This window comes from Lycium barbarum, chromosome 11, assembly GCF_019175385.1.
Source record: "Lycium barbarum isolate Lr01 chromosome 11, ASM1917538v2, whole genome shotgun sequence".
Lineage (NCBI taxonomy): Eukaryota > Viridiplantae > Streptophyta > Magnoliopsida > Solanales > Solanaceae > Lycium > Lycium barbarum.
In genome coordinates, this window is record NC_083347.1 from 12,715,194 (window position 1) to 12,773,734 (window position 58,541).

At 36.8% G+C, this 58,541-nt stretch overlaps 3 protein-coding genes and 1 long non-coding RNA gene across 4 annotated transcripts in view; 2 read left to right on the forward strand and 2 right to left on the reverse strand.

Moving 5' to 3' along the window:
- LOC132616480 (protein trichome birefringence-like 42) overlaps positions 1-1,551 on the reverse strand; it is a 3,152-nt gene extending 1,601 nt beyond the window's left edge. Inside the window, exons 1-2 of the mRNA XM_060330894.1 lie at positions 1,029-1,551; positions 748-922 (exon numbers count right to left, since the gene is read on the reverse strand). Coding sequence (XP_060186877.1) covers positions 748-922; positions 1,029-1,447 — 594 coding nt within the window. The 5' untranslated portion in view covers positions 1,448-1,551. The remainder of the gene's footprint in view (positions 1-747; positions 923-1,028) is intronic.
- Positions 1,552-19,649: 18,098 nt separating this feature from the next.
- LOC132619443 (putative F-box protein At4g38870) lies at positions 19,650-20,768 on the forward strand. Its single transcript, XM_060334349.1, has one exon. The coding sequence runs from the start codon at positions 19,650-19,652 to the stop codon at positions 20,766-20,768; it is 1,119 nt and encodes a 372-aa protein (XP_060190332.1).
- Positions 20,769-25,948: 5,180 nt separating this feature from the next.
- Positions 25,949-27,559, reverse strand: LOC132617319 (uncharacterized). The gene is made up of 2 exons (XR_009573712.1): positions 26,921-27,559; positions 25,949-26,208 (listed from the first exon to the last, which is right to left on the reverse strand). It is a non-coding gene; the product is annotated as an uncharacterized LOC132617319 (long non-coding RNA).
- A 7,383-nt stretch (positions 27,560-34,942) lies between these two features.
- Positions 34,943-36,072, forward strand: LOC132619444 (uncharacterized). Its single transcript, XM_060334350.1, has 2 exons — positions 34,943-35,155; positions 35,248-36,072. Exons 1-2 carry the CDS (start codon positions 34,943-34,945, stop codon positions 36,070-36,072), a joined length of 1,038 nt encoding a protein of 345 aa, XP_060190333.1.
- The last annotated feature ends 22,469 nt before the right edge of the window (positions 36,073-58,541 follow it).

Below are 58,541 nucleotides of genomic sequence, written 5' to 3' on the forward strand. Positions count from 1 at the left end.
TTGTTATCATTAGCTTTAAGTTTATTTTTTAGGGTTTAGATTTAAGCGTGTTATTTTTTAGTTAATGCGTAACTTTATTTTGAATATTTTGCGATTTTTCTATAATTAATTTAGGATGTCACACGGGTTAGTTATAAACGATAACAAAGAGTAAAATAAATTTTATCATTAAGATATATGCGCAAAAAATATACTTAAGAAATATATATGCTTAAAAAAATCGCAACATATTCAAAATAAAGTTACACATTAACTAAAAAATAATACGCTTAAATCTAAACCCTAAAAAATAAATAAAAACTTAAAGCTAATGATAACAAGTTTTCAAACAAAAACTTACTTCGAGCACTTTTCAACCACTAAAACGATGACCCGAAGTTTTGCGTATCCTTGATGTATTGAGCCTACATTATTAATCGCACAAAAAAAAAATCGGGTTCTATATAAAATATTGAAGTTCCGGAGTTTCGAAGCATGATTATTCTACGGCCAAAGTACGCAAAAAATGTGAAAATTTAAAGAAAGAGTAATTAACCAAAAAAATAAAATAAAAAATAGAATAACGCAATAATTTACTGGTTAAGGGTACTTTGGTATCACCTTTTTTTCTAGGGGTATTTTGGTCCATTTTCACTTTTTTTTGGGTCATTTAGGTTCCGGACTCCATGTGACTGCACCATTGCACCAGGGCGCCGGTGCCTGTGAGGGTACTTGCATTGGAAAAAATAAGTGCCTAAGTTGATTTACCTTAGCTTTGAAGACTTTATAGGAGCCACTGCTATAATCAAGATGGGCTCTTGAAGGAGGAATTGTAGAATAAAGAAGACACACGAGAGATTCCCATTGGTTCCTGTTTAGGGAATCTCCAACTACGATGATCCTCTTGCCTCTAAGCCTCTTCAACATATCTCTGCCATTGAAGCTGCATTTGCTCATGAAAAAAAGAAAAAAAGAGTTTAACTTTCTATATACTGATCCAAAATAAAGAAAAGGGTTGAAACAAGAAAATGAGTGAACAGTTTTCCTACCTTGGGATCACACAATCATGACCTTCCCATGACCAATTTTCATAATCAAAATCAGGCCTTCCGTTCTTCTGGCAGCTCACTTGTTCACTAAGGAATGGACATTGTGGTGCTTCATAATATCGGCTCTCCATTGGATTGTAAACCCATCTTCCCTCAAATATGTTGCACTTGTTCTTGCTGTTTTTCTGTATTATATCTCCGTCATCTTCTCTGCTTCTAGCTGGTTTCGAGATTTCTAAATTTTCAGAAGGGGAAAAGCTATCATCTAAAGACGATGCCATGTTGAACATGGCATTTTGTATAGCCCTGAAATGCCCCGCCTCATTGTCGTGCTGGCATAGCAAGAAAATGAAGCAGCTAATGAAGCTAACAAATGTGCATAGCATCCATTTCTGAGTGACTTTTGGTTTGGTTTCCATGTTGATTATTGGTTTCTTGTGTGAGTAGTAATTAATATTGATGAGAAAACATAGAACAAGTGGTTTGCAGGTAAATTGAAGTTGTTCAAGGTGATAATTTGTGAAGTTACTTATAACGTAACTGCACTTTGTGAAGCTAGTCAACTAACCTTCTGCTTTCTTCTACAACTACTTGTCCTGAAAATGACCTTAAAAATGTTATGGACCATTTTTTCCTCTTTGCTAGTAGAATTCAAGTGCACTTACTATAATGTTATGGTACAGGCTATCACTGCAACTTTTATTTATGTACGAAAAGGAAATTAAAATACCAAATTATTTGTCACATCAAACATTTCTCATTTCCCTATGTAATTATGTGAGCTGATTTTTTTTTTTTGGTACTATGGATTCAATCCCATGAAAAAGATCAGTGACTATAAATAGATTAAAACCAAAGATGGATAGTGGAACTTGCAGGTGCAGGGGAAAATTAAGAAACAATGAAATTTACCAACAGAGACCACAATATTTCAAGAAAACATTGCCAATTATATGTTGGATTTATTGTGAAAGGGTGTCATTTCCTTCGTGATTTGTGTTGTCAATATCCACTTTCCTTATTAGTTGAGCAGACAGTGGACTAATTCTTCTTTATCCTTTTCCTTCATCATCCTTTTCATCTTTCAAAATAATTCAATGTGACTGAAAAATAGTTTTATAACTTTACGGTGCGATAATTTAGTTATGTTTCTATTAAGGTGGATAAAGTTTATTTACTTTAATGTGATAAAAAATAGTTTTGTAACTTTACTGTTTTAGTGGATCAAAGTTAAAAAATAGTTTTGTGACTTTCCATTGTGTCAGATGCGTTCCAAAATCTATTTTACTTGAATTTCAATTGCAAATCGAGAGCTTCGTATCTTTTGAATATTAGTATAGTGGTAAGATTTACAGGAAGCCTCTACTAACCACAAGGCATTCAGATCATATAAATATGTGGATATCGTACCTTAGTTTTTGTAGACTTTATGTCGTTTAGCGTACAAAATAGTTACGTGTCCTATAAACCTAGTTAACTTGTTACGTGATAATTCCAGTTATACGGTAGATAGTATAAGTAGTACTTTGAGTCGCAATGAATAGAGTTTAGGTATGCTGCCATTTTTCAAATATGGACCAAACTTTTGAAATGAAAGGAGTGAATTGCCATTTAATATTATTATCAAATTTTAAATGGACAAGTATGTTCTTCTTGGAAGCAAATTAAACTTTTACCAAGCAAACAAATACATGTAAGTCTATAACTAAATTAACATATAAAAGGCCAAAGTTTTCAAAGTTCCATCAGCAATGCCGTGTTAAACATCCACTTTAATGATTCTTCTATTATATAAGTCAACCATCTGATGCAAGTCACTTGCTGACTTTTCTGCCACTCAGTTGGCTAGCTGTCACATTCCCAATTAAGTCAACTTCACAAATTGATCATTTGTGAGAAAATTTTCTCAGATTTTTCCATATTGACAAGCAAAAAGACATTTATAGTTCGTGGATACTAACTTAGTTTTCTAGTGAATCGGATTTTACTTGAGCTATTTTCTTGCCGTGTTGATCGCTCTACAAACTTCCGTTGTTATTAACATGTACACAATTATTGTTCCTATTACTGATTTAATCTTACAATTCTGCTACAAAAAAAGAAAGTTGATTAGGGAGGTGAAAGGATTCCATTTAATTGAATAAAGCCATAGGTGATCATATTTCACGAGATGTCTTGATCAACATATTCTCAAGACTTGGTGTCAAACAACTTTGTCAGCTCAAATGCCTCTCAAAAGAATGGCTTCATACAATTTCCACTCCCCATTTCAAGGAAAAACATCGCTATCAATCGAAGAAAAGGTCAACTCTGTCTCTTATCAGCTCTTCATTTAGTGATCGTTCGTTCAGGTTTCAGCTCATTCATCTTTCTTCAATAAACTCTAATTATGAGCTGCTTCATGAATATCATGAAAGTGTTGCAGAAATTGGACAGGGCTCTTTTTTGTGCGCTTCTGGGCTAGACTTGTTATGTTTTTACCAAAATGGCTATGAAGGAAAAGTTTGGATTTGCAATCCTATTACCAAAAAGATTTGCTTTGCCCGTTCTTTCTGATTTTGCTGGTCAAGCTTGTTTAGGCTATGTCTCCTCAACAAATGAGTACAAAATTTAGTATCATTTGAGGGGACAGTGGAAAATTCTGATGATTGGGAATTTTATGACGGTTTTGAAGAATTTTTGGATTTCAATATCCTAACCCTTAAGCTAGAGGAGGAAACAAGTGTAGTTGGATCATGGAGAGACTTGTTGTTGAGTTGCACTTGCACACAATATATAGGAACACGCCGTATACCGATTCACATCAATGGTTTCATTTATTGTAGCAATTGCAAGAGATAATATCTATAGCAGTGATCATATTCTTGAAATGAACTTGGAAAATGAGGAAGTAAAGACCCTCTGTGTACCAAATGGCATTAGTAGCTTTGGGTTTACACATTTGGCTGAGATAAAGGGACATCTCTGTTACGTTCAGAATAAAACAGATGGTTTAAATATTTAGATGTTGAAGGACCATGAGAGTGAAGCATGGTGTTTTGAGTATAGTCTTGACATTCATCATGAGAGTGCTTATAACTTCATTGTTATTGGCTATTTACCAAGAAATAATGAAAGTACTGAAGATATCTTGATTTGGTCCTTCACGCGTGATCTCTTTTGTTATGAAACTGATACTAAAAAGTTAAAAGAATTGAAGAGTTTAAACACGATAGAGTATAAGTGGTGTGCTCTTTTTTATGACAGCTTCTTCTATGTAGGGCTGCCTGGAAATTAGAATCTGAAATGTGACTTATGCAAGAGCGATTTTTACAGATATTTACTTTAGGACTGTTGTTTAGAATATAATTGGTGTTTGTAATGTGATTAAAAATAATCACAACTTGAAAAAGCGCTCCTCCTCCTCCAGGCAATTTTCCTAAAGTTTGGACTTCAGGCAATCATACAGGGTCTGAAGTTCAACAATAATAGTTCAAACATCTGTTTTATTTTTTTGTTCAAAGTTCTCAGTTGTACTTTTCAGGACACAATAACACCCTGTTAACCATGTTAGAATGCATTTTTTGAGCTGGTTTCCATGTTGATTATTGGTTTCTTGTGTAAGGAGTAGTAATTAATATTAATGAGAAAACATAGAACAAGTGGTTTGCAGGTGAATTGAAGTTGTTCAAGGTGATAATTTGTGAAGTTTCTTATATTGTAACTGCACTTTGTGAATAGGAAAATGGATGAGAAGCTAGCTAACTAACTCTCTGCTTTCTTCTACAACTACTTGTCCTGAAAATGACCTGAAAATTTTGGACCATTTTTCCCTCTTTGCTAGTAGAATTCAAGTGCACTTACTATAATGTTATGGTACAGGCTAGCGGTGTCAAATGGGCGGGTTGGGCTGAGGAAATAAATGGTTGGGCTAACATTGGCCCAAAAGTTACTTGGGTTGAAATGAGCTAAAAATGGGCTGGATCATGACCCGCCCAACTTGACCTAGTTCTTTGAAGGGTCTATTTTCTAGGTTCATGGAAAACATTTTCGTGGAATATTTTCGGAAAAAATATTTTTCACAAATATCAACACACCCCAAACTTATGAGATACATAATATAAGAAAAGTGAATACATAGGAAAAAATAAAATAAATCTCAAGTAATAAACTCAAATTAAAGTAAATCTTAAAAATGGGCTAGTATTGGGCCAAGTTGAAGATTACTTTAAAATGAGTTATGTGGGTGGACTAAAATTAGCTCAATATAAATTTATCTTGAGCCCAACTCATAAAATTTTGAACGGGTTAGGCGGGCCATCAACTTTTGGGCCATCTTTGACACCCCTAGTGCAGACTATCTCTCCAACTTTTATTTATGTAGGAAAAGGAAATCAAAATACCAAATCACTGTTATATCAAACATTTCTCATTTCCCTATGGCATTATGTGAGGTGATGTTTTTGTATTCTTGGTACTATGGTGTGATTCCCATAAAAAATCTCAGTGACTATAAATGGATAAAGACCTATAGATGGATAGTAGAACATGCAGTGGCAGATGGAAAATTTAAGAAACTGGGAAATTGACTGGTTGAGACCTCAACATTTTACGAAAGCATTGCCAATTATATGTTGAATTTACTCGAAAGGGATTCATTTTCTTTTGTGATTTGTGTTATGTTGTCAATTTCCACTTTCCCTCCCCTAACAAGTTGAACAAACAGTGGACTAGTTCTTCTTTCTCTTTTTTTCTTCATCATCCTCTTCATCTTTCAAAACAATTTAATGTGATGGAAAATAGTTTTATGACTTTACAGTGCGGGAATTTAGAGACTTTTCTATTACAGTGGATAGAGTTTAGTTACTTTAATGTGATAAAAAATACTTTTGTGACTTACTGTTTTAGTGGATAAAGTTCAATTCTCTATTTTACATTGTGTGAAACGTTTCAAAGTATATTTTATTTGAATTTCAATCACGAAACGAGGGATTAGCATCGTTTGAATATTAGTATGGACTGTATGGTGGTAAGATTCACAGCAAAACTCTGGTAACCGCAAGGCGATTTTGAATCTGTAAAAAATGGGGTATCGTATCTTTAGGCTTTTTATCCTTTTATGTTATTACGCATTGTAAATTAGTGGTAATACATGTATCTTAACAAACCTAGTTAACCAGTGGCGGACTGGGTGCTCTCCTTAAAATTAATAAAAAAATATATTGCTTTGAGTAGGATTCGAAAGTGGCTACTCGATGACTTAACCTAAAGTCTACAACCTTTTAACCGGAGCACCAAGATCTTTTATTGCCTCATGGGTGCTATTTATTATTTTATACCAAAACTTCAATATTTTCTATATGTCTACGTAGAGTACCCGTCACGGTTAATGGGTGCTCGAGCACCAAAACTTAGCACATGCGTCCGCCCTTGTAGTTAACTTATCAGGTGGCGATACTCTAGTTTTACCCCTGATAGTATAAGTTGTACTTTAATTCAGTGGCGGAGCTAGGAATTTGACTAAGGGTTTTCAAATTTGTAAACTAATTTTTTTTTTCACTGAGTGGGTGCACCAAATTTTTTAAATCAAAATAAATAATATGTAGTTTTTCTATTTGTTGCATAATTTGTCTTAGAGTAATATCCAAGCACTAAAATTTTAAATGTATTTTTGAATTTTGACCGAAAAGTTTTAGTCGAGCAAAACAATCACTCAAGCAAGTCCAGCAAAAACAAAAGTTTGAAAGGTAAAAAAGAATCAGGAAAGAGCAAAACATACAACCATCTTTGGGGGCGCCCAACGAGATTTTAAACAAACTTCTTCAGTAATTAAAAATCAAGTCAAACATACTTTATTTTTAAATAACAAGTAAACTTATTTGGCTTCACGCGAGGTGAAAAACATCAATAAAATTAAAAATAATATATTTGTAAATTTAATCAAGGATTTCAAGTATCACAAATAAAAATGCTTTTATTAGATTTAAAGTTTATATTCAACTGCAATTTTCATTATCAAATTCTCGCATAAGAAAAAAATATTAAACAAGTATGAGGGAAATCTTTCTAATTTAATATTTTAATTAAGGCAAACTTTTAGGAGGAATACTTAAAACAATAGAAAGCAAGAGTGGCATTGGGCCTATTGGCAATTAGGGCTGCTTATCGGGCGGATTGGACGGATAATTACGCTTAACGGTTCAGCTTAGCGGTTATCGGCTTTTAAAAGTGTTAATCCGCTAGCCAACCTATAAGATATCGGTTGGTTCGGTATCGGATTAGCAATTATCAAACGGTTATCGGGCGGTGTATCGGTTAAATCTAAGAGAAAAATGAATGATAAAATCACATGTAGTCAAGGAAATTACCCGCCTTTAAAGTGACTCAAAATGTAATATTTTTACCTTATAGGTTATAAAGAAGATATTGATATCCTCCAAAAAAAAAAAAAAGGGATAGGAATATAACCAAAAAGATTGAAATGTTGGATTCAATATTAGTAAAAATACCGTAGCAAGTAGCAACAGTTTTCCAAGAAAATTAGCAACCTACAATATCGGCAAACAAGAAACAGGGAATGAACTATTTGATAGAAAACAACCAGGTTTCACAATTAACAGAAATAGAGATACATATTTTAGGTTGAGGCTTTAGCTTTAGGTTTACAAATTACAATCACAATACATATTTTATTTGTTAGGGATAAGAATATAAATATGACAAATTCTTAACGGATTAACGGTTTACCGGATAAGAAAATTGAATAATCCGCCCATGCACCGATAAGCCGATAACTGTAAAATTTTAATCCATTCCCCAACCGCTGATCTGATAACGCAATACCGTTAAGCCAATATGCCAATTTTGTGGTTGGGTTATCGGTAGCGGTTCGGTTTTGAACAGCCCTATTGGCAATACATGCCTTTCAGTTGACATACGGCTCTATCTATTCCAAGGAAATGCAGTGCTTGTCAAAGCAAGCTTTGTTTTCAATTTAAAAACTCAACAATTGCGTAAGTGTGGAATCGAAGTCGGGGCGCGTGACTCATCGTGAACCCCCTTAAACCGACTGAGCTACGGCAGTCAGTTGTTCTAAGTGTGTTCATTGTATAATATATTATCAAATGTACAAAATTTCACCTATCTACCCGCTATGAATTTCCGGCGAAGGGTAGCTCCGCCCCTTCTTTGATTCCCAATGAACAGAGATGGAAAAGTTTGTGTTATCATTGTGTAAACCTTAAAATTAAAGAGGAAAATGCATACGAAACCAACTGGAAATCAAAAGAATGCTTGTTGCCACATGTTATATCAGAAGGGACCAAAGAAATAAATGTACGCCATTTGTCTTCTATATAAGGCTTAATACGTAGACAACTCTTTAAACTTGCCAGCAAATTTCATTTAGACACTCGAATTAAGGTTTGTTCCTATTGAACGCATAATAAAGTGTTTCTATTAAACGCTTACGGTTCAAATTTGAAAAAAAATTAATTGTGAGTGTTTTCTAGCGTCAATTAGGTAGTTAAGTTAACTACATAAAATATGTCATCTCCCTTAGGTATACACATTAACCTCAACTGGAATAAGCATGAGGCTTTACGACTTATTGAGGCAAATGCACATTAATTAAAGGTGACATATATTAATTGTTTAATTTATTTACGTAACGAACGCTTGAGAACACGACAATTTTTTTTAAAAAATTTGAACCGAAAGTGTCTAATAAGAATACTTTATTACGTGTTCAGGTGCTTAATTAGAATAAGTCTTAGTTCAAGTGTTTAAATGAAATTTACTGGCAAATTTAAGAAATTGTCTATGTCTTAAGCCTTTATACAAATTTATCACCTAAATCATAATATGTATTATTAATGATCTTGTCACACCCCAACCTTGGGGGGTGTGGCCGGCACCCGGCACCCGAAGGGCCGAGCGAACCAACTGTGATATCTGAACTCTGTAACGTGAATCATAGACCGACAAGGCCGCTGAATAACAATTGTAAGAAGTATATCATAACAACCTGCAAACAGAAAAGGCCAAACAACACATATATGCATAACTAGGGCCGACAAGGCCACAACCAAGAAAGACAACTAGTCAGAAGGCCGGCAAGGCCAAACACAATACCTGTACACTGATTGATAGTCTGTAAGCCTCTAAGAGCACTAATATGCATCAACTGGTCGGGACAGTGGCCCCGACGTACCTATAGCCATATTCTGTATAGATATATATATATATATATGCATGCATCCTATTTAATGACTCTGACCAGCAACTCTAGAGAATGGAGTGCAAACATCCCTGCTGAACTTTGGTATCCTACTGAGAAAGGTACACCAATCCGTCTATCGAATCTGTGGGCATGATCACAGCGCATAAAATGCGTCAGTACGAAATATGTACCGAGTATGTAAGGCAGTAAGCATAAACGTAACATAAGCATAAGAGATACAGATAACTTAGGGAAAGATGCAAAGACAACTTGAAACTCTGAACGAGGCCACTGAGGGCGACCATAATCATGACATAAATGTAAATGCATGCCCGTAAAATCATTCCTCACTGTGGAGGCATATATCATATCATATAACAATAATAAATCCCTCTGTGGGGTGAGCTCATCATCATAACATCATCTCTGCCCAACTTATCAGTGGCAATGCACAGCTACGTGCCTACCCGGCCGCCTACAACACGGCTCGGTAAAGAAAGAAATACATCTAGGTGTGTTGACACCCAATTTTGTCCCTCCTTTATTTTAATTTACTCGGGCTTCTAAATTTACTGACGAGCTAAATACTTTATTTTCACTATTTTTTTTTTCTCTTTTATTATTATTGCTACTACTATTAATATCGCTACTGTTATTTTCAACACTACGAGCATTACTTTACCACAAATTTTAAATGATTCGTCATCATTTCATTTTTTTCAGGTTTGGACTCGTTAAATTAATTATAGAACAACACTTTGTTAAATCCTTACTTTTTTACATATTAGTCTTCATATAGTATATATTGTGCTAGTTGTTAAATTAGAAGCCCAAAATTAATTACATAGAGGAGGAAGGACCAACAATTTTCGGCCAAATTAATGACCCGAAATATAAATACAATATTATTTCCCTACCCAAATAAACAACCCACGTTTTTTTCAGCCCACTATTCATTAAACATCACCAGACCATTAACTATTCCTACCCGGTCCAGCCCAAAATCACCCGACCCGGCCCAATTTTTTCGGTCCAAAACGAGGGAACCCTAGGTTCCCTTCCCATTTTCTCCCCTTCTTTTCCGCCTCCCTCATCTCTCTCTCTTTTTTCTTTCTTCACCTTTTCCGTCTCCTCCATCATCTCCTCGTCCCCACCTCGCCGACGACCCCACTCCCGCTCCTCCTTGCCCCACACCATGCTCCTCCCCACTCAACACCGACGACCCCACTCTCCACTAACCGCCGCTCCAAACCGCTCCTCTTTCTCTTCCCTAAAACCCTAGTCACAATCCTATAAATAATCTGAATTAGGAGGAGAAAAGGGAGACAAAAATCAACGGGAGAAGGGATCGAAAAAAAAAAAAAAAGGGATTTTAGGAAGGGAAACAAATCAACAAGAAAACAGATAAAAAAAAAAGGGGTATTTTTGGGGGAAATCGTTTTAAGAGGGATTGAATTTTTGGGAGTGAAAGATCCGAAAAATCCTATGGTTTCTTGACATCGATTAGAAATCCTAAACATTTCATTTTGTTTGCTCTGTTATTATTTCGAAGTAGAGTGTATAAAACTCAAGAATTGAACATTGATCGGACACAGATTGGTGATACATGAGTATTTTCTAAAAATCTTGAGTTTTCTTTCATTTTCAAAAATCGGGTCTTGAACTTTTGTTTCAAATCAGAGAATACTCTCTGTTATGGAATTTGTGTTGAAAAATTAAGTTTCCACAATTCGACCAACTTTCGTCGCTGTTCGGCCAAAGGACTTTAATTACGACAAAGGTACTTTAGTTTTGACTCGAGTTTCGAATCTGTCGATACAAGAGTAGATTCGAAGACCTCGACGCCCCATTTCATTGCACCACCAACAGGTAAAATTTGATACCATTTCGACTCATCGTTCTGTTAAATTGTGTTAGTATAAAAGAAATCATGCTTAATATCTTGTTGTTGCCATTTATGATTCGAAACTCGTTTGCATTTCTTTTCGCGTAGTAGCTGTAGTTGACGAATGATAAATGGACATTAAGGTTCGCGTTTTTAGTTTTTTTTTTTACCATTTGTTAATATTTAGTTATATTTTATGAAGGCTTTATAAACCAGATTATGTCTAGCTCTGTTTTGTGGAGTTTCTGAATGGAAATTCTCCCCCAGTTTTCATTCCAAGTTGTATGAGTCTAGTCTGGTTAACCTTATTTTGAAATGATAATTAATTCTGTCTTCCGTTTGAGCTGTGGCAAAAAACTGCAATAAATAATAGTTGAAACATGATTACTATTTTGTTTTAGTTTGGTTAATTTAGAATCTGGTTTCTTATTAAGTTTGAACCATGTTGTCGGAGTATTACGAGGAAATTCTGTTTACGGGATTTGTATTATCGAATGCTGTAGAATCATATTTATTCGTTTAAATTTGAGGCCATCTTTTCATGTTGTATATCGTCTAAAGTATGAGTGTCTGACAAGTATTTGTGAGTGTTCATATGCTTCGTGTTGTCTAATACTCTATTCCCTCTATATCTTCTGCATTTCGACTCTTACTTTCCTCTGTGTGCTTTTGTGCCCTGTTCTGTCTTCATCTCCATGTTTGTTAAATGTGCCGATGTACAAATATGAATATCTTTGTTGAGTGTTGTTGTTTGTGTGTATCTTGGTATGTTCTCCTGATTGCGGTAGTCTGGTACGTTAGTGTAATCAAAGACTTAGCTGGTAATAGTAATGTTTAAGCATGTCAGTTTTAATTGGATTTGTTCAGGTCCGTAGTTGTGTGATATGCTATCTTGGGAAATTTGTGTCTATAGCAGTAAAGTCAGCTTGTCTAGCATGCTCGTGTTAGTTTTAATGTACATCGTTAAGTAGTCGATTAGGCCTGCTTCAAACTGAACATGTATTTGCCTGACTCCTACTATTTCCAGCTTTAAAACTTATGCGAGCAATGGCCTGCCCTCTTCACTTGAAAATTAATTCGAAACATAGGTGAGGATGTTTTATTAATTACATGTTGGCTTAATGATTTGAGGAATTACTATTCTGACCAAGGCTTATTAAAACACAGCTCAAGAAAAAAATAATAAGGATTTCCGGTTCACTCATCTTTCATTGTTTACAGAGAATGGTTATTGTCCTTGGTCTACATGAATAACTGGTCGTTTTTGAAGTGTACTCTCAAATGATCCCACTTATAGTTTATTTTAGTTGTCTTATCAATGTGTTTAACTTACCAAAAGGATTAGCAATTGCCATCTCTTGCAATCTGTTTTATCTAGAAACAATAATATGGTCAAGCTTCACTCTGAAACGATTGCAGTTTGGCTCAATTAATCATCGTGTCTTGTTGACTGCTGATCCTTTACAACGTTGTTTCAAATCCATTTTAAGCTCAGATCTCTCTGTTAACTGAGAAAATGCTTGACGTTTCCTTTTTTTTTTTCCCTCTCTGAGAACTGGATGAAATTTTAAAACATCAAATGTTACCTATTTTCCTTTCTCTGCGATTGTAAATTCACTGGACATTTGTTTGAATTTCAAAATCCTTAAGGATACCAACTCCTATATTAAAACATGAATTTCTTATTAGGGTATTCCATTTCTATTTTAAGTTGGAAACAGATAGTTGAAGTACCAAGTGTCTTCTTTCTTGTTTAGGAGAGTTCTTCAGACTCGTTATAGTGTAGGCTGATTCTGCTTGGCTTTGTACGCAACTGCATATATGATTTCTGGACTTTAAATACATTAACATGATTTTTCCTTTGTTTGTTTCTGTTTGATATGGCCTGCTGTTTGTTTACAGGAATTGAATGCATTCTTTGGAAAACATTAGTTATTAACCTCTCACATTTTTCCAGTATCGTAAAAGTAGTCATATCTATGCTTTCCCCGTTGATCTTTAGGGATGTGTAAAGGAAATTCGTGAATACGCATCACCAAGTTTTAACAGAAAATGTTGTTTTAAAATTCGTTATTATACAGTGTAAAACATACACATAATCTACTGATTTTTTTTTTCCTGAATTTATATCTTACATGCTTAATCTTATCCATTGATTAGATACTAATTTCTTTTCTTTTGTTCTTATGCATGAACATCGCATACGAGTCCGAGGGGACTCATCTCCTTCTGCATTTGGCGTTGGGCTCAAAAGCCCAACGTAACTCCTCCTGTGTCAGCCCAATCCGCAGCCAAACAAGAAAATAAAATCTGGGTTGAAGCCCAACAGTAGCGGACAACAGCCTTCCCAAAATGGGCTGGGCCCATTTATATTATATCTACTCCTCCATTTTTTATTGGTGTGTGCATTTAATGTGTATTGTATGACTGGCATTTGTGCTTGTTAATTAAGATAAACCTTAGTGGCATTAAGGGTTTTAGTTTAGTAACGGGTAGTTAATTCCGCAAATTACATTCACTTCTATTTTTAAAACTATTTATAGTATCTATAACATTTATTCGAGTAATTGATTTTCAAATAGCATGCCTACATATCTTTGGGTTAAAGGAATCATTTTACATTCTCACTAGCTTAGGAATTTCAAAACGTCACTAACACACCATATGAATTCGATTATATTTTATAAACATTTTTCAAGATTTACCCAATTATACATACTTTTAGCCGAAATTGGTTAAATAAAGAGTGATGGAAATAGAAAGAAATTCATGGCCCTTTTCATCATATTTAAGAACATAAGTCCAGGCATTTCCTTACCATCATATTCATATAATATCATTTTTACTTAAAGATCACATTCGTCGCATTATCTTTTAAAAGACTTATTCATAGGCAAATCATCCTATTTTCTACAAATCTTATTTTTGAATAACATTACTATATTTTTCATTTAAGGCCTTAGCAATATCTTTAAGTCTCATTTAACATTTAGAATTTTCTTTTAGCAAATTATTATGTTTTCTACAAGTATTATTTTAAACAACACTATTATCCTTTCGTTTAAAACATTAACAACATTTATAAGTCGTATTTCAAAATAGCATTAAAAGTACTCTTTTATACAAATTATTATTTTCTACAAGTTTCTATTTTAAATAGCATTTTTTACATGTCTATCTATAACTTTAGCCGTACTTACAAAGCTACTTTATTTTCTAAAATACTATATTTACACTTAGCCTAATTAATTATAAGTCCGGTCGGTTAACCATTGTTAATGGGTCTTAAAGGGTGCCTAATACCTTCCCTTTAGACTAATTGAACCCTTACCTAGAATCTTAAGTTTCGCATACCTTAAACAAAGTTAACTTTAATAAACTTTAGGTGTCCTAATTCACCATAAATAATTAGGTGGCGACTCCTTAACAACAAACAAAAAATAGGAATCACCAATATGTCGTACTTCTAATTTAACCCGGTTAAAAAGGGGTATGACAAGGTGCACAACTACGTGCCTACCCGGCCGCCTACAACACAGCTTGGTAAAGAAATAAACATGTCTAGGTGCACATATAAGTGCCTACCCGGCCGACTATAGCGCGACTCGGTAATGAAAATAAATACATATATATTAGTGCAATGAAAGACTGACCTTAGAAGAAATATCATGGAAAGAGTCGGAGTGACCTATTGTCGTTATCCTCCGACTATCATTATTGTCGCTATGTTTATCATTATTTGATCATTAGGCCAAAGAAGTAAAAGTACAAGGAAACATCTTGTTATGAATTATTCATGAAGCCAAAGTTAGCCAAACTCTTATGAAATATGATCGACACAACTTTTATCGGAAAGAGTGTGCCAACGAGAGGTTCGTCACCTTGGAGCAATAGACAAGAAGATAAGGATTAACTCAATTAAAGGAAGTACAATAACTCAACTTTGATGTGAAGAGTACCATAACTAATATCATTCTTCATTCGATAAACAAGAGGGATACGAAATGTGAAAGGTACTTCAATACAAGCTATCCATGAGAAAAGGGTAAGCTTAACCATTTTGGGAAATAATCGACACAAGTTGAACGGAAAGTCTTTTAATTGATAGCCAAAAGGAGATGTGGACCATAATTTGGTACAAGTCATAGATGAGTATGTGTCAGCTCAATTATCATGGAACGCGATCGATCCAAGTTAGCGGAACAACTTTTCAATGAAAGGTCATTTGAAATCTAGTCATGCCACAAAGAGAATAGAAGGCCCTACATACCTCGTCGATGGAGTTATATACATTTCCCCGAGTCCTCGAACGTCTTACGAATGATTTCCTACATAATACAGACTATTCAAGATCAAAACCAAGGTAATAACTTATAGAAATCTTCATTTAGACATTTAATCGAGCAACTCATAGGCGTGAATTTATAGGTCTTTTTGTAGCGTAATTTCCTCGTAAAACGCTACCAAATTCTAATTTTCTACTCCTCCTCGTCAATACGATCCAATCCATATCAACACATCTCCAAACAACACGTTATAACCACACAAAACAGCCCAACTATCAAGCCAAGTCCATAAGAGTTCACAAGAATTGTCAAAGCTTATTCTATGGGGTTTTCACCAAATTTCTAGGTTTAATTACTTGTAGAAGTTCAAAGAGATCAAAAGAAATTTAAAATATACCTTAGATGATCAAAATCACTCCAAACTTCCAAGTTACTTCAAGGTGAAGTTCTTATCCGAGAAGCAATTTAGCGAAGAAATCACAATTCCGTAATTTCCATGTTGTTCTCCATGTTGAAGTTGTTTGATTTACTTTTAGGAGTGTTTGTGATTGATGGGAGAAGGTTTGAGAATATTACTTAGGGTTTGCTGGTCCTTTTATGGTGAAGAAATAAGGAAATTTCGTCCAAGGCTATGTGTTGACACCCAATTTTGTCCCTCCTTTATTTCAATTTATTTCTTTGAGCTTCTAAATTTATTGACGAGCTGAACACTTTATTTTCACTATTACTAATTTTCACTACTTTACTATCAACATTACGAGCGTTACTTTATCACAATGGCTCGTCATCATTTTATCTTCGGATTTTTGTGTTCGTTAAATTAATTATACTTTATCAAGTCTTTTATTACTATTTTTTTTCACATATTTATCATAGTAAATAAGTGTACTAGTTATTAAATTAGAAGCCCAAGAATGATTAAAATAGAGGAGGAAGGATCAACAATTTCAGCCGAAATAAATGGCCCAAATAATCAGCCCACACGTTTAATTCTACCAGCCCATGTTTTCAACAGGCCAGCCCAATTCCTACACCAACTACCCGACCCGGTCCAACCCCAACCTAAATTACCCGACCCGGCCCAATGATTTTATATCCTAAAAAAAACCTAATCCCTACCTCCCTTTCTCTTTCTCCTCTTTAGCCGCACACCCCCTCCCCAACGTCTCTTTCTCTTCTCCTTCTCTTTCTCCTTCATCTCTCCCACGCTCCTTTCACTTCCCCTTGTCCCCCACGCCTCTGTCCCTCTCTGTCCCCCGCTCCTCTCTCTCATACGCTCCCCTCTCTCCTCATATTTTTCTATAAAAAGGGGACTGATCTTGAAAAAAAATGAGGGAGAAAAGAAAACGAATCTCCACTCTCTGTTTTTCTTATTATCGGGTTCGATCCATCAAAAAGAAGAGATCAAAAAGATCCTTAGCATTTTTAAACTGGCATTCTAAACTTTAAGATTGCTAAAAAAAACATCTCGTTCTGTCCCGGTGAACTTTAGCCGCGACCAACAATTACTCTATTTTCATTTTTTGTTTTGAAACTTTAGTTACTTTAGTCGGGTTCGTTCGAGTTCGAGATTCGAGACCCCGACGCCTCAGTTCATTGCGCACAAAAAAGAAAAATGGAGTCTTCATTTTGAGATTATGCAGCATTTGGACTTTGCATGCGCATTCCTATTCAAAGCTCTCATTCTTCGACACTTCTCTGAATAGACAACAACGAGAGTGGCTAACCAAGCGGCGAATCACCAGGAAACTTCGTCCTCTTATGGGAGCCAAATACGGCTCTAATCATCTCCTTTACGCTCTTTGATGTTTGTTTGCTTGTTCTGTGACTGATATTTAGTTTAATAATTAGCTGCCACTAGCCTTGTCTTACGTGACTATTCAGATTCACTCCTTAGCCTTATAGCAAGAATCATTTATTTATTAGAGAGCATATTTTAGGATTTGGGAAATCAGTTTAGTCTAACCAGGAATTCCCACTAAAGCTAGCTAATTACATAGGTCTTTTTGGTCACTGGTTAACGATTGAAAACGATAGTTAAAATTAGTAAAACAATTTGCCAACCAAACATCTCAACTCTAGAATGATTTATAGTGTGAGTCTAACTTTTAGCTCAAACTTGTTCTCATAAACTTAAAAGATATTTCAAAAGTTCACACAATACTGTTTCAAAACTCCCACTCTTCTTGGTTTAAATCAATTACCTTATAGGTTTATACATAATTTTTATAACTCACACTTAGCCTAATTAAATTTTAGTCCGGTCGGTTAACCATTGTTAATGGGTCTTAAAGGATGCCTAATACCTTCCCTTTAGACTAATTGAACTCTTACTTAGAATCTTAAGTTTCGTAGACTTTAAAAATAGAGTCAACTTTAGATAACTACTTTAATTAACTTTAGATGCCCTAATTCACCATAAATAATTAGGTGGCGACTCCTTAAAAACAAACATAAATAGGAATCACCAATATGTTGTACTTCTACTTTAACCCGGTTAAAATGGGGTATAACACTATGTATATATATATAGGGGCAAAATAAAGCCACCGACTATGTTCACTGTTCACGCAGCAGTTTGCATCCTTGGACGAAAACGCGAATATCTCTCTACTCCAATATCGTATTGACGAACGGTAAAATGCGCTGGAAACTAGACTCGTAGACCTTCGATTTGGTAGGTGGATCACCCCATAACTCCAAGTATATTGAGAGAAAAGCTTCGAGACATCTGACCCAAATTTCAGTGATATTTACTAACTTAACTTGCGACGCCTGTTGTTGACTTTCGTATTACAACTCGTTTGACTTCCAAACTTAACAAGAGACCATTATACAATTCAAATACTTCATATAATTACTTGCTTAGCATGTGAAGCACTCCTAATCTCATCCAAAAGTACAAGTTATCGTATTCCCAACTTGCCGACTTTTAACGAAACTCATGCTTTTTTGATTCATTCACCCTCCAAATCTTCCGCCGCTTACTAATATTATTTATAGACTTTTGTAACCATTTTTATTAATAAAATCAATCCCTTTTATCCTCAACAAAATTTCGTTTTGAACTTACGTCGACTAACTCATGATGCGACTTTAACATGCGAAAATCCGAGGTGTAACAGATCCATCTCATCATATCCTTATAAGCAGAACTAATTATTGTTCAGGGAGGCATAGAAGTGGCTGGGGTCATCTTAGCTAATTTTGCGCCAATAGTTAAAATTTTCGTTGTTATGAATGCGATATGAATTAGGGTTTGTGATTTGGGTCGGGTGATATGAACAAGGTTCGGGTACGTGGCAAAGGGCTGAACTGAGGAGACTGTCCACGTGGAATGAATGGACGGTCCAGATTAGAGTTTCATTAATAAAATGAAGGGTCCAGATTAGTCAGTTAGTTGAAAGTTGTTAAATAATGAAAGTCACAGCTGAAGCGGCAATTAAGACCTGGTATTCCTCTAACCAAATCCCCAATTTGCCGTTTATACTTTTCCATTTTCAATTACAAGTCTATTACAAACATGAACCAAATATTTGAACTGAAAGAGTAAATTTCCATTTAATATTCTGGGTTAATAGCATTTTTATTCACTCAGTTATTGGTATATTTTGATTTTAGTCCTTGAGATATCTAAATAAGAATATTTGACTTTTAACTAATTGAAATATGTGTTTTTGATCGCTTTATATAGGAAATATGTTATATTGAAACTATTTTTAGAATTATATTAACAATTTGACCGGTCAAGTTTGTTTCCCTTGGAAGCAAGTGCATCATTTACCAAGCAAGAACACATACATGTAAGTCTAGAACTAAATTATTAACATATAAAAGGCAAAAGTTTAGCACTGCCGTGTTAAACATCATGGTCATCCACTTTCTTCTATTATATAAGTCAACCATATGATGCAAGTGACTTGCTGATTTTTTGCCCTCAGCTGGCTAGCTGTCATATTCCCTCAACTAAGTCAACTTCACAAATTGATCATCATTGAGAAAATTCTCTCAGGTTTTTCCGTATTGACGCACAAAGACATTTATAGTTTGTGGATACTAACTTTGTTTCCTAATGACTCTAAGTTTGATTTGGGCAATTTTTTCTTCGTGGTGATCGCTCTACAAACTTCCGTTGTTGTTAACAGGTACACAATCATTATTCCAATTGATGATTTAATCTTACAATTCTGCTACCAAAAAACAAAAGATTGACTAGGAGCTGAAAGAATTCCCTTCAATTGAAGAAAGGCATGGATGATCATTTTTCACGAGATGTCTTGATCAACATATTCTCAAGACTTGGTGTCAAACAACTTTGTCAGCTCAAATGCCTCTCAAAAGAATGGAACTATACAATTTCCAGTCCCCATTTCAAGGAACAACATCGCGATCAATCGAAGAAAAGGCCAACTCTCTCTCTTATCAGCTATTCAGGAACTGATCGCTCGTTCAGGTCCCGACTCGTTCATCTTTCTTCAGTAAATTCCTCTAATTATGAGCTGGTTCACAAATATGAAAATATTGCAGAAATTGAATGGGGCTATATTGTGTGGCGTTCTGGGTTAGACTTGTTATGCTTTTACCAAGAGGGCTATGTGGGAAAAATTTATATTTGCAATCCCATTACCAAAAAGACTCTTACTTTGCCCGTTCTTTCCGATTTTGCTGGTCAAGCTTGTTTAGGCTATGTCTCTTCAACAAATGAGTACAAAGTTGTAGTATCATTTGAGGGAACAGTGGAAAATTATGAGGGTTTTGAAGAATTTTTGGTTTTCAATATCCTAACCCTTAAGCTAGAGGAAGAAGAAACTAGTGTAGTAGGATCATGGAGAGACTTGTCGTTGAGTTGCTCTTCCACACATTATAAAGGAACACGTCATCAACCGATCCACATCAATGAGTTCATTTATTGGTTAGCCATTGGAAAAGATAATACCTATAGCAGTGATCATATTCTTGAGATGAACTTGGAAAATGAGGAAGTAAAGACCCTTTGTGTACCAAATGGCATTAGTTGCTTTGGATTTACGCATTTGGCTGAGATAAATGGACGTCTCTGTTACGTTCAGAATAAAAGAGATGGTAATATGTTAATAAATATTTGGATGTTGAAGGACCATGAGAGTGAATATTGGTGTTTAGAGTATAGTCTTGAGCTTCTTCATGAGAGTGCTATTATTGGCTATTTGCCAAGAAATAATGAGAGTGGAGATATCTTGATTTGGTCCTTCACACGTGGTCTCTTTTGCTATGAAACTGATACAAAAAAGTTAAGAGAATTGAAGAGTTTAAACAAAATAGAGTATGAGTGGTGTGCTCTTTTTTATGAGAGCTTCTTCTCTATAGGGCTGCCTGGAATTAGAATTTGAAAAGTTTGTTTGATTGCTAGTCGGGCTGGGGGGTCCTTTCCAAGTCAGACTCCAGAATCATTGAGGATCCAATCCCGTTGATGCAAGTATTTTAGTCATTTTTCTTTTACCTTGGAATGTAAGAAGATCAAACTTGCAACTTCCTTTTGTTGTTTTTTCAACTTATGTAAGAGCATCATTCTATTATGTAATTTCTAAACATTCCAAATCTACTGGACTTTTGCTTGATCTGGGCTAGAAATGACAACAGGTAGCCAGTTTAATCGGTGTTACTTAAATCATAGTCAACTTACAATATTTTTAAAATTAAACTTCGTTATGCTTCTTCTTCTGATGCACTTTTTCTTCTGTTGCCATATAATTATCAGTGCATTAGTTACTGTTGTATCAGTCATTAGTTAGAATTAGTTACTGCTGTATTAATCATTAGTTAGTACATGTGTTTTACTACTTAGTTTGAAAGTGCAAGAGGGGGGGGGGGGGGGGGGGGGGGGTGAATTGTAAAATTTTCGATTAGTTAGTCGACTACTTACTCAGTGAATGCTAAAGTAAGGTGCAGAAAATAAATGACACAAGTATTTTATACTGGTTCAGATTCAATGTGAATCCTAGTCCAGTCCCCTTGGGTTGCAAGGGTGTTCTCTGCAGCTCTTTTATAAAAGTTTGGTACAATGGAGGTTTTGAATGGAGTTCCTACGTCTACACTCAAATCACTCTTATTCTTTTTTATACAAAGCCTCACAAACTGTAACTCTCCTTTCTTTTTTTGTTACACTATAAATCACTCAGACTAACAATGCTTGTTTAAAAGTAAAGCAGAGCACTTGAGGGAATGAGACTAAGCATGAGTCTCGTGTTTGTGAAGCAGCCCTTTTATAGCGTTTTTAGGCTCTTCATGCAGAGAGATCAACCCAAGGGATTTGATCCTTGGAAACAGAATTAACGATCCTATTTCCAAGAATAAAGCTGAGCTGTTGCTGCTTTCCTTGTGCGTTGAGGCAGCACTATCAATCATCACGATTATTACACTTCATGAGATATTTCTTTTAATGTTGGAGATGGCATTTCCTTCCTTGAAACGATTTGATACTGCTGGAATATTCTTTCTTTAATGTTGCAGATATCTTTCCTTTGTTGAACGATTTTGTACTGCTGGAGAGTACTATGTTAGCCACGTTAGGGCTGGGAAATCTTCACTTGAGTGAGTCCAGCTCGTTGGGGCTGTTTTGTGGGCTCCCATCTTGTTGGGACTGTTTTGTGGGCTCACATATATTCCTTGTGCGATTCAATTACTATACCTGCACAAGTAAAATTGTCATCATAAAAACTTGACACTAACATAGTTTACTGCTGGTTTTTACTGTTTTACTAGGTCTTTAGTAGGTTGAGATATTTAGCAAAAGAATTTAGTATATGTTTTACATTGCTTGAGAATCCCGTGGTAGATTGTAAACACTGATGGTGATAATTTCATCATTGCTTGAGAATCCCGCGGTAAATTATAACCACTGAAGATTATCAGTGATATGGTGTGAGGCCCCTGAATTTACAATCCAACATCTGGTCTATTGTAAACACTGATGGTGATAATTTCATCATTGCTTGAGAATCCCGTGGTAGATTGTAAACACTGATGGTGATAATTTCATCATTGCTTGAGAATCCCGTGGTAAATTATAACCACTGAAGATTATCAGTGATATGGTGTGAGGCCCCTGAATTTACAATCCAACATCCTGTTGAGTTGTCATAACTTGAGCGATTAGATTGTGACCCCTGGAACGGTAAACTTTGGCTACATGCCCGAACTTCTCATGGAGTTGGCATTGGCTGGCCTTGGTGAAGCATTGTACAACTCTCCCACTCCATGTATTCACTAATAGGCCGTCAATCACGCTTCTGGTTAGATAATATCTCTCATAGGCCAAAAATTCACGATTGTGACTTGTTAGCATAGGTTGTTTGCAGGATGTACTCTCTTTGTACAAATACGAAAGAGAGTGAATGCACAAATAGGATTATAAAATACTGCTTCTTGTAGCGAGTACAAGTATGTATGAACACAATCTTATTGAAGTTTGAACTTCCAGAACAACGATCTGAAGTTCACCAATAATAGTTCAAACTTCAGACCTCTTGTTCACTAAGGAATGGACGTTGGGGTGCTTCATAATATCGCCTCTCCTTTGGTTTGTAAACCCATCTTCCCTCAAATATGTTGCATGTATTGTTCCTATTTTACTGGATTATATCCCCTTTATCATCTCTGCTTCTTGCTGGTTTCGAGATTTCTAAGATTTCCAGAAGAGGAAAAGTTATCATCTAAAGACGAACATGGCATGTCGCAGATCCCTGAAATGCCTCATCGCATTGTTATACTTGATGCATAGCAAGAAAATGAAGCTAATAAATGCGCATAGCATCATCCATTTCTGAGTTGATTGTTGGTTTCTTGTGTGAGGACTGAGGAGTAGTAACTGATGTTAATGTCATACATAAGTTCCAAATAACTATTATATCAATCTTTTCTCATTTCCCTGTGGCATTATGTGAAGTGAAGTCCTTGCATTCTTAGTACTATTGACCCATTCCATGAAAAATCGCAGTGCCTATAAATAGATAAAGACCTATAGATGGATAGTTTGTAACATGCAGGCGCAGAGTGATAGTTAAGAAGCAGGGAAATTGACCACCAGAGAAAATATAAAGTAAGTTACCTACTTGTTACAACATGTTAAAATACATTGGTAGTAGAAAATTATTCGAACCTGAATCATACACGTTTTCTAATATTTTTTTTTATACAGTTTTTGCAGTTTACTATACTGCAAAACGTGTAAGTTAACGTCGTCATTATTTAAAACTTTAAATACAAAATTCAAGTCTTGACAATTTGGGGAAGGTGGGTGGCATGGGGTAGGGGGTCTGAGAGACTGTATAATTTTAAATTCCAAGTCTTCGTCTTTGTTTAATGTTGCCTTTGCAGAATGAGTTAAGAAAGAATCCCAAGCAAACATTGTCATACGAGCCATCACGTTGAGTCATGTTTGTTTTAGTAATTTTAATTCTTGAAATTAAAGGGCATTATTTAGTTGGCAACTGTTATTTTTTCGTTTAATTTGCAAAAAAGATTAATGCCTTATTAATTAAGTTTCTCAGTTTCCATTTTTGTTTCTCTCTCATTACATTTTTTCCTTTAAGACAGTTGACTTTGAGGAGGAGGAAAGTGATGAACCATTCAAGAAATCCAAAAGATTTGGATGTTGATCGGGCTCCTTTTATTTTCTCGTGTTCGGTATGTTTCCTAATTTTTCCATGTTTGGTTGGTCAAATTTTTAAAAATTACCCCTCTAGGAAAACAAGTTTCTTAACAATGAAGAAAATAACTTTCCTAATAGAAGTATGAAAAACAAGCTCCACAAGTAGACATTCTACATTAATTGTGTCCTTACCAATTTTGAATGTTCTATTTATGTTTACCTTAGAAGCAAATGCATCTTTTATCAAAGTAAGAACTCTAGAAATAAATCTATATATATTATAATTGCAGGACAAAGGCCCGTTTATGTGACGCTCTCTAAATTTAGGAACTCATTTATCTTTTTCCTCAGTTTTTTGAGTTTTTCCCCAACTTTTCCCAATTTATGCTATTTTTAAAAACCCAATAGTTACTTCAACTGCAAAACAATCGTTCGAATAATCAATTTCAGTTTGAGAAACGCCCACTTCAATTCTAAATCAACGATTTTCTTAATTCTTCTCATTTATACACTAAAACGTTACTCCAATCCCAATCCAACCTTTTCTTACTTCTTCTCATTTGCATGCTACGTTTTAATTGGAAAATTCCTCTCTTCACTATTAAAAATAACAGCAAATGGAAGGGTAGAGAAAATCTCCATTAGTCTATGAAGGTGTCAACAGTGATAACAAGCCGCCCGATTCTCCCATACAAACATTTCGGTATGTTCTTGAGATTGCATAAGTATAATAAAATGGGAAAATTATATTCTTTTGATGAACAAAATCGGAGCTTACAAATTAATCTTTTCTCTCATCTCTTCATACTTGATAGTTGAATTCTGAGTAGGGGTGTACATGAACCGGGTTGGTTCGGGTTTTTTAAAGACCAATTCAAACCAATTGCATCGGGTTTTTAAATCTATACACCAAATCAAACCAACAAAAGTCGGGTTTTCTCGAGTTGCTCGGTTTTTTCGAGTTTTTTCCGGTAAAGTTTTCATACAAAATATATAACTTGTACTTCAAATATTTCTTTAGTCCTAGTAAGATACGACTATCTAATTAAGATATTTATTAAGAAAATAACACAAAATGTGATGAGAGATGACATTGTACTAAAATATTCAACGAAAAAAATTAATGAAATTGCATTGTCACACCCCTTTTTTTCCGGGGTAAAAGTAAAAGTACGACATATTGGAGATTCCTGTTTTTGTTTATGTTAAGGTTAAGGAGTCGCCACCTAATTATTTATGGTGAATTAGGACACCTAAAATTTATTAAAGTTATTTTAAAGTTAACTCTGTTTTGAAAGTCTACGAAACTTAAGATTCTAGGTAAGGGTTCAATTAGTCTAAAGGGAAGGTATTAGGCATCCTTTAAGATCCATTAACAATGGTTAACCTACCGGACTTAGGTGAATTAATTAGGCTTTGGAAGGTCGTTAAAACACAAGTGCTAATGCATATTTTGAAAAAAACTTGTATGTTAAAACTGCATAGCATTTGGACAACTGAACTCTTGATTTAAGACTTGATTTTTAAAAGAATGTTTGGGACCAAAACGTACCAAAGTTTGAGAATGTCCTACTGCAAAACAAGGCAAACTTTAGATTCTTTTAATAGATTAGATAAAGGCAAAATTAGTTACTGGGAAAAGTTTGGATTCAAAGTTGGTAAAAAAAAATGAGTTTAGAATTGAATAACATTTTTTAATAGTTAGCTTAACTATACCAAACGTAAAGAAGAAAACAACTCTGGTTGTAGTAGAATCATTTGGAAACTAGAGTGCGGTTTTAAAAAAAAAAGGTTACTTTTTTTAATTTTTGTTTTTTTTAGCTTGAAATCAAATTACCACTCAAAACATACGTCTTACAAATGTTCAATATCCTAAAGTTATTGAATTATTAGTCCTAAAGAATGTTATAAGGCAAGTACTTTAAATAATTACTTAAGGTTTAGTCATTAATTAATTGTATAATAATCCTACTTTCAACAGCAAGTACATAACTGAAAATAAAATCATTCACCATCATAAGTAAGCAAAGCAAACAGAGAAAAGAGGGACGATTAAGTAGCATGTTCGGCTTTAATGGGAGGACAAAATCCCCTCTATAAATTGATATTTGAGAGGCAAGAAAGATCCGTGCAGATATGTGGACTCCATAAGCGGCGTCGTTGAGTTTCAACAGGAAACTCTTCGGCTCCGGTAATCATGCAAAAAATAGAAAAGAGAAAAATAGTCAGAGTAGGAATCTGGTTATCAATAACATGTGAAGACGGGATGAGAAATCACATAATTTTAAACGAGCAAAAACTAAATATTCATATAACACTTGGATAGGAGCATGTAAGCAAGTACAGTAACTGAGAAATTTAAGCAAATTCTTAAAATACTGACACTATATTAAAACAAACATTTTTTTTTTGTACGATCTTGGAAGCACAGTTTTTGCCACTAAAGAAAATATTTCATTTTAACATATGGAATGATTATGGAAGATGGACAAAAAAAATAAAATATATATATATATATATATATATGACCACAGTTAGATGCACAGAGCACTACCATGTGAATAACACACAATTTCTATATTGTAAGATTTAGCATGGTGATATATACCCTGTGTTATCAAGGAAAAACTAAACAGAGTCTATCTTCTTAATCTTCATATTTCTCCTAGGTCGACTTAACTAGGATGCATTAACACGTAGATGTAAGCGTAAGAGGCGAGTTCAGTTTAAAACACAACATCACCATTAACATTTAGAAGTTCAAAACAGTAGCTAAATCCATGACTTAAGCATAAATAAATCTGAATATAACAGTATCTTATAAACTTGATTGTTCTAAGTGAATCATAAAATTTTAACCGAAGAAAAAGTACGAAGAGGACCGGATTTTACCTCTTGTGGGTACAGTGAACGAGGTGCAGAGGTCTCGAATCTACTCCTCTGTTACGAACAGATCCGAAACTCACACAAATGAATTCGAAGACTTCTGTCGTGGCTAAAGTCCACCAAGACAGAATAAGTTTTTAAACAGTCCTAGAGTTGGGAAATGTAGCTTTTTAAAAAAAATGAAAATTGTGAAATGCTAGGGATTTTTGGGTACCCTCCGAAAACGTTGAATAATCCCTTCCCACGACTAAAGTTCACCGGAGAAGGAAGAATCAAGTGTGGAAGATACTCCCATGTCTGTCAAAATATTAAATAGTTCCCCCAAAAATGTTGAGTAAAAAAAAATCCCCCTGAAAACGTTCAAGACCAGCCTCTTTATAAAGTTTAGATTCGGGTTTAGGAAAGGAGGGAGGGAGCGTGTGGGAGAGAGAGATGAGTTGGTGACAGAGGCGTGGGGGAACAGCGGGTCGTGGAAGGAGCAGAGGACAAGGAGAAGTGGAGGGAGCGTGAGAGAAAAGAGAGAAGGGATGTGCGGCTGTGAGAGAAAAGAGAAAGAGAAATTAGGTTAGATGTTGAGATGTAGTCAAAAGAAATATGTGGAGCCCATTAAAGAAAAGGGGAAAAAGAAATCAGATTGTGGGGAGATGTGTAGCGTGAGATGAAAAAAAAAATGAGCTTTCCTTTTTTCTTTCTTTTCTTTTTTTCTTTTTTTTTTTCTTTTAGGGATAGATAGCTGTTATCAAGAATTTATCCCTTATAAAAATAATATTTTGACGAAATAAAAACTATAACACGTCGTTTTAAAATACGTGCTTCAAAATGAGTCCAATATTGATATACTTCCAAGCAATTGTTTATGAGGTGAAAATTGTTGATCCTTTCTCCTCTATTTAATTATTCTTGGGCTTCTAATTTAATAACTAGCACAATATATATTATGTCAAGATAATTAATAGTTAATATGTAGAAAAATAAGGATTTAGCAAAGTGTTTTCTTGTAATTGATTTGACGAGTCCAATCCCGAAAATGAAACGATGACGAATAATTTAAAATTTGTGACAAAGTAATGCTCATAATGTTGAAAATAAAAAGTAGCGATATTAATAGTAGTAGTAATACAATAAAATGTTGAAAATAAAGTATTTAGTTCGTCAATAAATTTAGAAGCCCAAGTAAATAAAAATTAAATAAAAGAGGGACAAAATTGGGTGTCAACATGCATAAAATAAAATTGTCATAATCTAAAAGTACTAAGTCATGCTACAATAAATACAATTAATTTATAAGGTAGGTAGAAAATGATCATAATCTAAAAGTACTAAGTCATGCTAAAATAAGTACGACTAATAAGTATTTAATTACATGACTAGATATTAAAGAAAAAAAATAAAATTAAGTTATGTATTTTCACTTTCTAAACTAATATAAAACTAAAGAATAGATATCAAATTTATTGTCATTCCAGTGTTAGATATGAATTTCTTCTGTTAGCATTAATATTGATTTGATTTTTGTTGAGTTTTATTTGAGTTACTAATATCATTAAGCTATAAAACTTATTAAACCATTCAAAATTCTAATTTCAAGCTTGAAATAATATGTTAAAAGACAAAAAACTATGAAAAAGTTAAAGAAACATTTATAAATAAATATTTTTATGTATAAAATATGTTTGAAATTTTATAAATGTAATGTCGGGTTGGTTTGATTTGGTTTGACTTTTTTTAGCTAAACCAAACCAAACCAATAGTGTTCGGGTTTTTCTTTTTAAAATCAAACCAAGTCAAACCAAACCACTAGTCGGGTTTTTTTCTCGGTTTGATTTGAATTATCGGTTTGCTTTGTACACCCCTAATTCTGAGATATACTGCCTTTGTTTTTTTTTTTCCTTTTTTGGGTTTAAATTTTATTTGGAGGGTGGTGAAAAGTTATTACTTATTAATCAAGATGTCTTTTCCTACTTTGTGGAGTACATTTCTGATGTTTAGTATGTTTATTGGATTTTTTTTTTTTAATATTTGCTGAAATAATGGTTGTGGTAAGAAGAAGACAAATGAAGGTAATACAAAAAAAAAAAAAAAAAAAAAAAAAAACTGAAGATGGAAAGACAAAAGAGCAAAAAATAATACAGTAGTAAATGAACAAGATAAAGAAAAGAAAATATTATGTGAAAGAAAATAAAGATTAAATTCAGTTTGTATTAGCGTGCTTTTGAAGTTAACATTCTTTTTTTTAAAAAAAAAACTTGTTGTGAACTATTTTACAAGTTGATATTTGGATGTCTTATTAAATGTAAATTATACCACCTACACATTAAGTGATAAATACAACTTGCACTTGCAAGTTGTATCTTAGTTGTAGAAAGTTGTATATCTTAGTTGTACCAAGTTGTAGAGCAACTTGTACAAGTTGTATGTTGTAGGTTGAGGGGCAAACTTCTTCTACAAATAAGGAACTAGTTTGCTTCTCTTATTTATTTCCAATTATATATAGTTTTATAACACGTTATCAGCACGAGACTCTACCATCTTGGGGAAATATTTTTATGACAAAAGTAAGAGCTGCATCAGGTATTCCGTTTAGCATCTTTCGTTTCATTTTTATTGTTACCTCCGTTGTATATAATATTGTGCGGGACATAAGTTCTCTTTGCTAAGATATTTGAGATTCTAACTATGTGGCTTGAAGAAAGATGATTTCCAACCTTACTTGTTAGTTTATGACTAGATCTTTGGTATGTATTTTTCCATAAGTAAAATTGTTATTATGGAAAAGAGCTAATGAATCCATGGCACTAATAGTGTATCATATATCATCATTAATGGATTTTGGATGTTTGTTACCATTATTTGGTATATTGGATTCTTTTGATCTCCGAATCTTAAATGGTTCGTTTGATCATTTATACCTTAAATTTTGTTCCCGAAGAACAATATTGTTTAGAGGAATTATGATATTAATTTCATAATCCTTAATGGCTAAAAATGAAAGTTTACAAGAAATACATGATCACCAGAAGTGATATATCTCTTACATATCGTTATGATTAAATTCATCTATGTCTATAACCACCAGAAGTGGTAATATTTTCATAGGCTTGTAGTGGCTACAAGTGAAGATATGTTAGAGAAAGATTCTCTAAATTGTATGTATGTCTGAATTAGCAATATCTTAAAAGAGATTCTAAGCTATTATGATTTGATATGGTTTAAGTCAAGTCTAGATGATTATGTTTCATTCTTGAAGAATGAGATTTTTTTTATTAATGTTACAAATACAGATCCATTCCCTGAAGTGAATGTGATAGTATGTGGTAAGCTTATAAATGCGGATGTGCGTTTGGTTGTGAAGTTATTACAAATCATCTCTAGAAGAGGTAGAATAATTGAGAAGAAATATTCTAAATATTCTATGCTTGATTCGCGAAGTAGTAAACTCAGAAACTCTACTCCTGAAGTAGTAGAACTTTGAACTCTACTCCGGAAGTAGTAGAACTTTAAAAGAAGTAGAAATTTGAACTCTACTCCCGAAGTAGTAAATTTTGAGCTCTACTCCCGAATTAGTAAGACTTTGAATTCTACTCTTGAAATGGTAGAACTCTGAAATCTACTCCCGAAGTAGTATAACTCTGAAATTTACTCTTGAAATAATAAATATCTGAAATCTACTCCTTAAGTAGTAGAATCTGATATTTACTCCTGAAGTAGTAAATATTAATCGACTCCCGAACTATTAAGACTCTGCATTCTACTCCCAAAGTAGTAGGACCCTGAAATTTACTCCTGAAGAAGTAGAACTTTAAACTTTACTCCTAAAGTAGTAAAACTCTAAAACTTTACTCTTGAAATAGAAAAATTGGTAGTATATCTGAGACAATATATGAAGCAATGTCTTCTTGTGCTTGAGCAAAATAACAAACTATTGTTGAACATCGTATTTCAAGCACATTTCAATAAATGAGTTTCATTTCCTGAAGTGAACGAAAAAATATCACAACCTATCTCCTGTAGAGATAAAATATAAGGAATATACATGTTGTTTTTGTGGTATGAAATTAAGACATTGCAACACGTACCTGTTGTATGTATAAACATCTTGAATAATTTTATTAAAGTATCATTTTAAAGAAAAAGGAAGCAAAGTAAAATGATTTCTAGTATAACCGCATTGATACATTATGGTTAGCTGTTATTGATTTCCTTGAAGGAAATAAACATTAATGTATCTCTTCCTAAAGGATGCAATTATTATGTGGTTGCCGTTTTGATACAAAATATTCAGATATTAATAGCTAATCTCCTTGAAGGAGATATTTAAAATACAGAAGTTTGGAGCTTAACATTTACTTTCATAATTTACAGTTTAAAATTGTGTTCAAATTTTCATTTGATTTCTGTTTTCCATCATGACACCAGTAGTGTCTAGCCAAATTCTCTTTCATGGTACCAGAAGTATCTAAAAATATATGGTAGTGGAAACTAATGACCAAAGGCTCTAGAAGAGCTAATTGTTTATTTATAAGTATCATGACACCATCAGTTTCCAAATAGTATCTGATTATGGTAAATAAATTTAATTCTCTCGAAGAGGATATATATGATGGCATCATTTGCCCTAGATCGTAATCGTTACGATCAGAACACAAGTTATAGTAAACCTGAAGTTTACTATTGGTTATCATATTGGGACTAAAAATGATTAGAAAATTGAATGTCTTTAAGTTACTACGAGTAAGAAATATGTATATGAAACATTACCCGAGCATGATGGATCACATGTCACAATAAAAATCTTCATATAGGCATTTTATCGAGCAATTCGTAGGCACGAGTTTGTAAGCTCTTTTGTAGTGTAGCTTCTTGTAAAACACTACCAAAAACTTACTTTTACACTCCTCCTTACTACCATGATTCAATCCATACCATCATAACTCCAAACAATACAACAAACCTAACACAAATAGCTCAACAATTTAGCCATGTCCATGGAAGCTTCAAGTTTTAACCATAACTTATTCATATGGGATTTTCCCTCCATTTTCTTAGGTTTAAACACTTATAAAGCTTAAGAAGAGGAGAAAGGGATCAAAACATACCTCGAACTATGCAAATCACTCCAAACTATAAATTGCTTCTTGATGAAGTTTCCTTCCAAAGATTGAATTAGCGAGAATTTACCGATTCCAAGATCACTACCTTGTTCCTTGTGTTAGACTTGTATAATTTGCCTTTTGATTATCTTGTGTTTGATAGGGAAGTATTTAAGGATGAATTCTAGGGTTTGGAGGTCTTAGGAAGAGGAAAAATAAGAGACAAGTCGTGGAAGGGGTGAATATATATACAAAGACAACTTTGATCACCGACTATGTCCACTGTTCCCGTGGCAGTTTACATCCTTGGACAAAAATGCGAATTTCTCTCTACTCCGATGTCATATCGACAAACGGTAAAATCCGCTGGAAACTAGACTCATAGACCTTCGATAGGTGGATCACCCCGTAACTCCAAGTATATTGAGAGAAAAGCTCCGAGACATCTGACCCAAATTTCAGTGAAATTTACAAACTTAATTTGCGACGCCCTTTGTCGACTTTCGTATTACAACTCGTTTGACTTTCAAACTTAACAAGAGACCATTATACAATTCAAATACTTTATATCATTACTTATTTAGCATGTGTAGCACTCCTAATTTCACCCAAAAGTACAAGTTATCGTATTCCCTACTTGTCGACTTTTGACGAAACTCGTGCTTCTTTGATTCATTCACCCTCCAAATCTTCCGCCACTTACTAATATTATTTATAGACTCTTGTAACCATTTTTATTAGTAAAATCACCCTTTTATCCTCAACATAATTTCTTTTTGGAACTTACGTCGACTAACTCATGATGTGACTTTAATGTGCGAAAATCCGAGGTGTAACAGAGGCGGGGAAAAGTGGGAAACATTCTACCATAGCCGACTTTTGTTTCTTATATCTCCTGTTTCTTTTTGTTTGTTATGAGTGTTATGGCTTTGTTGATGATTTATTTCTTTCTTTATAGTAATTTGAATATCTAACCTTGCTTGATCATTTAGAATAACATCTAGTTAATAATCAAGGCAATTTTTTTTTAACTTAAGGTATGCCGGTTTAAGATATCTATATATGGGCCAGTAGTTAAGCTTAAGGTTAACATTTTATTAAGGAGCTAGCTCGTAAACTTTCTTTAAATTTTAAAACTCTTGTTTAGCCACAAAATTCTTCAATGGGTAAGAAAAAATGACTTTTTACTTTATAGCTAAGTTGGTTTTTAATCTGCTAAGCACTTGTGGCCAAGAATGGCTTTTTATTTTGAGTACAAAACCGTGAAAAACATTTTACATTTAAATGTCCAAGTGGCTGCTTTATTAATCTATACTATTATATCAAAAGGTATTATTACATATACTATTTATCTACTTAGTGAAGTTTTAAGTATAAAATTATTTTGTCATGTAGTACTTATAAAATGTCTTTTTAGTTACAATTATGCTCAAGACGCCTCATTTTTCAACAAGCTTAATTGACCTAAGTTTGGTTGGTTAATTGTTTTAAACGGATCTTAAAGTATGCCTTATAACCCCTTCCCTTTAGGATAACTAAGAACCCTTACCTAGAATCACATTAGTTAAGTAGATCATTAATCGGAGTTAATTTGTAGCATTTACTTAGTTAAAATAGGTGTCCTAATTCTCCTTTAAAATAATTAGGTGGCGACTCCTTAAGTTAAATAATATGGGAATCACCAATATGTTGTACTCTACTTTGATCCGGTTAAAATGGGGTATAACACATATAAGTATAGAACTAAATTATTAACATATAAAAGGCCAAAGTTTCATCAGCAATGTCGTGTTAGACATCCACTTGCAATGATTCTTCTATTTTATAAGTCAACCATATATTGCAAGACACATGACTTTTTTTTGCCACTCAGCTGGCAAGCTTTCATATTCTCCAATTAAGTCAACTTCACAAATTGATCATCATTGAGGAAATTTTCTCAGGTTTTTTCGTATTGACACACAAAAAGACATTTATTTTTCGTGGATACTAACTTTGGTTCCTTGTGAATTAAAGTTTGATTTGGACAATTTTTTCCTCGTGGTGATTGCTATACAAACTTCCGCTGTTGTTAACAGATACACAATCATTGTTTCTATTACCGATTTAATCTTACAATTCTTCCACGAAAAAAAGTTTGATTAGGGAGCTGAAAGAATTCTCTTCCATTGAATTGAATAAAGTGTTGGAAATTTTACGAAAAATACTTCATCACGAACACGTGTAGGGACTTTTCTTTTTCACGAACACTTGGAGGGACTTCCCTTCATCACGAACACTTGTAGGAACTTCTTCTAAGCTTGAAGAAAATACTTGATCACGAACAATTGTAGAGAATTCTACGTAGCTTGAGGCATGCCAATGACACTGTCCTTAAGGATATTTCACCCAGTATGGGTGTATCCGCCAAGATTCAACAAGCTCTTCTAGTACAAAATTAGGAGCCAGAATCTAACAAAGATTTATCTCATAAAAACCCAACAATACAAAATGAGAAGTAGTTTTACCTATGTTTTTTCTTTTCTACTAATGAAAACAACTTTTAGTATATATAGATTGAAATAGGAACCTGATATTATGGATAGAATAAAGATGACTGAAGGCCATTCAAATGGTCAAAATACATTTTCTACAATACAATCAATATTCTGAATATAATATAGTAAAAGCCAATAATGGCAATTCATAATGGTCTGTTGCCATTGCAACGTTAGGATAGAATTCAAGATATAATTATATATCATAAAGTGTCATCAAGTGACCAAATTAAATACAATAATATCGTTTGGCAATGATAAATTTATTCAACATGAATTCTGCCATTAAGGCTAATAAAATAGAATCAAGTCTTTTGCATTAAAATCAACAAGAACATTAAAAATATTCTTTTTATTTTTGAGATATTAAATAAAAAATAATATTTTTCTAACATAAAGCCATGGGTGATCATCTTCCACGGGATCTCTTGACCTACATATTCTCAAGACTTGGTGTCAAACAACTTTGTAAGCTCAAATGCCTCCCAAAAGAATGGCTTAATACAATTTCCAGTCCCCATTTCAAGAAACAACATCTCGATCAATCGAAGAAAAGGCCAACTCTGTCTCTTATCAGCTCTCCAAGAAGTAATTACTCGTTCTTGTCCCAACTCGTTCATCTTTCTTTAATAAACCCCTCTAATTATGAATTGGTTCATGAATATGAAAGTATTGCAGAAATTGGACCGGGCTATTTTGTGTGCAGTTCTGGGCTAGACTTGTTATGTTTTTACCAAACTGGCTATCTGGGAAAAATATAGATTTGCAATCCCTTTACCAAAAAGACTCTAGCTTTGCCCATGCTTTTTGGCTTTGCTGGTCGAGCTTAGGCTATGTCTCTTCGACAAATGAGTACAAAATTGTAGCATCATATGAGGGGAAAGTGAAATATGCTGATGGGGATTTCTATACTGGTTTTGAAGAATCTTTGTGTTTCAATATCCTAACCCTTAAGCTAGAGGAAGAAACAAGTGTGGTAGGGTCATGGAGAGACTTGTTGTTGAGTTGCACACAATATTCTGGAACATGTCATCAACCAATCCACATCAACGGGTTCATTTATTGGCTTGCGTTTGCAAAATATAATACCTTAAGTAGTGATCATGTGAGAATTCTTGAAATGAACTTGGAAAATGAGGAAATAAAGACCTTCTGTTGTCCCAATGGCTTTAGTGACTTTGGGTTTTCACATTTGTCTGAGATAAATGGACATTTATGCTTGGTTCAGAATAAAAGGGATGGACATATGTTAAATATTTGGATGTTGATGGCCCATGAGAGTGAAGCATGGTGTCTAGAGTATAGTATTGAGGTTCATGAGAGTGCTTCTCACTACAATATTATTGGCTATTTACCAAGAAATAATGAGAGTACTGGAGACATCTTGATTAGGTCCTTAAAAGGTGATCTATTTTGCTATGAAACTGATACAAAAAGTTTCAAAGAATTGCAGAGTTTAAATATAGTGGAATATAAGTGGTGTGCTCTTTTCTATGACAGCTTCTTCTCTATAGGCCTGCCAGGAAATTAGAATCTGAAAATGACCTGAAAGGCTGAAACAATGTTTGACCATACTTTTCTTTTTGCTAGTACACTCCTGCAGGTGCATTTACTAAAATGTTATGGTAACTATCAGTTCAACTTTTTTTATGTATGAAAAGGACATCATAATACCAACTTACTGTGTTATATCAAACATTTATTATTTTTCCTGTTGCATTATCTGAGGTGATGTTTTTGCAATCTTGGCACTATGGTCCTATTCTAATGAAAAAGCTCAGCGACTATAAATAGCTAAAAACCTATAGATGGATAGTGGAACATGCAGGTGCTGAGGAAAATATTCAAGAAACAGGGCAATTGACCAACAAAGAGACCACAACATTTTCAAGAAAACATTGCCAACTATGGGTGTGTTCGGTACGGAGGAAAATATTTTTTTAGAAAATAAGTGAATTTCCACTTATTTTCTCATGTTCGGTTGGGTAGTGAAAAATAATTGAGTTTCTTACTTATTTTTTCATGTTCGTTTGGTTGATAGAAAACGTTTTCCGGAAAATACTCATCCAAGCTTCACCAACTTCAACCCAACCCCATACCCCCCACTCCCACCCACCAACCTACCCCTCCCCCCCTCCAAAAAAAATTCTTTTGATTTTTTTGTTTTTTTGTTTTTTGCACCCTCACCAACTCCAACCCAACCCCATACACCCCACACCCACGCACACCCCCACTCCACCCACCCACTCCTACGCCCCAACTCCCCCTCCATTTTTATTTTTATTTTTTGCACCCCCACCCCTACCCCCAACCACTCCCGTAACCCATACACCACCCCCTCCCCCCGCACCCTACCCCCACCCACCCCCCCACAACAATTTTTTTGAAGTTTTTAATTTTTTTTCTGAATTTTCTACACGACCACATTCCCCATCACCCCTCTCCCCCCTTGCGTGGAACCCATACCACACCAACACCCCCCCCCCCCCCGCCCGCCCCAACCCCAACATTTTTTTTTGAAGTTTTTTATTGTCTTTTGCGGGTTTCTACACCCCCTACCCCAAAAAAAAAATTTGGTGGAAACAAAAAAAAATGTCAAAACATTTTTAAAAAAAAATAAAAAAATTGGGGGGGGGGGGGGTAGGGTGCGGGGTTTGCGTGGGGGCGGGGGTGCAAAAAACCCAAAAATAATGTCAAAACGTTTTTCCAAAAAAAAAAAAAATTTGGGGCGGGGGGGGGGGGATGGGGTGGTGGGTGAGGGCGGGGTGGTGGGGTGGGTGGTAGGTTAGGAGTGGTTGGGATTTGGTGGTTGGGGTGGGGTTGGGTGGTGGTAGGGTTGTTGGTGGAATGAACTTGTGAACTTGTTTTCCTTACTTTTATTAGGAAAGTCATTTTCCCCAATTTTGAGGAAAATGTTTCCAAAATTTTTAATCAAACGAACATGAGAAAATTGGGAAAACATTTCCATACCGAACACACCCTATATGTCGAATTTACTTGGAAGGGTCCCAGCCTTATCAAAAAGGATATCAAAGCTTAAGTAGGTTCCACTTCTACCACTAGATCAAAAGCACACTTTGTTATTCCGGTTCCCAACAAATACTTTAGGTTTGTCAATATAAATACAGGGTTATTGAGTTCCCGAAACCCACACTCGATATCATAGATCTGCCCCTGTGTCCCTAGGGCAAGTCTTTAGAAATCACTGGTACTGCACACAAACACCTCATCTAGCAATACGAGTATAGATATGAAATAATCTTCTTTTGTGATTTGTATTATGTTGTAAATTTTCATTCCCTCTAACTAGTCAGTGGACTAGTTCTTCCTTTTCTTTTTCCTGTCATCCTCTTCTTCTTTCAAAATAGTTAAATGTAAAAAAAAAAAAAAAAATTGTGATTTTATTGTTATAGTGGATACTGATATTTAGTGATGTTTTTATTATAGTGGGTAAAATTTAGCTATTGTGACAAAAATAGCTTTGCAACTTTATCGTAATATAGTGGATAAAATTCAATGATCATATATGAAATCAACTCTCATTTTTTTCATTGTGCCCAACGTGCGACGCGTTTCAAAATACATTTCATTGAATTTCGATCACGAAACGAGGGCTTCATATCTTTTGAATATTAATGGGAATATTGTAGCTTTAGGTTTTCTAGACTTATGTAGTTTACCAATACAAACTAGTTACAGGTGTCCCAATAAACCTAGTTGACTTGTTAGGTGACAATTCCAAAGGTGTTAGGTGACAATTTCAAACATGGACCGAAATTTTCAAATGAAAGGAGTAAATTTCCATTTAATATTATTATTGACGAAGCTTCCTATGATCAATTTTAAATGGCCAAGTATGTTCTTCTTGGCAGCAAATTAATCCTTTATCAAGCAAGAACAAACACATGTAATCTAGAACTAAATTAAGACATATAAAAGGCCAAAGTTCTCAAAGTTCCATCAGCAATGCCGTGTTAAACATCCCGGTCATACACTTGTAATGATTCTTCTATTAAGTCAACCATATGGTGCAAGTCACTTGCTGACTTTTTGCCATATGTCAGTCATACTTTTCCAATTGATTTAGTCATCTCAAAAACTGATAGGCTCAATTCAGCTACAAAAAAGTTTGATATAACTAGTCTCAATTAAGACTAGAAGCACACAAGTGAATACAGGCATGGCTGATCATTTTCCAAAAGATCTCCTGATCAACATATTCTTAAGACTTGGTGTCAAACAGCTTTGTCAGTTCAAATGCCTCTCAAAAGAATAGCTTCATACAATTTCTAGTCCCTGTTTCAAGAAAAAATATCGCGATAAATCAAAGAAAAGGCCAAATCTGTCTGTTATCAGCTCTTCAAGAAGTGATGATCGTTCGATCAGGTCCCAACTCATTCATCTTACATCAGTAGACTCCTCTAATTATGTTCATGAATATATGAAGCTATTGCAGAAATTGGAGAGGACCATTTTGTGTGCAGTACTTCCGGGCTAGACTTGTTATGTTTTTACCAAACTGGCTATGATGGAAAAATATGGATTTGCAATCCCATTAACAAAAAGACTCTAGCTTTGCCCATCTTTTCGGATTTTTCTGGTAAAGCTTGTTTAGGCTATGTCTCTTCAACAAATGAGTACAAAATTGTAGTGTCATTCGAGGGGACAGTGGACGATTCTGATGATTGGGGACTCGAAGGTGATTATGAAGAACTTTTGAATTTCAATATCCTAACCCTTAAGCTAGAGGAAGAACTAAGTGTAGAATTAACATGGAGAGACTTGTTGTTGATGAGTTGCACACAATATTCTGGAACATGTCGTCAACCAATCAACATCGATGGGTTCATTTATTGGTTAGCCATTGCAAAAGATATTAATAGCTTTAGCACCAATCAAATGAGTATTCTTGGAATAAACTTGGAAAATGAGGAGGTAAAGACCATCTGTTTACCAAATGGCTATAACTTTGAGTTTTCACATTTGGCCGAGATAAATGGACATTTATGTTTGGTTCAGAATGATAAAGATGGCTATATATTAAATATTTGGATGTTGAAGGCCCATCAGAGTGAAGGCTGGTGTCTAGAGTATAGTGTTGAGGTTCATGAGAGTGCTTCTAACTTCACTGTTATTGGCTATTTGCCAAGAAATAATGAGAGTACTGGAGATCTCTTGATTTGGTCCATAAAAGGTAACATCTTTTATTATGAAACTGATACAAAAAAGTTGAAAGAATTGCAGGGTTGAAACCAAGTAGAGTATAAGTGGTGTGTTCTTTTTGTTTACCCCGAATTTGGATAAGCAATTGAATTTGTAATTAAGTATAGGATATGTGTTTGGATCCCGATATAAATCGTATGGAAAATGGAATGTATGAACGTTATGTAGCAAAGCAATTGGTGAAGTGTATTAATGTTTGCCAACGACGTACAATACTTGTTTGAAGAAATACAACGGAAATGCATATAATTGCTATGGACCGAATCCAATCTTAGAGAGAGAGAAATTGCATATATGTTTTGCTATTACAAGTGTTCTTGGAAGAATGAAGAAGCCAACCCCCTCAATGGAGGGGGATGAGCCCTATTTATAGTGTCTCTTCTATGGGCCTCACACAATACAAATCATTAAAAAATACAGAGAAGGACAGCTCTGAGCGGATTAGGTAAGCCGTACTGTCTGACACACGCATGGTTGGTGGTTGACCATGGCAGGACGCTACGGATAATCGGACTAACGGCCTCGACCGGTCCAGTGACGAAGGAACCGGACCAAATGGTGCCTCTGCTTAGCTCCAGTCCAAGCGTTCCTCCGGTTCAGAACTAGAATCTTCATGTATGCTCTCGTCCTCTTCTTTCTTCGGTTCCTCGTTTCTCCGGTTTGACTCATATCCGGTTTTTACCGTATACAGATAGTCCCCACACTTTCCGGACCACCGATCTATCAGAGTAACGGGAAGTGGATGAATCATGAAACCGGTGACTCTATTGGCTCGTCGTTATCTTCTCATTTTGGCGGGAACGGTTGCGTCATGTCTCCCTTTCCATTGGCCACGTGTCTTGTCCCGGACGGTCTGTTCTGACAACCGCCGTACGCACGTCGTTTCGAGTCGCCTCTTATTAATTATGGGGACACGTGGCTTCCCCTGATTGGCCGGCATTGGTAACCGCTCCCTTCCCATGCCTATATAAGGCTCTTCACTCCTTCATTTTAACATTTCACGATCCATTTCCCCTTTTCTTTCACTCTTTGTTGCACTCCTTCTCCTTCAATACAAATTTGCTGCTAATTCATCACTCACACCACGTGAAAAGAAGCAAACTTGTTACCACCTTTGTTAACTGCTCTTACTCGAGTGTCGCTGCTTCTTGTTCTGCCACTTTCTTGGCCCGCCTGTTCTCTTACTCTTTTTCACTTCCTTCCAGAACCCACTCAATCTCCTCTTTTCATATTTCAAAAATGTCTGAAACCTATTCTCATGACATTCCCTCGGTCTCATCCCCAGGAACCGAGGCCGTATCTCCGACTAAAGCAAAGAACTCCTTCGAGCCTACAGCCTCGGATATCATACCGGCCAAATTCAACTTCAACAAAGACCTCGAGGTTGAAAAACCTTCGTCGGTGTCCGATAGGGGGTTCGATGTGAGACGATACCCCTCCTCCATTACCGAGGATAAGCTCGACCTGGTCCGGGTTGACTGCGGGTGGAATACACATTCGGTTCAATTTTTCGCTCCCGGGCCGGACGAATTAGTCACCGACCACCGGAGGGGCTTTTTGTACGTTTACACCTACCCCTTTACTCTCAAACTCGACCCTCCGATTGACCCGGTCATCCTTGACATGTGCCGGACTTACGGCGTGACCTTGGCCCAAATCGGCCCAATTGTTTGGAGGGTCGTGGCGTGTCTCCGGCTACTGGCCAATAACGCCGAAAAAGAGTTCACGTTGGCCCACTTGATACGCCTATATTCCCCGAGGCTTTTCCGGGGCGGCATAATAAAACTGGCAAAACGCAGCCGGAATCCCTTCTTTTCGAAGATGGATGAAGACAGAGACCGAGGCTGGTTGGAGCGGTTCGTCCGGGTGCGGACCTCCGACCTCATTTCGAATGATTTCATGCCCTTCCCGGAGGAGTGGAGCAACAAGCGTAAGCCTGTACTTCGAGTTATCGCCTTTATATGTTTTGTCATTCTTCGGTCTTATTTTCTCACTGCTTTCCTTATCTTTATTAGCCAACGGATACATTCCCCCGGTCGTCCGTGACCTCAATGAATGGGTCACGGCACTCCTCAGTCATTACGAACACGACAACCGGACATGGGCCCACCTGTCACGCGGCCGATGGGTCGTCCAAAACCACGGTAGTATTTTGTTTTTAACCGAGTTTATCGCATCTCTTATTATCCATAGTCGTCACACCCTCCAACCTTCGCTAGCATCTTTAATTTTCAGGTCTGCCAAAGGGCTCGGTGGTCCCCAGACCGGAATCGGCGAGCGCGCCCACAACATCGGCACCCGAGTTTGACACAGCGGGCTCGTCTCGTATTCTTACCGATGCTGCAAAGAGGAAGAGGCGCTCCGAAAGGGGGCAGAAGCCAAAAAAGAAGGCGAGGAGTGTTGCTCGGTCCGTAAGGGACGAAACAGAGCCCGATATCGTCATTCGGAGAGTCGGCACAACCCCTTCTGTGGCTCCAATACCGGAGGAAACTGTCTCCGTTCCACCCCTGCCTTCTGCTGGCGAAGGTCTCTTGGTTCCTGTTCCACACCCAGGTGCGGAAGAAATTCTTTCCCCGGCTCCTCTTCGGTCGATTGACTTTGTCGACATTTCAGGTGAAACTTCTTCGGAAGATGCTCCTCTACAAAGGACAAAGAGGCCCCGGGAGGCGGCCACTGCTGAAGCCGACCAAAGGACTGGGTCGGAACCGGAGACCGAAGCCCCCGTAGACGCTCATCCGACTCTCGAGTTTGAGCCTGCTGCAACTGCGGAGCCCCCGGCCTTTGCCGAAGATACTGAGGCCGCCCCAAGTTCCTCCAATCCCGCTCCGAGGGTCGATGATTTTGAGGACATGTTCGCTGGTACTCCTCCTGCGACCGGCGAAGCTGCTGGATTCGGGCATCTTCCGATCCCTCGGGCCACGAGGTCGGCTAGCCAGACCTCCGACTCTGGGGCTAGGGACAGCTTGGTGCGTATTTTTCCAGCCCCAAGTGTGGAGCCGAGGAGAACAAGATCGGTTACGGTCACCGTCCCTGAAGATTGTAGCTTCCTTTCTTGCCCGGTGGGCATGGCGAGCTATCTGAGGCCTCTGGTCTCAGATTCAGACAAGCGCAAGATGACCGGGGTCTCCTGGCAGTGTCTTATGAACGACGGTATGCATGCTAGCAACCGGGTAAGATATATAGCCGTTTTTGCACAGCTTCATCGAGAATTTCCATTTCGTTTCATCCAAGTTTTTAATTTGTTTTGTTCGCAGAGTGTGGTGTGTCAACGAAGCTTTCGTCCATGCCCAGCGAGAGATGGACGATCTTAAGGGCCAACTGGATGCCTAGGGTCGGGAAACGGAGAAGTATTTGCACCTCCTCCGAGAGAAAGAGGAGGAGTTGAATCGGGCGTCCGCTCTTTCCCACCTCTGACCCGAGCTTGATGCGGCAAAGGATGAGAACTGTCAGTTGAAGAGTGAGCTGTCCGCGATGACCGAGTACAATCGGAGTCTTGAAGCTGACAAGATCGGTCTTAGCCGGGAGAATGCTCGATTTTCCTCGAGGTTGGATGAGCTCGAGGTCACAGTTTCTCAACTCCGGGGGGAGCTGGATTTGGTGAAGGCCGATGCAACGGGCTTGGCTGAGAAGAACCGGCTGCTCGAATCTGAGACTACCCTGTACAAAGAGCGCATGAGGACGTTTGAGGAGAAAGCTGAGAAAAGGGCTCAGATGTATGAGGACCTGAAAACCGAGCTTGCGGAGGCGGTAAACGCCAATGATGCTCTCAAGGCCGAGCTCGAAGCGGCCACTCGAAGGCAAGATGCCCTCGAAGAGGACCGGGGTGTTTTGGCTGCAAAGTTGGCCAAGGCCGAGACCGATTTGGAGGAGGCTTTGAAGAATGTGGAGGCCACCGAGGCTCATACTGCCATTGTTGCCGAATATGAGAAGTGGAAGTCTCAGAGGATTACCCTCAAGCAAGTGGAGCATGGTTTTGAGAATCTTTCGGCCCTGATACTCGAAGCCAAAGGGATCGAGGAGGAGGCCAACCGCGCTCTTGGGTCTGAATCAGACGACTCCTAGCGGACCAAGTCCGACCACTCCGCCTCTAGTCAAGCCGGATAGCATAGGGCCTGTACTTGGCTTTTTACTTTTTGCCTTTGGTTTTGATGTAAAACACCTTTGTATAAATTTACATGAACGATAAACCCATCTTTCTGGTTTCCTTGCTTGAATGTTCATTACTATTTTTTCCAGAATTGTTGGTCCGTTTTGTGGGCGAGCTGACTCGTGGTCGTCAGCTCCCCGTGCCCGTAAGACTTGTGTAATGCCTTTTTAGGACAAGTAGACTCGCGGTCGTTAATTCATTGTGCCCGTAGGACTTACCCGATGCTTTGTGAATTCAGATGTCTCCGAAACGCTAGGCATTTCCTTAGGGCCGGTATTTTTCGGCAATATTTTAGTGCCGAGCGTCTTTCGGCCTTGGCTAAATTTTGTCGTAACAGTCCCCGTTTGGGGAAGTTTATCAAATTTTGGCTCGGATCATTGTGACCTCGTTGCCTTTGTGAAATTTCGACCACAGTGCCCAGTATAGGGTATGTGAATGAGGCAGTGCCGAAATACGGCGGTTATCATCGGGGTAAAGTCTATTTAACAGAAAGACACCCGAGATTTTGTTATCCAAACTTTCGATAACTTTGTGTTTGCAAAATGTTTGTACATATGAGAATTTTATGTTTGCAAAATGTTTGTACATATGAGAATTTTAATTCCTTCTGCCTTTGCCGTAGCAAATATAAAATGGGACACGATTCATTATGATCGTTTGGTCCTTACATCGAAGGCTATGGCCGATGGCCGGGCCTTAGTTTTGCTGTAGCAAATGCTAAATGGGACACGATTCATTATGATCGTTTGGTCCTTACATCGGAGGCTATGGCCGGTGGCCGGGGCAATTTTACCGTAGCAAGTGTTGAGTTTCCCCATCTTCTTTGACCGAGGTAGTCTTCAATGTGGGCATAGTATTCCTCTAGCACTTATCCGAGCTGCAAGGTCGGGTGAGTGCCATTAAGTCCCCACTCGGAGGGTGTGACCTCGGTGGTCCGGACGCTCGTCCTTTGTTTTTGTCAAGTAACACGTTGTACTTGTTGCCTCATTAAAAACCTTGTCGGAAAACCCATTTTGGGACAAAACCGTACTAAGGAAAAGAGTGCAACATGTGTTTTCAGTTCAGGTTTCTCTGCTCTTCCTGGTGCTTGGCTCTCTGCAAAAAAGAAAAGGTCAAAAAGAGAGAAAATATGGGGTTTCCTTACCTTAACAGTAGTATCTCTTTAGATGAGCCACATTCCAGTTATTGCGCAACCGCTGCCCGTCCATGGACTCCAGCTGATATGATCCCTTGCCCGTTACCTCGGTTATCTTGTAGGGTCCTTCCCAGTTCGGGCCCAGTTTTCCCTCGTTGGGATTCTTGGTGTTCAAGGTAACTTTTCGGAGTACCAAGTCCCCAACTTAGAAATGACGAAAATTGGCTCTCCGATTGTAGTATCTTTCCACCCTTTGTTTTTGATCGGTAATACGGACCAATGCGTTTTCGCGCAGCTCGTCCGTGAGGTCGAGTCTTACGGCCATGGCCTCCCCGTTTGATTCCTCGATTGCATATCGGAACCAGAGGGTCGGTTCACTAACTTCTACTGGGATAAGAGCTTCAGCGCCGTAAACTAACGAGAAGGGCGTCTCCCCGGTGCTCGATTTCGATGTAGTTCTGTAAGCCCATAATATCTCCAGTAATATTTCTCTCCAATGGTGCTTTGATGCTTCGAGTATTTTCCTCAGGTTTTGGATTATTGTCTTGTTCGTGGATTCCGCTTGTCCGTTTGCACATGGGTGATACGGAGTTGATACAATATTCTTGATCTTCAACCCTTCGATAAATTTGTTCACTTTGCCGCCTACGAACTGGGGTCCGTTGTCACAAGTTATCTCGGCGGGGATGCCAAAGCGACAGATGATGTGATCCCATATGAAGTCGATGATCTCATTTTCTCTGATTTTTTCAAAGGCCTGCGCTTCAACCCATTCGGAGAAATAATCAGTCATAAACAAAATGAAACGGGCTTTACCTGGTGCCCTTGGTAATGGGCCGACGATGTCCATTCCCCACTTCATGAAAGGCCAGGGTGACACCACCGAATGCAGCAGCTCTCCGAGCTGATGAATCATCGGAGCATGCCTTTGACACCCATCGCATTTACGGACAAAGTTTTTTGAGCCCTCGTCCATCCGGTTCCAATAGTAACCGGCCCTGATAATCTTTCTAACCAGAGCATCGGCACCGGAGTGATTGCCACATGTACCCTCGTGCACCTCTCTCATCACGTACTCTGTCTCCCCGGGGCCCAAACACTTGGCCAGCGGTCCGAAGAAAGACCGCCGATATAATTGGCCGTCTACCAAGCAAAAACGGGCAGCCTTGGTCCTTAGTGACCGTGATTCCTTCGGGTCGTTTGGCAGCTTACCATCACGCAAGTAGTCGATGTATTTGTTGCGCCAATCCCAAGTTAAACCCATAGTGTTTATTTCAGCGTGTCCGTTTTCTATGGCTGTGTTCGACAAGTGCACCGTCACCCCGGGGTTGATTTCCTCCCCTTCGACCGAGGATCCCAAATTTGCCAATGCGTCGGCCTCGCTGTTCTGCTCCCTCGGAATGTGTTGCATGGTCCATTCTCTAAATCGATGAAGCATCACTTGGGTTTTTTCAAGATACCTCTGCATCCGCTCGTCTTTGACCTCGAAGATGCCGTTCACCTAGTTCACGACCAAAAGCGAATCGCATTTTGCCTCGATTATTTCGGCCCCCATACTCCGAGCCAATTCCAAACCTGCAATCATAGCCTCATACTCGGCTTCATTGTTAGTCAATTTAGCAGTCCTAATGGACTGCCGAATGGCATCCCCGGCGGGGGTCCTAAGGACGATCCCTAGCCCGGAACCTTTAAGTATCGAGGCTCCGTCCGTATGTAGAGACCAAATGCCCGAGGCCTTTCCTGAGGTCAGCAGAAGCTCTCTCTCAACCTCGGGGACCATAGCCGGTGTAAAATCTGCCACGAAGTCAGCCAAGATTTGGAATTTGATGGTCGTTCGAGGTTTTTACTCGATATCATAACCGCTAATTTCTACAGCCCATTTGGTTAACCTACCCGACAATTCGGGTTTATGCATGATATTTTTGAGAGGGTAAGTGGTTACTACACATATTGGATGGCACTGAAAATAGAGTTTGAGCTTTCTAAAAGCGCTCACTAATGCCAATTTTTCCAGATGGGGATAATGGGTCTCCACATCCCCCAAAGTTCTACTTACGTAATAGATAGAGAACTGTGTACCTGATTCTTCCCGGACCAAGACGCCACTTACCGCTATCTCGGAGACAGCAAGGTAGAGAAAAAGCGGCTCGTCCGCCTTCGGTGTGTGCAGCAACGGGGGGCTAGACAAGTACCTTTTCAATTCCTGCAGAGCTTCTTGGCACTCCGGTGTCCAAACGAAGTCGTTCTTCTTCCTCAGTAAGGAGAAGAAACGATGACTCTTGTCCGAAGACCTTGATATGAAGCGACTCAACGCCGCTATCCTTCCGGTGAGCCTCTGTACTCCTTTGACGTTATTCACTACCTCGATATCTTCGATGGCCTTGATTTTGTTCGGGTTGATTTCAATACCCCGGTTTGACACCATGAATCCCAAAAACCTGCCGGATCGGACACCGAAGGCGCATTTTTCCGAGTTGAGCTTCATGTTGTACTTGCGGAGCACGTCGAAGGTTTCCTGCAAATTCTTCAAATGGTCCTCTGTTTCCAGGGACTTAATAACCATATCGTCAATGTAAACTTATATTGTTTTTCCTATTTGTTCTTCGAACATCCCATTAACTAGGCGTTGGTAAGTTGCACCAGCATTTTTTAGGCCGAAAGGCATCACATTATAGCAGTAAGTTCCGTACTGGGTGATGAAGGACGTTTTCTCTTGATCCCCCGGGTGCATCCGAATTTGGTTATACCCGGAGTAAGCGTCGAGAAAACTTAACATCTCATGTCCGGCCGTCGCATCGATCATTCTATCGATGTGGGGTAACGGGAATGAGTCCTTCGGGCATGCTTTGTTCAAATCTTTATAATCGACACACATTCGAAATTTATTACCTTTTTTGGGTACCACTACCACGTTAGCAAGCCAATTCGGCTATTTCACCTCCCGGATAAAATTTATTACCGGTGTGCTTTGATTGCTATTGGGCGTGCTATCCTCCGGTCACGCCCTTTTCCTTCTGAGTCGATTCTATGGGCCGAGGCGCTGCTTCCTCCACTGCGAACATTTCCCTTGCAGCGGGCTGTTCACCTCGGATGGTTTTTACTCCTTCCGGGGTGGGGAACTTCAGCAACTGATGCAGCGTCTAGGGCACGACCCTCATACTATGTATCCAGGGTCTGCCCAGCAATGCATTATACTTCATGTCCCCTTCGATCACGTAGAACACCGTTTGTTGAATGGTGCCATCGACGTTCACGGGCAATGAGATCTCCCCCTTCGTGGTTTCACTCGCCATATTGAACCCGCTAAGTACCCGGGCCACCGGTACGATCTGATCGAGCACCCCTAGATGTTCGACCACTCTCCATCGGATGATATTGGTCGAGCTACTTGGGTCAATCAAAATGCGTTTAACCTTAGTTTTAAAGATAAGTACAGAAATTACTAATGCATTATTGTGAGGTCAAATGATGCCCTCTGCGTCCTCGTCATCGAAGAAAATAGAGCCCCCGGTTGAGTGATCTCGGATGCGCTTTTCACGAACAATAGAAACCTTGGTGCGTTTCATTACCGGCCCCCGAGGGGCGTCAATACCCCCAACTATCATGTTGATTGTATTCTGGGGTTCGACCGGCTCGGCCCTTCGATGAGCTTCCTTTTCCTTGTAATGACTTTTGGCCCGCTCGCTCAGCAGATCTCGGAGATGACCGTTCTTCAATAACCGGGCTACCTCTTCTCTCAACTGGCGACAATCCTCGGTTCTATGGCCATGGGTTCCGTGATATTCACACACCATGCTCGGATCCCGTTGGCCCGGATCCGACCTTAGAGGTTTTGGCCATCTTACATCCGGGACGCGGCCGATGGCCGAGACGAGGCCCCAAGTACTAACGTTGAAGTTGTAATCCGAAATCTTTGGCAGACCCTTATTGCCTGCAGAACTTCCGGCATCGCTCCTGAATGAGAAACCCCGGCTGTTTGACGGGCGTTCGCCCCGTTTGCTACCCCGACCTGAGAAACGGCTTGGGCTCTCTCTTGACTTTTCCGACCTAAAATTTTGCCTCTCCAAATGGGAGTATGGCCGGTACCTTTCCTTCGATGATTCGGCCTTTGTTTCGTAACCCTTCCTTGGTTTCTCAAAACTTCTATCCATATTTACCGGGCCCGGGGGGAGCTCAAATTGATCGTCCTCTACCCGAATTTTCGACTCATACCGATTATGGACATCGGCCCATGTCACAGCCTCGTATTCCAGCAAACTTTCTTTTAATTTGAACGAAGCTGTTGAACTTAGAACATTGAGCCCCTTTGTGAAAGCTTGCGGCGGCCCATTCCTCTGGAACCGGGGGGAGTTCCATCCGTTCCCTCTGGAACCGGTTAACGAACTCACGCATTAACTCATCGTCCCTTTGGGTTATTCGGAAGATATCGGCCTTGCGAGCCTGTACTTTTTTGGCACCGGCATGAGCTTTTACGAAAGCATCGGCGAGCATTTCGAAAGAAATGATCGAATGCTCGGGCAGGTGGTCGTACCACGTCAACGCTCCCTTTGACAGGGTCTCCCCAAATTTTTTCAACAACACTGACTCAATTTCATCTTCCTCCATATCATTGCCTTTTATGGCACAAGTGTACGAGGTCACGTGCTCGTGCTGGTCCGTTGTGCCGTCATATTTCTGTATAAACCTCTTTGGGATCAGTTTCAGGGCTGCGCTCGGAGGAAAAGGCCTTTGGATGTACCTCTTCGAATTCGGCCCCTTCAGTAAAAGCGGAGCCCCCGGGATCTGGTCCACCCGAGAATTGTATGTCTCAACCCTCTTTTCGGTTGAGTCTACCTGTTTTGCCAAAGTTTCGAGCATCTTTAGAACCTCGGTAGAAGAACCGTCTCCGGAGCCGTTGCTCTCGACCATTCGTGCCTCATTTCTTCTGGTTTCGGCAACACCCTTTGTCTTCTCCGGCTCTGCTTCATCTTTTTCGCTCTGCAACAGGGCAATCGTGATTCCTTGCTCGGCGATTGCCGCCCTTTGCTCCTGTAACATTTCAAAAATTAAACGTAAGTTAACATTATCGTTTGGTGTGTCCGGTTCTCTCCGGCCCTGGGTCCGGGACAATGTAACGGAATTGTGAGTATTTAGAGGATCAGTGGCCGGTAGGGCGGCATTCTCCTGGTCTACGGTGTTTTGCCGGTTGAGGCCCTCCCTCGAATCTACGGGGTTCGGGTCAGCGGGGTTTGGCAATCCCCGTGATCCGCTACCTTCATTTTCCGCCACAATCTCGGTGTTGTTGACATGGCCAGATTGTTCTATGCCAGCCATTTAGTTCATTTTTGCAGAGACGAGCAGGAGATGTTTTTGATTTTGATGAATATGATAGAAATCAAGACCAAAGACCACTATTATCCTAGCCCCACGGTGGGCGCCAAACTGTTTACCCCGAATTTGGATAAGCAATTGAATTTGTAATTAGGTATAGGATATGTGTTTGGATCCCGATATAAATCGTATGGAAAATGGAATGTATGAACGTTATGTAGCAAAGCAATTGGTGAAGTGTATTAATGTTTGCCAACGACGTACAATACTTGTTTGAAGAAATACAACGGAAATGCATATAATTGCTATGGACCGAATCCAATCTTAGAGAGAGAGAAATTGCATATATGTTTTGCTATTACAAGTGTTCTTGGAAGAATGAAGAAGCCAACCCCCTCAATGGAGGGGGATGAGCCCTATTTATAGTGTCTCTTCTATGGGCCTCACACAATACAAATCATTAAAAAATACAGAGAAGGACAGCTCTGAGCGGATTAGGTAAGCCGTACTGTCTGACACACGCATGGTTGGTGGTTGACCATGGCAGGACGCTACCGACGCGTGGCTCACGCGCAACGGCTTTACCGGATCAATGACTACGGATAATCGGACTAACGGCCTCGACCGGTCCGGTGACAAAGGAACCGGACCAAATGGTGCCTCTACTTAGCTCCGGTCCAAGCGTTCCTCCGGTTCAGAACTAGAATCTTCATGTATGCTCTCGTCCTCTTCTTCCTTCGGTTCCTCGTTTCTCCGGTTTGACTCATATCCGATTTTTACCGTATACACTTTTTTATGAGAGTTTCTTCTCTATAGGCATGCCTGAAAATTAGAATATGAAACGTTTGTTTACTTTTGTGTTGTTTTTTCAACTTATGCAAGAGAGATTGTTTAAAGATGTCTACTTTTAGGCTGTTAGTTAAGATATAACCGACATTTGCAATGTAGTTAAAATAAACGGAGCTTAAAAAGCAACAAACATCGGCTTTTTCTTTTTATTTAGTGCTTGTTCTACTTCTTTGTACACATATGAAAGCTAGTTAATGCATAAACAAGATTATAGAATATTGCTTCTTGTAGCGAGTACAAATATGTATGCATGTAACTTTAATTAAGTTTGAACTACCACAACTCGAACTTCAGGCCATGCTTGAAGTTTAAACTTCAAGCAATCAAACACGGATTTGAAGTTCAACAATAACTGTTTTAACTTAAGACTTTTGAAGCTTTGAATTGTTACTATTGAACTTCAGATCCCAAACTGAACCAGAAAAAGGCCCTTCTCTCCGGCATCAACATGCTTTCTTTGACCCTATCCCCAGGGGAATGCGTGTTTGGAAGCATGATCAATATTGTTATTAAGAACAAGAAGTGCCATGATCAGTTGCTGGACTCTGAATGACTTTGAATATGAAATTGAATGTGGCCAACAGTATTCCAAGTGATTATATTTGCACTAATGTTGTGGCTATATTTTAAATAGCACCATTAAAAGTGGTTATCGGGTGCAAATTGCATTAATTTGTTACTTCCGTGATCCGTCCAATAATGTATTCACTTTCCCCACAATGTCCACTCGTCCAACATAACTATAATAACTAAGTAGTATGTACGTTACTCAAAATAAAATTTGTCGCTACCAAGATAAATGTTGAATTATTTAAAAAGAGAGTCTAGTAAAATAACCAAAATGTAGAGGGAAAATAAAGGAGGAGGAAAGGAAATGAATATGGCAAAAATCAAGTAAAACCTCGAATCGTCAGATGGAGCCTAGAATTGCAAGTTAGAAATAGAATATTCAGAGGCAAGATGATTTTACCTTTGTTACTACTCCTAATTTGTTTTGTATTCCAAAAAAGCCTTATAATTCAGCATCTAAAGAAATGGGATATAAAAAGTGTGAGTCCGGAGCCTAAAGGGTATAAAAATACACGGTATTTATCAAAACGGAATGACCAAAAATTTATATACCAAAAGGGGTATATCGTGGGCTGATCCACGATATACCCCAAATTTTTTTTTCATCTGACAACCAAGTCAACGAAAAATTAAAAAATAATAATAATTTAATTGTATAACGTGGATCAGTCCACGTTATACAATTAAAATCTTTATCCCGTTTAACAAATACTTGGTAAGACGTTGCCTAAATTTAAATCATATTCGGTTCTGTTTTTAATAAATAAAATTTATTGATTTTTTTATTTTTTAAAGCATGATTAACTCAAATAAATATTTTAACACATGCAATAATTAAATGTGTTATATATGCGAACAGAAATAAAAAATAAAATATAAGTTAAATAAACGTCACACATTAACTGAGTAGTAAATGTTAAATTACATACTAACTATTAAACGGTACAAGACATGTTATATATTCTTGGAAGATTACATAAGGAAACAACGATCGTACAACTTAAGAAAAAACATAAAAACCAACAAGCAACAACAACTACTGATTTCTGTCGGGGCAGCGATTCTTTTATGACATGTTTGCTTGCACGTACTACACTTCATTCCTCCTTCTAGTTGTAGTCCGCGCTCCTGAAGCCGAAGTAAGTTTTGTTTGAAAAAACTTAGTTTATGACTATAAGGTTATTTTAGTCAATTTTATATGTCGAGAAAATTAGTCAGCTTTATTTTCAAAAATTGAAACCACAGAGGTGAAATTGACATTCACAGCTACATTACCCCGGGATTTTTACGTTGAAATCTATTGTGTATCATCATCTTATAAGTACATAAATCTGAAAATTTCATGCCAATTTGGGGGAAAATTGAAATTGAATAGGATAAAAGGTTTTTTTTCAAAAATAGGCTCGGCCATTTGTCCGCGTAGATCTCGAAAAAATATGCAAGTTAAAAAAAAAACGCGTAAAAAGGACATCCGAGCGCAAAGTTATGACCATCTAAAGTTTGACCACTTTACAACTAGTTTTCAAACAAAACTTAATTCGGACACCTTTTCAACCCCTAAAATGACGATCCGAACGTCTACGTACCCTTGGTGTATTGAGCCTACATTATTGTACGCAGAAAAAAATATTAGGTTCTATATAAAATATTGACATTTCGGAGTCTTGACACACGACTAATCGTTGGTCAAAGTATGAAAAAATCACTAAGTTTTTTCAAACAAAACTTACTTCGGGCACCTTTTCAACCCCTAAAATGACTATCCGAACGTCTACGTATCCTTGATGTATTGGGCCTACATTATTGTACGCAGAAAAATATATCAGGTTCTATATAAAATATTGACGTTTCGGAGTCTTGACAAACGACTAATCGTTAGTCAAATTAAGTATGGAAAAAACACTTCGGGCATTTTGGTTCCGGACTCCTATTTTGTAAAACGCTGGAATTTTTTTTTAATTGTATAACGTGGATCAGTCCACGTTATACAAGTTATAATTGTATAACGTGGATCAGTTCACGTTATACAATTAATTTTTTTTTTTAATTTTTCGTTGACTTGGTGTCAGATGAAAAAATAATTTGGGGTATATCGTGGATCAGCCCACGATATACCCCTTTTGGTATATAAATTTTTTGTCATTCCGTTTTGATAAATACCGTGTATTTTTATACCCTTTAGGCTCCAGACTCTAAAAAGTGTCTACTCACTAAATTCTAATATGAAATCGGAGATCCTTTGCGTAAAATTATGACTTCCACCTAATGCATTATGAATTTCAGCAGCCAGAAACATTTAAGTGCAAAGTTAGGTAAATGCAGCCAATTCACTTAATGGACCAATGTCCTTATTGTTTCTCAAAATTGACATCTACTTCAACATACAAAAGCATGGTTCCAGAATATATGCTGCAAAATGCTAACTGTGTCCCTCTAATTTGTATTGAGGCTGTTCTAAGTAGGCCAGCCCTTTAACAGAATCAGCTCCATAACATGGCCCAGGCAGCGCAATTTTCAATTGCGTGCCTTTTCTTCTAAGGTTTCATTTTCTTTTTCTTTTTTTCTTTTGAAGGTTCCACATTAAAAATGCTATTACATTGAGGGATTTAGGAATTGAACCTACACTAATTGTGTGTGACTCTCACCGGCACCACTAAATTGTAATATGTACTAAAGAATGAAAATAAGGAGGTTCATGATATATCGAAACTATTCTCGGAATATCAATTTCAAATAGTTTTTGTGAAACTGAAAGAAAGTATAAGAGGGAGGAGAGTCCAAAAGACAAAATATTGTCTTCAACTAAGCTATGCAAAGTTCAAGTTTCTCCATAACCTACTAAATAGTCTGCCACCTGGTTTGTCTCTCGGAAAATGTTGTGTACTTGGGGTTAATACTTAAGCTTTGCATATGTTCAATTTTTTTGTCATTCCACAAGGTAATGCTAAGATGAAAATTGATCTTTTTACACTTGAGGCTCAAATTCAAATTTACTATCTTATTTTCCTTATGATCCTTGCACCCTTCAGATGAACAATTAGCCATCCTTAGAGGCAACATGACATTTTAAATTTGTGGAGGGCCATAATTTAAAATAATATGGCTTTTTGGAAATGTAGAATAAAAGTCATGCTATATAACATTATCATCATTTATGTCCTAATCAAAACAACTTGTTTCCTTTTTAAAAGTCATTGGTCTACTTAATTGTCTATGCATCAAAATATGATGTTCTGTTTGGTGGTAGTGTTAGAGAATTCATGTGAACCTTCTTTTTGGTGGCTGCTACTTTTTATTGGTTCTTTATGTTCTTGTTTTCCTTCTTAAATAATCTGTTAAAGATTCATTTATGGAGTCTAATAATCTTAAGCATATGGACATATTAGTACATTTAGTAAGTTCTTTAAGTGGTAGGGGCCTATAGAAAGTATTGTGTCTTTTCACAACATCAGAATCCAAATTACTGTGTAGCAATTGGTATAAAATTTATTTTTGAAAACTTGATAAATTAGAAAATCCACGATAATGACTCAGAGGTACATCCAGAATGTAACATCCATAAACAGATTCTTATTGTAGGAGTATACGTTTGAGGAAAATTCACATATATACAGACTACAGTTGATGGGCTATGCTTACGATTAAAACACCAAAATCCTCGATAGAGTAACTTAAGTCAACCCCAAAATTACGAGAGGTCGTTAAAGCTATGATGATGGCAGATTGATTGAAAGATAGACATAAATCCATAGGAAGATATCAAAATCAATTTGTTATCAAAGAGTGTAATTAAAGCATATCATATTGAAATCATGAGTGCAGGTCCTAATCCATCACCGGTATATATATAGTATGCTTTCAATATTCATCTTGTCTGGGCCAGCATTCGTTAGAAAGGAGCGAGCTTTTCCTCTGCTTTATCCTTTTCATAAGCTTGGATGTATTAGTACCAATATATGCATAGACGGATTTAGAATTTTAAATTTATATGTTATGCATTGTAGAAAAGGTAGCTTAATTAATGAATTCTAGATAAATTATGTATAAATATTATTATATTAAATAGATTTTTTAATATAAATATATGAATTTGACAAAAACTACTGAGTTCAGTTGAACCGTAATTAGAACTTGAGTTCCGCCTTGAAACAAGGCACATGGAGGATGGCAAAAATAGTACCAACATCATTCACGCTTGTTGCCCTACATTAGCCCCTTTTTTTTTTTTGCACAACTTGAAATCAGGGTTTGATAATTCCTTGAAATTGACCCGCCACAAAAAGAAAGGAAGATGGGTACTACTCATTGAGCAGCCTTAACTTGACAACTTGTTCGTGTCTATTGGAGTACAAATAGTGAAAAAGAGGATATGAATCTTTCTTTAATAGTCCTGGATTTGACATCCGAGTGCCGATTACAAGTTAAGATAATTCTCTCTTTTCTCGGTGACTTGCCAATTGCTATGAGTATTTTGTTGCCTACATTGTTTTACGCGGTTAATGCTATAATCAGTATAATGGATGTCGAACCTAATTTTCAAATTCAAATCTCTTATAAACACACGACTTGATTCTTTTTCTTATATTTACTTTTGCTGCGTACAAAAATTCAATATGTGAAAATAATAACATATTACATAATATACATGCAAATGATATCATAAATTAGATGAAGTATATCTAATATAGAGGAGAGCTTCAAGCAGATAACATAAACAACATTAGAGGTTGTGATAAGATGGATAGGATCCAGCCATTCTTAATTAGATATTTCGGGTTCGAACCTTGAGTATGAAAAAAATCTTGATAGAAAACGTGTTTCTCCTTTTAATGGGTCTTACATAACGTGAATCGAAATTTGTACTAGTCTAAATATGAGGTTGATGTGAGAGCTCACGACTCATGTTTTAGGGCGTTCAAATTGGATGCATTATTTAATCATACTCATTATTTTAAGGCCAAATACATCGACAATCCCTTAAATTTGCCAGTAAATTTCATTTAGACACTCGAACCACGATTTGTTCTAATTGAACACCTCAACACATAGTAAGATGTTCCTATTAGACAGTTCCTACTCATGTTTTGAAAGAGCTTCTACGCGATTTCCAAGTGTCATTATATAGATACGTTAACCACATAAATTTGTCACCTTCTTTAATTATATGCATTGGCCTCAATATAAGCCGTAAAGCCTCAAGCCTGTACCAATTGAGGCTAATCTGTATAATTAATAGAGCTAGCATATTTTATGTGTTTAACTTATCTTCGTAATGAGTGCTTGAAAACATGTGCAAAAGCTTTTCGATAATTTTGGTCGAAATGTCTAATAGAAATACTTTATCATGTGTTCAGGTATTTAATTGAAACAAATCATAATCGTAATGTCTAAATGAAATTTACTGATAAATTTAAAGATCTATCGATGTATTCAGCCTTATTTTAACTTTTAATGAATGATGTTTTTTGTTAACAAACTTAGCATATAGTACAGGTTTGAGTATTGACTATATTCTACTTGAGTCCGGAGCCAAAATGGCGTATTTTTGCAGCCATTAGCCCAAAATAGTATTTTTTTTTTAGACCAAAATGGGTATTTCGTTGGATAACCAACGAAATACCCACACACACACTGTTCCGGTGCCGAATAAATTGTTGCATTTCGCTACACATGTAGCGAAATGCAACAAATTATTATTATTATTATTATTATTATTATTATTATTATTATTTGCATTTCGTTGTGCAATTCACGAAATAGTTTTTTTTTTTTTTTTTTTTTTTTTTTTTGCAATTCGTGAAAGAAACTGTGTGTGCATGCAATTGACCTCATTTTTTTAGTGAATTGCATTTCGTTGTGCAATTCACGAAATATGTTTTTTTTTTTTTTTTTTTTTTTTTTTTTGCATTTCGTGAATTGGTCAACGAAATAGACTTTTTTTTTTTTTGCATTTCTTGAAATTAATGAAAGAAACTGTTTTTTTTTGCATTTCGTGAATCAATGAACGAAATAGTTTATTTTATTTTATTTCGTTCATCTAAAAACGAAATTGGAAAATATATATATATATTTGTGAAATTATAAATTTTTTTTTTTGCATTTTGTGTATTAAAAAACGAAATAGGATAAAAAAAATTATTTCGTTCATATAAAAACGAAAATGGAATATATATATATATATATATATATATATATATATATTGCATTTCGGTTATATTCCAACGAAATAGGAAATTATAATTTATTTATTTTTGCATTTCGTTTATATTCCAATGAAATAGGATAAACATTTTATTTTATTTTTGTATTTCGTTTATATAAAAATGAAATAGGAAAATAATTGGAATATTTGTTTTTTTATATTTCATTCATATATCAATGATATATATATATATATATATATATATATATATATTGTATTTCATTTATATAAATAACATACCTATTTGCATGTACAAGAAAAAATATCAACTCGTAATACACCAATTAAAATCACAAAATTCAAAAATAATATAGTTTTTCCTTTTTTTTTTAAATCCACTTTTTCGTGTGTTTTCTTTTTAAGTTTCCTAAAATAAAATTATGAAAATATAATTTTTTTAACTTTATAAAAAGTTATGATAATTTATAAAGTGGATTTTTTTTAAAACAAGCGTGTTTAAAAAAAAAATTCTAAAATAAAGTTATGTTTTGATTAAAAAATAACACGCTTGTTTTGTTTGGAAACTTTAGGTTTAAGTGTTTTATTTTTTAATCAAAACATAAC

Excerpts from the sequence above, each read along its gene's own strand:
- LOC132619444 (XM_060334350.1), top strand. The coding sequence starts at position 34,943 with ATGGGTGATCATCTTCCACGGGATCTCTTGACCTACATATTCTCAAGA. Across the intron at positions 35,156-35,247 it reads ACTCGTTCTTGTCCCAACTC|TTCTGGGCTAGACTTGTTAT; the intron begins GTTCATCTTTCT and ends TTTTGTGTGCAG.
- LOC132619443 (XM_060334349.1), top strand. The coding sequence starts at position 19,650 with ATGGATGATCATTTTTCACGAGATGTCTTGATCAACATATTCTCAAGA.